This window comes from Bacillus rossius, chromosome 2 (assembly GCF_032445375.1).
Source record: "Bacillus rossius redtenbacheri isolate Brsri chromosome 2, Brsri_v3, whole genome shotgun sequence".
In the NCBI taxonomy this organism is placed as follows: Eukaryota; Metazoa; Arthropoda; class Insecta; order Phasmatodea; family Bacillidae; genus Bacillus; species Bacillus rossius.
Window position 1 is genome coordinate 129,821,906 of NC_086331.1, and position 72,089 is coordinate 129,893,994.

General features: G+C 34.8%; 1 protein-coding gene and 1 long non-coding RNA gene across 2 annotated transcripts in view; one reads left to right on the forward strand and one right to left on the reverse strand.

Moving 5' to 3' along the window:
* Positions 1-3,895: 3,895 nt before the first annotated feature.
* Positions 3,896-59,210, forward strand: LOC134529829 (solute carrier organic anion transporter family member 5A1). The gene is made up of 16 exons (XM_063364320.1): positions 3,896-4,079; positions 12,916-13,213; positions 17,160-17,262; positions 20,119-20,335; positions 26,346-26,504; positions 26,989-27,189; positions 31,496-31,603; positions 34,076-34,185; positions 34,436-34,565; positions 36,515-36,679; positions 39,466-39,664; positions 43,286-43,461; positions 48,436-48,643; positions 50,904-51,092; positions 53,350-53,498; positions 58,287-59,210. The coding sequence occupies exons 2-16, from the start codon at positions 12,975-12,977 to the stop codon at positions 58,460-58,462; spliced, it is 2,529 nt and encodes an 842-aa protein (XP_063220390.1). The 5' UTR covers positions 3,896-4,079; positions 12,916-12,974; the 3' UTR covers positions 58,463-59,210.
* A 2,595-nt stretch (positions 59,211-61,805) lies between these two features.
* The window catches only part of LOC134529830 (uncharacterized), a 15,624-nt gene continuing 5,340 nt past the window's right edge, over positions 61,806-72,089 (reverse strand). Inside the window, exons 2-3 of the long non-coding RNA XR_010074716.1 lie at positions 70,395-70,530; positions 61,806-62,246 (exon numbers count right to left, since the gene is read on the reverse strand). This is a non-coding gene — a long non-coding RNA (uncharacterized LOC134529830). The remainder of the gene's footprint in view (positions 62,247-70,394; positions 70,531-72,089) is intronic.

Genomic DNA, 72,089 nt, shown 5'->3' on the forward strand with positions numbered 1-72,089 from the left:
AAGTTCTCACGTGTTCACCGGGCGCCAAAGCCGTGGCTTGCGCCTGTGACCAATCAGCGTGTTCCACGGGCTCGCGAGGAGGGGTGGGACGCGGTCGCTGGGTCGCGCGAGGCGGGGAGGGAGTCAGTCGGCAGCTGGACTCTGGAGGCAACAGACGTGTCTACGAGAGCGCTCCGAGACGGTGAGAATGGGCGCGTTGTCTCGCTGCAGTTCATCCTTGCCGAGAGGAAGTGATTCCTCTGTCACAGTCATGTGGCCATTCAGGCGAGTGTGTCATCGTGTCATTCAGTCGCGGCATGCAGTCAGTCACTTCTCTCGCGTGCGTGTTTTCTCCGGTAGTTTACGAGTCGCGGAGTTCTTTTGCGAACTGGATTTTCGCCATCGTTTGCACGGTAATTTTAGGGTCCTCCCGGGCACTGTGTTGTCGGGTCATTCGTTCAGCTTAGGGTGCGAGTCATATATAGTTCAAGTCTTAGCGACACGGGTCTTGCTCCTCACGAACGGGACATCACGTATTTTTCCCATACAGTAACAGTGCGCGGAACCAAGCTTCGCCCTACAGGATCAGTCACAGGCGGGAACGCGGCAGCCCCTTGTAAAGGGTTTGATTTACCGTATATAAAGAACCTGGAAACTGTCTTTGAGTGTGTCAATTGCTATCCTGGTGACTAAGACCCTTGGCCACGCGGCCCGAACCCCTCTCTACCGAACACTGAGTAGCCGGCAAAAAACTATCATTCAGGGGCTAGTCGGCCAGGCGACGACATGCTAGTGTGTAGCTAAGACTCTTGGCTCAGGGCGTGACATCGCCATGTGGCCGGCAGGCAGTAGGGGTCGTTCCGCCGGAGTTACCCCCAGCTGTTTTAGCCACCAGGGACGCTATGCTTTGGGCGTTGTAATAGATACGTGGAGGCTCAATTTAGAGTGTTTTATTACAAGGTACCCTATAGATGCGCTGTGTCGTGCTTGGCTCTCTTACTGGGAGCATGGCTCTACAGGCCACATTTCTGATGGACTTGGGCCGCGCTACCCTATTGTTCCGTGCACTTCACACTACACTAATCTTAAACAGTTCCCGAATTTAAGTAACACTACATTGAAGTTACACACAGTTCAAGGATCCACGTGACACAGGGAGTTCTAGTAATGAGCACAAATTAAGTAAGGTTTTCGGTGTACTCAGGTCGACTAGCCGGGCTGTCCATGAGGCTCGGAGCTGACGGGTTTAAAAACTCACGCAATTCTGGTAGGGACGGCAAGGGCGGAGGTCGAGAGGCTCTGCGGGCGACCCGCGACTAATCTCCTTGGAGGGCGGTGATCAACTGGCGATGGCTGTGGCGTCCGCACGACTCCCCAGCCTCGCTCCCGCGAAAACGTGTCGTGTGCAAAAGTAATCTCGGGCCATGCGCGCCACCTGATCGCCCTAAAGTCCAGAATTACAATAACATTTCACTATAGTCATAACTCAATTAAAATTGTTTTCAAGAGAGCTTAAAGTTAATTACAATGTCCAGATAATGAGGTCACCTCACGGTACCCCCCGTGGTCGACTATCGCGCGGGCGACAGTCAATTAGGCGGGACAGCTTATGTTCGAGGCGTTGCACCACCCTGCACCCAGGTGCGTTCACGTCGCACACACTCGGGGCGAGGCGGCGACATGCCATAGCGGTCTATGCGGATTCGAGGAGCACTAATGGATGGCATCAACTCAAAACGTAATCAGGCAGCGGAGTGGCGTCAGTTTGTTAGGTCAGGATAGCTATAATTTAAATTAGATATTCCTAAACAACCATTAAAATGATTTAACAGTATTTTTAATGTAGCTACACTAACTTAACTAACCGTCCGCAGTGTTTTAAAGTATTTATAATGTAGTCAATTGATTTTTTAAATTATAAGTTGTCCAAAACATGCATACACGCAGCCACTGTTTTTAACTAATGAATACGTAATCACCTATTGGCTCACGTTCACATGAAAACATTCTCCAATTACAAGAAAAAACATTTGATATTTGGAAACAAGAAATGGCTACCTACCTACCGCTACAAGAATACAGCAACGTCGTGATTTAAGCATCGTTATAATATTATTGTAAAAACAAGCTGCAAATCAAGTAATTTGATGTTTCACTAAATTAAAAAAACTTTAGCATAATTGAAAAGTATGCCGGATAACACTTACCTAACAACACAGAATAGCAATAAATAAAAAACTAATCCATCCAACAGTTATTAACATTTGATGCCAAATACTGCTTTTTCAATACAGTTGATTACATTTGGTCCTACGGAATTGCAACATTGTCTATAGCATCTTAAACATCATATAGATAGCAACTAAGAGAACCGATAAAAATAGCATTTCCCCAAAATAATCAAACACAATTTACCTGTGAAAGGTAATCTTCTTATGCTTTTCCTTCAGTAACTGGCTCTCAGTTTTCCCTGAACTTCTGTTTCCACAACGATACGCAATACACGATGCCATAATATATTAATATATTGACGACAGTCGTCGTACCCTCCCAGATACAGAGGCCGTACCTGGCCACCGACGCGGGCCTGAGGGGGCCTGTTTTCCCCCCAGTGAACCCCAGTGTGTGCGACGGCCAGGGACGCACCCGCGTGCGCCCTAGCATGCCAACGAGTGTTTTTTCTATGTGACTTTATCTTTTATTTCAGTGTGTATATATTTGTAAACGATTAAGGGATTTGAATGTGTGTAATTAACTTATTTTATTTATTATTCATTGTGCAAGTTCGCTGTGTAATTAATGTCTCGTGTATGTCTTTGTAAATAATTCAATAACTTTTTCTGAAGTGTTTCGCCGTAGTATGTAATTGCAGCCTGGCGCGCCGCGGGACGGAGCTCTCTCCCACGCCGGCCAATTTTCCCCTCCCTCCCCGCCACCCGCGGGCGCCGGCCCGCGGGCGAGCGGGGAGAGGCAGTCGCGTCCTGGTCTCGAGCGGAGACAGACGTGTTCGTTGCTCCGCGAGCCGCGCACGTTGCGCTCGGGATTGAACGTTCGCTCAGTCCGCAGTCGGTCACGGCAGCTGAGCTGCCACCGCGAATCAGCTTAGCATTGTTAACTTACGAGTCATCGGGAGACGTGTCTAGCGGGCAGTTTCTACAACGCGAACGTGGTGCTACGAGTCTCTGAACTTTTCGCCGTCCACGGAACATTACGTAACGGGCCGCGTATGTACAGCGCTCCGTCTTCGGGCCCTCTCTCACTGGGTCAGCCTAGCATTAATAAACTTTACGATTCGCGCCGAAACGTATTTGAGAACCGCCCCGTCATCAGGGAGTCCGTGTCGCCGTGGTAGGGCACTTGTTCCGCGACGGTTCCGCCAGGCTGCGGCAGGACTTTATAAGCGTTAATAAAAGACGGCTCGTGAAATTCGTTAATGCCGTGTTCTGCTTGCGACAACCTACCAACATTCCTCGCAATCACTTCACTCTCCCTCCAGGTCCCGCCTTTCCCGGTCCCGGCCACGTTGGCCTGGACCCACACCTCTCCGACGAGGGCAGTACGGGCATAACAGGACATTTATTTCAACGGGAAAACGGGGACCTGAAGCCGAGGGACGTCAATATCATGCTTTATAGATTGTCACACTGGTTCAAAATCACACATTCTACTTATAAAAAAACCAAACTTTTGAAAATTACACAGATACACCTACAACACTCAAAAACTAAATTAACGATACATAAATTAACAAACTTTCAATTACACGCAATGTAATCAAATGGCGAAATCAACGATGTTATTCACTAAGCAATATGGCGGACATTCCCTCTTATATTCCCCAAACTCATTTTTAAACGATGTGTTATGTACCATCTGGTCTATTTACTTATGTCTGTGGTCAACCCCTAGTTGTTAGAGTATGTAGTTATCTGTGGGATATGATTGTATTTTGTCAATTTTAAGGTTACTGTAATATGATTAGATATTAACCAAGGAGTATAGAAGATTTTAAAGTTAGCATAAGCCGAAACGTACTTATTAAATAAAATGATTGCAAAGTGTAGCTTCCTATGTTATTGATTTATTTCAAATGGAATAAGGTATAAATGACTATGAATGTATTACTTTTCTACATCAATAATTATTTTTAATTAAATTTAAACATTATTATTTTTTTCTTACAGTAAATTTTTTTTTTTAACTTATGTCCTTTGTAAATTAAGCAGTGCTAAAGTTGACTTCAATGTAATATGATTGCTTTCATGGAAGTGCTATTGTCTTGTACTATATTTAAGTTTGTTGCACTCTACACATGACCACAACATTTAATAAATGTTATTTTAAGTAAGGTTTCAATACGATCTTGGTTCACATTTGTTTGTAGGCACTATAATAATTTAATTTAGCTAGGTTTTGACTACAGGATTCTGGTAATGAACAGTCACTTATTGAGAAAATTCTTGATTATTTTCTGGCAGTTGCAATTCACTTCCTACATAACACTTGAAAACTATATTTGTGTAATGTTTTGGATTTGGTTATTCTGAAGGAAATCTACTTTTATAAAAAGAAACATATTCCAAAATGCTTTTCTTTTTTACTCCCTGAAACATTTTCAAATGATTGGTTGTTAGGGTTACACTACATAAAAAATACTTTAAAGTACCTAGTGTGGTTGATTGGTTGGATTAGATATGAACAATTAAAATTCTTTTAAGATTTTGAATGGTTGGTTTGGTTAGGTTAGTTACATTTAAAATGTGGTAAACAGGGTCGGCTGATTTAAACCTTAATGGTGCAAAGCACATGTTTTTTTTTTTAATAATTTATTTCTAAATAGAATATTTTAATTATTTTTATGAAAGGTCCAACTCCACTCTAATAAGTACAGAAGTTTGCTCATTAATGTATCTTGTGATTTACAGGAACAAAAAATTACATATCAAAATCTTAGTTTATACTACCTATACAAATAAGTTTTAAATCATACCCAGCTTAATACTCCTCTTAAATTAAAAAATAAATAAAAAAATAATTCCTCAATTTCACTGTAAATCCCCATTCTTTGGGAAACACCTATTCTATGGAGGATCCTCCTCCTGTGGTGAAATACCCTTTCTGTGGGGAAACCCATTCTATGAAGAAACCTCCTACTGTGGGGAAATACCCTTTCTGTGGTTAAGTACAAGTCTGATGTGCAGATTTGCTGGACTTCAGTCCTTTTATGTTTTAAGTTTTCTGGTTCAACATGAGTGGCAGAAAGCAGGATGTTGTATGGCTTTCATTTGAAGAAGTTAGGAAGGAATTGAGAAAAGGTGTGAGGGCTAAATGTAAAAAATGTGGCACTGAATTGGGAGGTCAAGTCCTCAGAATGAAAAATCACCTATTTAAATGTGAAATTTCAGCTGTGCAAGTTGATGAATATGATGCAGGTAAGGTCCATCAAGTGTAATACTATTGTCTTTTGGTTTAAACAGAAAACATTGTTTGGTTAAATTTGCTACATATTGTAATTAATTTGAAACAAAGTCATTTAGGAATATATTAAGTTTTCATTCTTAACTTTAAACAAGTCACATATCTATGAATAATATCAGTAAGCTTGCTTATATTTTATTTTGCTTTAGACTGTGTTTACATTTCAAGTAATGTATTCAAGTTTGACTTTTATTAATGATTTTGATAACCTAAAATAATACTTTAATTATTGCTAGCTTAAAATAATTTAATGATTATTAAGGAATTTGATAGCCTAAAAAAATAATTTTTTTTTGTAATGTTTAGTATTATTCTGAAATTATTTCAAACAATATTGCCATGGTGTATCAAAGACAGTGTAGTATCGACACTTGCTGCATAATTCTAAATTTTTAATTTCCACATGTGATCCCAGCTTTATGCAGTTAGCACTGAAAACCTGGCAGTAGCATAGCATGTAACTAAGTTGTCTATAATAGGTTTAGAGTTATAAAGAAAGGTAAACTGCCTTTATTTCTAATTTCCCCTCGCCCCCTTTTTTTGTAATGTGGAACTAAATTTATAAGATAAACATTTCTTTTTCAGACTGCATTGCAGCTTCCACAAGCAAAACTCTTACATCCATCATATCGTCTGCGACTTCGTCATGTGAGGGTACTGAGTCAAAATATACTTTTACAGAAAGAAAAAAAATTAAAAGTAACATATCAGTGGATTCCTACATAGTTTGATCAACATCAGTGCAGAAGGTCTTTGGATCAGCAAGTAGTTCGCTTTATATTTGCAACAAATGCATCCTTTCAGAGTGTCGAACATCTTCAGTTTGTGAAACTTATGCAACATCTTTACCCAGGTTACACCTCTCCAAACAGAAAAAGAAATTAGTGGTCCAGTACTAGATGCTATTTATGAAGAAGAAAAGAAAACTTTTCCCTTACTTTGGGAAATGAAAGTGTGTGTCTTGGGTTTGATGGCTGGTCAAATGTTCATAATGAACCAATGATGTGTGCTACAATTACAACTAAATCGGGTAATGTATATTTAGTGAACACAATTGACACTTCTGGTCATACTCACACTGCCAATTATCTCAAATAAGTGGCTGTGAACAGCATAAAAATGTGTGAGAACAACTTCAGGTGCAAGGTTCGATCGGTTGTTACTGATAATGCTGCTAATGTGTTGAAAATGTGCCAACTTTTGGAAGATAAAAAAGATTTTGTATATCATCACTTATGGATGTTCAGCTCACATATTTAACTTGTTAGAAAATGACTTGAACATTCCTAGTGTGACAGAACATGTTTTACAGATAATAAAATATCAGAAACAACCACTTTGCTAATGTATGTTACAGACAATAAGATGTTCAAAAATTAATCCTCCCAAATGAAGTGTGCTGGAATATAATGGTAGATTGCCTTTAGACATACCTTAAAGGTTGGGGAACTCTGTTACAAATTTGTGAGGAACATCGTGACACTATTGATAAAAGTAGTACAAAACCAAATTTCTAACATGGTTTTCGCACGGAATGTAAAGGACTTTCTATTTTGAAGCCTATTGCCATAGCCCTTAATGAAGTTCAGAAAAATATATGTACTATTTCTGAGTCAGTGTTCATGTGGAAAAATCTTCAAATGAAAGTGGAAGCCACAAAGGATAAAAATGTCATGCAAAAATTCTAAAAAAGATATATAGCACTTACACCTGCTCATTTTTTAAGCTTATATTTTGGATTAAAAACAAATAATCACTTGGTGTTGATTTGACTGAAGAATAAAAACATATAGCATTTGAGTTTGCAAAATCAAGGTACTCAACGAGTTCAATGCTTCCAGTAATCGTTTAAATTTCAATCAAAAAGTTTACTTTTCCAAAAATTTCTTTTTGAGGATGAAGTAACATCACAGGTTACAACCTATGAGTGGTGGAGAAGTCAAAAGAATGACATTAAGAAATTTAATGATAAAGTTTTTTTTTCTGTTGAACAGTTACTTACAGTGCAAGCTACTTCAGCAAGTGTAGAGAGAGTCTTCTCATCATATGGATTTGTGCATTCAAAGTTAGGCATATAGAAAGCATCCAAACTTGTATTTCTTTTTAAAGTATTCAACGGACACAGCCAACAATGATGTGATATGATTTGATCTGCAATACAAACAGAAAAGAACTAATACCATAATATTGTTTTAACTGGTTGATCTTGATATTTTGATTTCAATAACTGATAATCCAAAAGATTGTAGGGAAATGAGTGTTTTTAATTTAGCTTTTATGGCCTCTTGGTTTAATGAGTTAATTCTGTTGTACACATTGTAGTACTGTCACCAATTTTTTCATATTAGTATTTTAACAATATATTTGACAAACTCTTATGCGTTAGAATCATAATTGGGTATATAGATTTCATAAAATTTACATGTGAGACAATTGGATGGTCTTAAAATGTAATATGAGTATGTTTTAGTTGCCGTCAGTTATGAATTGGGTGTAAAATTATTAATCAACCTGAAATGTGCGGAAAAGCAGCGACGTAAGATATTTACCATAAATATAGTTAACTTAACCAACCGTCCACACTGTTTTAAAGTAATTTTAATGCAGTTAATCTTACATAAACAACCATCCACAAAATTTTTAACCTAATCCAACTGACCATTCTCACGATATCACAGTATTTGTAATGCAGCTGATCTAACAGAACCATTCATTAAAATAGTAAACTACTGGTAAACTACTGGTAAACTACTTGCAGTTTCATAATGTCATCTTGAGGAGTGATTTAAAAACATGTTAAGATATGAAATAAAACATTTTTTGAAATTTTTAATTTTTTTTAGAAAAGAGGGTTTCCTTCAGAATTACTTTGGATATGTTGCTTCATTATTCCCCAAAATAACATTTATATTAATTTTACAGAATATGAAATTCTGTGGTGGGAGGGATTTGTAAATGTGTTTAGTTGTGTGGCAAAAGAATAAGAAAATGAAATGAAATAAACTCTAATATATTAAATATATTTTTACATTATTTTTCAATAGGCATTAAATTTGAGGTGCCACCAATTAATTATTGGTAGTTTATCATTTAAATGATTTGTTAGGTTAGCTAGGTACATTAAAAATTATTTTAAATGGTGTAAAATTGTGTGAATGGTTGATTAGGTTAGGTAGTGACATGAATATGGTGAACATAATTTTGTGGACCAATTGCGGATCATTAGCACAAATCTTCTATTATATTTTTTTTTTTTTTCATATGTTTTAATAGCAATGTATCAAACTACCAAGCCACCAAGGGCCTTGCTACAATAGGATGGTCCACAAACGTGACACTGCATGCTGCTTCGATTCTGGAAGCATGTGACATCACTCCTAACCTTCATGAGCAAATTATTATCGACTTAATGGCAAGATTAGTATACATGCCCGTTAAGTTTGCAGCCAGTTGTGTTATACGGATTGCATGGGTGAATGTACAAGTAGTTTAAAAAAAAAAAAAATAAAAAATTTTTGCTTGATTATCCTGAATGAGGAATGTTTTTTCAATTCCCACTGGATTTAAATATCTCAAGAGTGTGGGGTAAAGATCTTTAAAACTGGGAAGATATAAATGGGTTTTTCTACGATGCAAAATTCCTTATACTTAGGGCTTATAGCAAAATAATAAAATTGTTATTCTGACCTTATTAAAAAAATTTTTTATTTTAACTGCTATTATGTATAATAATTTTGAGGGCGTGTCACTTTCGTGGTTATTTTTAAATTTTAAAAGAGACCAGGGAAAAAACACCAAGCAGGAAGGGACAATATGAGTAGGAGAGAGAGATGGATGTGAGCTTTAAAAAGAAACAGCATTATTTGTAATAAATAAACTTTCATTAAACATATTTCCTTGGTTATTAATCAGACTTTTGAAAAGTCTAATATTCTTTGTAGCAAAAGTAATGATATTCTATGTATTACAAAAACTAAAATAAACAACAAATATACCAATCCCTCACTTAGCATGACTAATGCATTCCTAATGATGTTTGTGTTATTCAAAATCGTGTTTTCTGAAGCATTACTCTTCATAAATAGCAAGGCTAATTTACTTAACGTGTTCAAAAATGTGTAGGGAAATTTCTGTACGTAATATAAATGCGTAGAATAACACTCAACTATAAATAAGTCACATTATTTATCGTTATAAGCCTACCATCAAATACTTTGTATGACAAATACGACACAGTGTAACAGGGGATAGGTGGTTATGTACTTATCGTCAGTTGGCTGGTTGACTTGCCCGCTCGGGTGTGACTTTCAACTCACGAACTTTCCAAACATCCTTCACTGGCAGTGAAACCGATATTACTGAACAAATAGTTACATTTTAATTTTTGAAAAATAAAAGTGCTGGTTTGCATTTTGCCATTTGGTTTACACCAATCGTGCCAGGCCCGTGATTTTTTTTTTTTTTTCATTGCATCATTCAATTAACAACCTTTTCCATGTAAATCATCTCTTAATTTCTGTTCCGGTATTAATGTCAAATATATTCCCGCTAGTACAACCAACAGCATCAGACTTATATAAACGTTTGATTGGTCCTTCTTTCGTATGATTGTGCGCACAGTTGACTTGCTTAAAATTAAAGTGCGACTAACATTGGCCCGGTGCCATACACACATAGGTAAAAACATTTAGTCCTTTACACTCCATAGCAGCAACTGAACTTGCCTTATCTGATGTTTGTACAACAGCTGATAGCGTAGTCAGACCTGCGCGTCCATATCTTATCCCCTTGTTAGGCTAACTGTATGCCACGGCACATCTGTTTACTGAGTTGAAGCAGACTTCGTGGCATCAATGGCAACTTTTTTTTTGCTCATGGTGATTTTGTGCTAACTGAAATTTACAGACGTGCTATTCAAGACTGGTGCAGTAAAATTAACATCACACTAAATTAATTTGTGCAATTTTAATATGTGCTAAGTGAGGGATTGGTGTAGCAAATTTATTCTTCTTAACGTTGAAACTGAAACCAGACACAAAACTATTCAAGATAAAAGAAACTTTTTTTGTATTCAAACTATTCTTTAGCTTGTAAGTTAATGATATCAATTAACCAAATTATAATATTGAAATACCTTTTTGTAAGATACCAGTGTAATCTATGATTAAAACTTTGATTTTGGGGGAACTTTGCTGGCTGACATTTGATAAATCGTTCAAAAAGATGCCAGTCTGTGCTACTTCCAACAGAGAGTTCACGGTTCTCTTCCACACTGCACTCACCTCATCTGGAGTTTCTTTTGCAGTGGCGAGCTTCTGTGGTAATGCTACGTGAAATTTATCTGGTTGGATAAAATTCATTAAACTTATTTCTGAACATATTTTTATTACAGTACTGAGCAGTCCATCACCCAAGAAATGTTAACTAACAAATATGGTTGTTCCAGATTAACAATTTTGCTGAACTATCAAACGTTAATATTGTTTCAACGGGAATTATCTTTGAAAGATTTGTGCAATGGGAGTGCATGACTTGATGTAAGCTTTTGGACATACACCATTGCTAAGCACATGTATGTCTGTAGAAGAAAACTACAAGAAACACAAAAGACAAAAACATAAATTAAGCAACAAATTGCTGTTGTCAACAGGATATAAACACCACATAATATTCCATAACAGGAATATGGTCAACAAACGAAGAAAAACAAAGAAAAATGGACTAACAGAAAGAAAAAAAAACCAAAAATGATGACAGAACAAAAATATTGAACCAAAAAAAAATGTGTTTTTGTCTTTTGTGTTTTTTGTAGTTTTCTTCTACAGACATACATGTGCTTAGCAATGGCGTATGTCCAAAAGCTTACATCAATTCAACGGGAATACCAATGTGAAATGTAACCCGCTCAGAAATAGGAAATCATCCTGTAGTTCAGAAGTATATTTCAACAATTATAATTAATTGTGATAAATGTATTTAAGGATGAGCTAACTATTAAATTCCTGTTCTACAAGACTTCACTGAAGAATTCCATAATGATTCGAAGTATTCCATTATGATTCGTGAAGAAATATTATATTTCATGTATTGTAATAAGATTGTCGAACATTTGAATCGCTGTATGAATTTGTGAAAATACCAGAATATAGTTTTTATGGTATAGTTCACAGCAAGAGACAATATAACTACTATTCTACAAGTGGACTAAATGCAATTCAACTAGAATATTAAGCTTAGTGGTGATTTTAGAAAATAACTACATCATCAAGACATTCAGCCCTTTGGTTAATAACGAGTCCACTACTTCGACTAAAGGAAGGAAGCATCATCGTGTGACCATCCCGAGAGCCATCTAAAGCTGAATCCAACCTCGGACCACGTTCGTTGAGCCACCAGCTGAAACCCCAGGAAGTGGAATATCATAGTGTAACGGTATTATACCTCTTCGTGAAAAGTATTTTTCATTTCTGAGTGATAATGTGGTATCCTTTAGCTATAAATTTCAGACAATTTTATGATTGACATATAGTATTATCATACATGAATGCATCAAGGAACCCTAGTTTCATAAATATGCTGAAGACAATAAAACAGAATTTACTTGATAGGTTTAAGCAGCATAAAAACAAAATGAAATTTTTATGAATATTTATAAATATATTATTAAAATATCACCATATCACACTCAAGATTTTATGTTCTGTTCATGTGCAAATCAGTGAAAAGGATTATGCTGCATATCCGCAACACGACCCTGTATATCAGTTTGCTCCAATATTCAAGGAAGCCACCCAAGCGTTTTTTTTAAAGGTTTCTGTTCAAATGTTTTGTTGTGTAATTTAATTTGGTGTACTTGACTTTAGAAAACAATTGCTTGCATGAGTTGGTACTGCAAAACACAGGCTGCCATCCGAAAAGCATGCTAATGGAAGTAATTTCAGTTCTAGACAATTGGCCTATTGTAGGTAGCTTTCAGTTCACAGTTGCTTAGCAATTATAATAGCTATGTTTAAAATTACTGTAAAGTTAGTTAACATACACATCTAGCAGAAAGTATATTTAAATTCAATTTTTGAACTTTGAAATCAGAGAATTGTTCAGAAATGAGACTTCTTTGTCTCAGAAAAGCAGTTGACTAAAATACTTGGAATTTTTATGTCTTCTAAAAGGGGAAAAGTAAAAAGTATTAGTTTTTTTAGTTGCACCTAAAGAAGTCACTAGATGGCTTGAAAATTGTCGTTTAACTTTAGCTGAATTCGGCAGTACAGCAGCTGTAAATCAGGTTAAGCCATGAGTTTGTTTAACTTGCTCTACTATTTGTTACAGGAAAACATTCTAGTTTGGCCAAAACATTGTAGATATTTAAAAAATTTACCAAGCAACAGTTTGTGAGTTATAATTATAGATAGTTTCGTGCATATTCTCACCTTATTTGTACTATGTACTAATTTGTTACAGGTTTTGTCACAATGGAGCATTTCTCCGTTAATGCAACAATAATAGACTGAATACTTTACATGCAAGTGTTGGCACAGAAACAGAGTTTAAGCATGGCTGCCAACTGTTCTGTGCACCGTGGTCATCGCCGCCAGGAGTCCATGTACACCATGACGGGACTGTACGCAGAGACGCCGGCCTCAGGTGAAGAGGCGACTACTGCAGTCACAACTGCTCCAAGTCTGTCTGCGGTCACCTGCTGCCATGACACCGTCATAAAATGTCATAGTCGGAATCCTTCAGTTGGAATCGTCGACAGGTATGTCGAAGAGGGTGTAAGTTGTCCAACATGTAGCATTGCAAGCCCTTACTTTCAGTACTTGGTTAGGTTTCCCATTTCAATGTTCATAATGGCTGATTGAATGTTTGAGAGGTTTTACCGTTATTTCTCATTAGTTAACGTTTTTAAGTATGTCTGTTAATTTACATGATTTAAAATTTAAAACGCTGCTAAAAGTCATTATTTCCTATTTGGATAGGTTTCCACGTGTAGTCATATTTTACTTGTTTTGTGTTATCCTTTGTTTGAAAGCATGATGCAATGTGATGGTAAAATTACATCCGTGTTAGAGAGAGAAAGAGAGGGGCAGGTGTGCCCTTAAGTGTAAGAGAGACAGAAACGGTCAAGGACAAATGTATCATCATAATTGGAAAGAGACAGAAAAGGGAAAACCCCTTGTTGTTATATGTATGCATAGGTGTTTGATTTCTTGTAACTTGTGCTTTGATTAGCTGATTTTTTGAAATTGTGTTTTAAGCTGCTATATGATTGGTTTTGGGGGACACATGACCATCTCCCTTCTTCGTGGAGTGGATGTAGGTAGTCAGGTCAGTAGTTAGTCATGGTGTGATCGTGGTACCGAACAGTTGCGGCTGGGCAATGTAACAGGATGGTTAAAAATATACAACGGCCAAGAGAAGAAGTTCGCTGGACAGATGCCATTTTTTTTTTTTTTTACAGATTCAGAATACAACAAACTTATAATTAAACTAAATTGATGCACGGACAACCCGAAAACTAGAGTTTTCTGTAATTTATTTTTACCATGTATGCCTTTAGAGCAAGTAATACACTTGACAGTTCTCATAACCCAAGCTAAAACAATGATGGCTTAGCCAAGTGCAATACCATCATGAACTTGAAACCAGTTGTGATAAAAATTTGTACACATATAACATGTAATAATTTGAAAGAAAACGTGAACACAAAAGTCAAATTTATTGTAGTTGTATTATGATAACTTAGACTTAGACTTTGACTTGGACATTGCAGGTTGCAAGCCCTGCTGGCGTTTAGTAAAAGTACTGAATAATAACATGCACCTAGGGCACAACAAATTTTTGTCAAATGTAAAATGGAGTCATAACTCTTGCGTGTATTTTTTGAGATGAAAAGTAGAGAAGGTTAACATTTGTTCTTGTTTTGATTTTTTGATGTTTTGGTTGTTTATTTTTGAAGGAAATAATTGTTATTGTTAAGTGTTGTATTTTAAGAATTTGGTATTTTAGATCTGACTATATAAATAAACACATTGGTTTCATCTCTGTTATACAGATTTAAAAAGTTTATTTTTAACCTTGAACAGCTTAACATTTTAAATTACATGTTTATTTTAACTTGCATGTTTATAATTACCTACTAAAACAGTTTAGTTATGTTTATGATCTAATTGTCACTTCAAAAGTGAATTGTTGGGAAAGACTAAAAAAATATAATTTTATCAATTACAGCATGACCTTTTATTCATGGAGTAGTGACATGTTGGGTTTATAATATTTATAAGAATATTCATACTTTTCTGTTTGGATAGTGTCCCTCTTCTTTCTATCGCAAATGATATGTGACGTATGTACTCAAGTTTTTTAAGATAATGTTTGCGTAAAAAATTGTCATACTGTCTAGACTTCTCCAATGTAAGCTATTTAAATTCATAAATTGTTTTTTGTTATGGGAATTCCCTCAATCCACCAGTTAAAAAAAAAAAAAAAAACATTCTAAATTTAACAGAAATGCTTAAAATTCTTAAGTATGCAGTAAAAGACATAAATTTGTGTAATGCAAGATACATTATGCTTAGTTATACATTTCCTGCCGAAATAAATCGGGTTTACTTTGTGGTTATTTGTTAATCACTTTTATTTTCATTGTGTTCATAGCTCGGCTTACCAAGTAAACAAGAATTTAATGCAAGGTTTTTAGTGGTTGTATGTGACATGTTCCAGCCTTTTTTACAGGAAAACACATTCCCACGAAACTATGACTAAAGCTTTATAATTTTTTGGGATTCCTCTGTGCATACTGTGACACCCGGCCACCAGAGTGCACTGGACTTTAATGTTCTGGCTTTGAAAGAACATTATTTTATTTCAAATGTAATTTTTGAAACACAAGTTGTTATTATAATTTAAGTTAAATAATTTTTCAACCTTTATTGAATGTCGTAATATTTATATTTGGTTATGTTGGTAAACTGTTAGGAGCTGGTTACTAGTTAATGCATATTTTAAATACATGTATTTTTATTATATTTTAAAGATTTGTTATTTTAATTAATGTGGATTTAATGGATTAGTAATATTACTATATGGTAGTGAGGGAATGTGACGTCAGAATACATCAGCTGTGAACATGTGGACTGTGTGTCGCGAGGAGGCAAAATCATCTTGGGTGTGCTCAGTAATAAAGTTATTAATTATGGTTAACTTGCTGCTTGATGAAATATTTATGTATGCTCATTTGGTGATATCGGGATCCCACTTAATAAATATTCTGCAATTGAGACAGACAAAAAAACAAACAATATATTTACTTTTAAATAATGCGCACTTCAGTGAGGTATTTTCACACAGTCAGTAGCAAATAATTAGTAATACACTTGATGAAAATTCCCAAATAATGATAACTATACATTGCACTTTCCAAAACTACTTTTGGAATAACATTCATAAGGCCATAATTGTAAGGAATTTTTAGGCAGTGAAATATACAATTAAATACTTTTCGCCCCTTAAGGTTATGTGGTTTGATTGTTTGTTATATTGAAGATGAACACGTACTATTTTCAATAATATCTGTAATCATTTAACAAACACCTGAACACAAACCTTTGTAGATAGTTCCATGTCTTTACTTAAAAACAAATCTCCATCAACATTACATAAGACCTTAACACAATAGGAGAAACCTATTGTCCACCAAGTGTCTTTCGCCGCTTGATATCAAGTCAGTCACAAAGCTTTCTTGGTTTGTTTGAGAACTGCTAACTTTCTGACATTTTTAACAGGTGTTTGTGCAAAAGCATTGTTTTAAGTGTCTGTGGCACGTAGGTACATATTTGAGTAAACCCTTATCCTAAACCTTCACAATGTTTTTGGTGAACTCCCTGATGCATGCTTTTTTCCTACTCACAAACACAAAATTCCTTGGGCTGTGTATTTCATTACCAAAACTGGAAAAATAATGCTAACCTATTCTGCTGAAATTCTGTTCAGCTCAGTTTGCTTTGCATACTAATGTGTTGGTGTTAACTAAAGAGACAATAATATTGCAAGTTTGGCATATTGTCACACTATCATGGCATAAAGCATTCATTATGTTTTGGAGACACTTGATGGAAGAATGTGTTTCAAATGCAACATGACTGGATGAATCTCCTATGGTTTTGTTTGCCTTCAACAATGTGAAGGTAAAGAGGAAACATGAGACCCAGGCTGAACAACAGTGAAAATTTAATGAATTTTACTTACCAAACATAATGACCACTGGACGAAATTACCAAATGACCGGACTTTGAACTTACTTGTAAAGCAAAATTCTCTGTTACAATTATTCAACACTTATAATAATGTAGGATCTTAAAATCATTGTCGCCAGTCAATATGCATGTTATTATATTCTGACATCATCGCACAGTCTGTTTTTCTGGTACCAACTGAAACATAACAAAACACTCATCTCTTCGTACTGTGACACTCAATCACATTGCATCTCCCAGAATATTGGGTTCAGAACAGTAGTTGCATGGAATAAATACATTCTAAGCACAGAAACATGTCAGTGAACAGTAAAAATGTATTTAGATGTAGTGTTGTGATTTTTACATCTTTTTGTGTTGATATTTTTTCATATTAGTGTTTGAATTTATTGTTACATGCAGTGTGTACAGTAAGTAGGCCTTTTTCTGTAAGTGGTGTTTGTTTTTTAGAACTGAAAAAGAACATCCTCCTTTTCCATCACTGGAAGAATCTCGAGATTGTGGGATTTTATCTCTCCGCCCCAAATTTCTTCAGAGATTTGCAGGAATAAAGGTGGGTACAGTAAAATTTGTCATTAACAGACAGCCATGGAGAAAGGAAAAGTGTTCTTTATTGAGAAATGGATTGTTATATTTAACCTCCTCTAATTTTTGAAATAAAACAATAATACACAATGTTATGCACCAATTTAATTAAAAAAAAAAAAAAAAACTTTAATAACATTTCACTAACACATGAACCATACATGCTGAAATCAGAAGTTAAAAACAAGCACAATAATACCATAATTTTTAATTTTCGCATGGGAAGTCTTGGCATTATATTTTGTTCATCCATATGCAAAGAGCCAAACAAATAGAAACACAAAGTCAGAAAAAATTAATAAATAGTAATGAGCATAAATGTGGGATATAATCTTTATTACATTGCTTAGATGCAATTAGTACAATAGTAAAACATAAAATTAGAGTTATGAAAATCATCTTGTCAGGTATATTGTACATTTTTAATACCTACCTAAAACATTAAAAATTCTGTAGGTTTTCCTAGTTAAAATCCACAAAGAACAAGGATAGATCATATAATTTTGTTATAATTTACAGAGAAGACAAAGAACCAACATTTACAACTTTCAATTACGTGTGTATCTATTTATGTATGTATATACGTATGTGTGTGTGTTTAATGTCCACATTCGGCATTGTCAATAAAGTAATTGGAAAGTTCATTATTTGTGTTGGAAAAACCTTAATATATAGAAAGACCCGGAACTTGGAAGTCGAGCCAAGAATATTCGAGAAGCTAATTATTTACAGTTCTGAAACAAAAAAAAAAATTAAAAAAATTACTGTAGTTTTTTAGTTAGGCAGTTTTTCAAAAATTTAAAATTCTTCACGCTGCACCAAATACTGTACTGTGAATAAAAAGGTTTCTTAAGCAATCCTAAATAACCCTATCATTGATATCAATTAAAAATAAAATTAAAAAAATGTATATTTTTTGAGGTAAAAATTCTGTGCACGTCTTATGCAGCAAACATTTTAAAATGGGAGAATTTGTTTTTTAATACAGAAAAAACTTTTGCTATGTCAAGTTAGCAAGTTTTTTGAAAAGGTAATTCCTTTAAGCAAATAAATTGCTAAGTTAGCAAAGTAATTTTTTTTTACAATTTGCTGCATATATCGTGCAAAGAATTTTTTTTTCAAAAGTATTGCACAATTGATTTATTTGGAATTGTTATCAATTGTAGGGTTATGCAGAATAACAAATATTTGTATTTACAGTAATAATAAAGAGTAGGTATTTTAAAACTTTTGAAAAGAAAAAAAAGCTCATATCTAAAAAAATTTGACACATTTTTAATTTAAGGTTTTTTCTTTTCAGAACCGTAATTAATTAGCCTATCAACTGTTCTGGTTTTGATGTTGAGTTCTGAAACAATCTGTATGATTACAAAGTATGAGAGAATGTTGTGGTGACCGATGGGTGAGCTGGTGAAGTGGAGTGAGTGTGCAATTGTGCTGTGCATTCACGGGACAAGCATAGTTCACCGATGACCACCATGCCACTGAGGAGCATGCCCCAGCCAGTCACGCCCACACTGCATGGCAGTATTTCAGTGGGCATTGCGTTGCGTCCACTGGAAACAACTCGGAAAAAAATTGGAGTACGCTGCATTAATTCATTTGTCACCACAACAACAATTCGCTAAAATTACAATAATGTTGATAAAATACTATTTTTAAAGACCTTTTGATAGTTACTAGCTAGTGTATCGTTCGTTACCTGTTTTTAAGGTCCAAGCTGAAATGAAAGTATTTGATATCTAATAAACTTAAACTTGTAAAAATGTTTATGTCAGTAGGTAGAGCGAATTGGAAGTATTTGGTCACACACCTCTGGTGACAGGAGACATGTTACACAGTTTAAAAAAAAAATTTGTAAGGTAACATTTTTTTTTAAACAGTGTCCAAGAATTTTACAATAAAAAGTACAATAAAAAGCTGTAAATTCTACAGCATATTTATAGGGGAAATACAAAGTACGTGCTGTATTTCTACATATATGTTTGTATGGTTTCAGTAACCTGTTTTCACTGAGTAAATGGAACAATGTAAGATTTTGTTCAAAATGAAGTGTTTAGCCCACCCCAACTTTGAAAGATTCGCATGCAATGTTGCAAAAGAAGTTTTGTAATGGTATAAGATATGGCTTACAATTCCAAAGTAAATTTTTTGTAATGTTACAAGAAACAGCTTGCATCATCACGAGAGACTCACTCCCAGGAGGGAGGTGCACCTCTCTCTTTGGAACCACCCTGTAGTTCAAAGTCTGATGAGTTACTAGTGTTCAGTGAGAGGTTTGTCTGATATCACCCAGTAGCTGCTTTTTCTTTTACCTCTGCTTACATCCAGTTTATAATATTTTCAAATAAAGTGTAGTTTGTAATAGCTAGAGAATTGCTGCCTGATGTTTCAACTCAGTTATAAAAGTAACATGAAAATATATTTTAAGATACAAAGGATTTACTTTATTTGGAGTTTAATACTACAGTAGAACATGCTTAATTCAAAATTATGTATTTGGAAATTGTGGCTAGCTTAATAGCTTTTAATGGACCATTGAATGTTCAAATCAACAGCTGTATATACATATACACACATGCAATACGAACACTCAAAATTGACTTTTAGTGAAAAAAATTACATTGATTTAAATTATAATTTAGATATAAAAATTGCAAGATGATAATGTCTCCATATGTTATTTTTCTAACTAGTGTTTGCTTTTTGGTCGTAAGGGTACCAGTGTAGAAGAGTATGTGTGCAAGAGTGTGAAAGAAATTGAGTGAACAGAAATGTAAAATGTTTTACTTGAATGTACTGATAATACTGAGTTTTTGTGTAGGTGTTTGTCCTGCTGATATCGGTGCTTGTTTTACTTCAACAAGCGCTTAGCTCTGGTTACATCAACTCGGTAATAACGACTATCGAGAAGAGGTTTGAAATTCCTTCCAGCTTGTCTGGTCTTATAGCATCATCCTATGAGATTGGAAATGTTTTCACAGTTATTTTTGTCAGCTATCTGGGAAGTCAACGTCATATTCCAGTTTGGATTGGAGTTGGTGAGTTATTTTTTCAACCTTATATACTGCTCTTAGTTATAACAGCTGTTGTGTAAACATAAGAAGTTTTCTTAATTCACTGAGTTAAAAGTTGTTCGTGTGATCAGCTCTTTCTGCTCTCGGGAGCAGGTGAGTTGATTTATGAGTATGGACATGCATTTATGGCAATGTGATACCGTGTTTTATCGCACAATCGTCGCACATTTTATACTAAAATCAAGTTTGAAAAGTGGTTCGACGTTTATGCAGAAAAAATTTTTTTTTGCTATGTAAAGTTATTCATATGAACAAAACCCATTCATGGAAAGTACGTTTATTTTAAAAAAAAGTGGAATATACAAGACCACGCCAAACAATTTATATTAAGAAGTCAGCAACAAAAACCTTTCTTGAACTTTAAATAGAAAAACAAAATCTGTGACCTGAACGCAAGCCACTTGAATCTGTGACGTAAACTAACACGTAACTATCGTCGTAGTACACACTTACTACAAAAGAGTGCGAGCTATCAAACGTAGTTAACTCAGCACTCGACAGAGAGAGCGCGTTGCATGAATCGGCGAGATATCAATATTCGGCTACGTGTGCGCGCTCTATACGGGAAGCAACATAACCAAACATGAATGATGCCAACTAGCTTTGGCTAAATTTTTATAAGCGGTACACCGCGGTGACGCAGATGAACAGATAAAGGTTATAACGTTTAAAAACGTCTTTAAAAGAAAATTTACACGTCGGACAACTTTGTATTTCCGTTGATTAAATAAGTGGTAATGTCCGAATAAATATTAGATTTCTATTTTAAAATACATCGTTTTATACGGAAAAGATACCTACACAAAGCGCTCGGAATCTAATAGCGGGACCAAAAACATCATGTGATGTTTACGCAAGAGTTTTTTTATCCAAATGTTGACGCCCTAAAATATGGGTGCGACGATTATGCAATAAAACATGATAATGCAAGTTTTTATGCAAATTTAAACTTTTTTTGTATAAATGAATTTTTTTTACTTTATAAAATACTTTGAATTCACCTCCAAACACTCAAAACTGACTTTTAGTAAAAAATTACAACCAAATTTAAATTATAATTTATATTAAAAATTGCACGATAATGTCTGCATATATTATTTTTCTAACTAGTGTTTGCTTTTTACCCATCCATAACATTTGCTGTTTAAAAACACAGCGTCACCAAAGATATTGTGTTTCAGTAATAACCTACGTGAATGCAAATAGCCTGATGCTGAATGCTACACAATCAGTAATGACTCGGCCTTTAAATGAAGTGGGATCTCAGGACGAAGGTTTAAGTTACCATTAAATATATGAAGAAAAAAAATTGTCAGAAAAAAATGAGTAATTTACTAAGCAGTGCTTTGTTTATATGCTAAGATGTTTATCATCATGCAAACTTTAGAGATTATGTAATTTTATTTCAGTGCCTACCACTTTTTGAGGTTAGTTCTAGCCTAAAGCAGAGGCCGGACATGTTTTCCTGCGCACAATTTAATTGTGTGCTACTTCCTTGAATACGATGGGTAGATGTTTTACTTGTACACCAAGCCTCTATAGTAACAAGATCAATAATTTTTTAACTGAAGTAAATTATAAAAGATTTAAAAATAAGATAATTATTTGGTTCTTTCTCACACTGTTACATTTGCCTTCTACTAAATAAAATTTCCTAAATATTAAAATTTTGCATTCTTTAGCAAAGTGTACAGTTTTGCCATTTTTATTGTATTATAGTATATGTTTACATAATTTTGCTTAGCCTGGCATTACTTTGTACTGCTGCTATTAGTAATAAGCTGTATAAATTACATATTTATATTGGTATTTTGAAAAGATACATGTAAATATTTTGTAAAAAATGACTTATATTTGCAAAATAAGAGGGTGAAAATAACACCACTTTCAGCTTAAAAATAACACCACTTTAAGCTAAAAGTTACACCTCACAAAATGAAAACACAAATGCATGTGTCTATTAATGAGTAGCAAAGGAACATAAAGAGTAGTTGTGCTCTGTGTTTACTATCTGGATGTCTAAGAGCAGTGTTATTGCAGTTTTTACTATAAAACCTAATTTACATGCTATAATACATAAAATAAATAATATAAAACTTTTACTTTAATTTAAAGGACAAGATTATTTTTATAGCATTTGTTTGCAATATTTAACCTATCAGTTCTTATAGCAAGTAACCTAAATTCACCACACTTTAAATTTACAGTCTAAGCCCATTGCTTTGAACTCGCTTCATCGCATAACTGAAAAAAATTTCAGAACATAATTTTTGTTATCTTCTTGCAGTCACTCTTTCTATTCCACTTTAGCGAGCAAGACCAGGTAGAGTTGCTATTTGGGCGAAAGAGCTGTGCTGCTGCAAATAAAATATACTTGGAAAAACTGTTTTCACTGACATGAATATAAGAGAGCACGAAAGGGTGTAAAAAGAGCAAACTTTGCAGAAAGAGCCAAGATAAACATACCTTATATGTGTGATTTAACTTCATATGAGATACATAGTAATGAAGCCTTAAAATATTTTATTCATGGTTTCCAATCATGTAATTATTAGTCTTATAATCATGGACATAGAATTGTGCCTGGACCATTGATTATATGTGAAGCATTACATAATTGTAGTATCATATTTTAAGATACAAACAACTCATATCAGTAATATAAATATAATTTTACATCACAAAATGCTACACACTTAAATTTGAAAAAAAAATTGTTTCATACATAAAACAATATTTTGCTAAATAAAAATGTAAACACCCACTGTAAGCAAAGAAATATGGACTTTGGTTACTTTCTGCAACTCTATGGTGAAAGTTAGTATATTTTATATATAAGTGATTGTGAGCCCTAGTGTGAGTTTTTGCCAGCCACATAGGCTACATAATTTAGTCGTACATAAAATTGCTCTCAAGTAATGCAGATGAATTTTTGTATGAATAATAATTTTAAAAAGTGAAAATCTGAAATAGATCTACAGTACATTGTTGCAATGCTAGTTAAGTGATAATTTTGTTCAAGTAATGCCTATGTTATTTCAGAATTATATACGCTCATGTGAAACTAAATTGATTCACACCTCCAGTGTGCACAAAAAAAAACATATTTTTTTTAAAAATGACTTTACTGATTTTCACAATGCATATTATTTTTGAAACCTTAATGTTTTTTGACTTTACAATGACATCATTATAATGAACATTTCTTCAGTATTTATTATTTGTAATGCATTTGAAATAAAAGGGCAAGCAAATTTGCAGGATTGGGGGCTATTTAAAATTAAATTACAACAAAACATTCGAGCAAAGCGAACAAAACTTTGTTGATCAATACTGGGTATTACCTCCCCTTGCCTGTACAACGGCTCTCATAGAACTTATCAAAGTTTTGACAAAGTGTTGGGGGATCCCACCTCGCTCCTCATCCAGTGTAATCTTGAGCTCGTCGATGTCAGATGGAGCCGGATGTCTGGCTCGGACCTCCGTTTGAGCTCGACCCATAAATGCTCAGTCGGATTCATGTCGGAACCGAGGGCTGGCCACTCCGTTGTCTCGATACCAACCTCCATGAATTGCCGAATGGTACGCGCTGTGTGACACCGGGCATGAAGTATTCCCCTATACATCCCGCACAGAGCACAACGTGATCCAGAAGAAGGTCCTTGATGCATCGTTGAGCAGTCGGACGCCCCATCCGGCCTCCACCCGGTATGAAAACAAGATCTGTTTTTTCACTCGAGGGATGTGCCAGCCCGCACCATGCAGGAACCGCCACCGTGCGAGACTGTTTCGCTGGACGCCGGTAGACCCGGCCTCTCCTATCACCACCGTGGAGACAGTCTACTCTCGTCAGTGAGCAGGACAGACCGCCATATCTCAATGCATATTCCCGAGCATATTCGAGTTGTGTTTGGCAGTGACATGCAGTAAATTTGGGCCTCTAGCAGGCCGTCTTGTAGTGAGGTTGGCTTTCTTCAAGCGTCTTCTGACTCTTCATCGACTAACAGCTACTCCTCGAACTTGTCTCAGCTCCCGTTGCACATAGACGCCTGTGAGATGGCAATTCCGCAGTGAAGTTGAGACGATGAAGCGATCGTCCCCCTCAGATGTGCACTGGCGCTGGCCGGTGTGTGGTCTCAGAGTGATGGTACCAGTTTCCTGAAACACAGCCGATTGGCTCAAGGTCAGTTGAGCGACTTCTCATTGACTGCAGCCTGCTTGCAAGGAAGCAACAACTTGTGAGGCTTCTGCTGCCGTAGCGTCCGTGGTTTTGCCAAAACAATGAATGATACTTGCATAGTTGTGTTCCGGTCAACGTCTGATAAGCGACGGATGAGAAATATTGTTCAAATTGGGATTATATAGGCAATTGCAGCACGCAACTCGTGGTTACCGACAGAGCAAATTTTGCTACGCGTACGTTCAGATCACGTTAATTTGACAAATATTGTGCAGATTTTAATGGTAAAGGAGTCCTTGTGAAGATAAAAGATTAAGCTGGTAAAAATAAAATGTGTTGTGGAAATCGGAAGAGCCATTTTGAAAAAATACACATTTTTGTGTGCGCTTGGGGGGGGGGGGGGGGGGGGTTGAGTTGATTTAGTGGCACGTGAGTGTAGTTATGATTCTGGCTTTCAAGTTTTTTAACTTCAGTAAAAGTCTTAAGTTGAGAGTTTGTATAATCAATTATGTTATTTTAAACTTGAAACTGTTATGATTTTAGATACTTTCAAAAATTTTATGTAGTAGTTACACAGGTTTGTATACTTACTAAATCTCAGAAGTAACCTAATTTGATTTAAAAAAATTGAGTTTGCACTATCTACATAAAATAAAGTGCTTTAGAGGATGTAGTGAAACTGCAGTGAAAAATTGGTGAATGGCGAAACATCAACAAATTTGTGTAGCAAATCACTATCCAAATTTTTGAAAATAAAATGTGCACAATGTGAACACAAACAAAGATTGACATTTGCATGGCATTGCACAGAAATTTGGATTACAAAACAATCTATAGTATTTCAGTACTTAGTAATTGAAATGTCTTTTTTTGTATGTTCAAGTTCGCACTTTGACCATGGGTAATCATTTGTAGAATGTGTTGTGATATAAACAACTTATTTTATTTCCTGTGTACTGGTGGTGTGCTAAGCTACAGATAGTCCAGGTTAATTCAAAGACTATTTTTCTTCAACTTTGTCTTCAGGAAAATAAAAAATACTGAAGATTTTTGTTATAGGAGTACGTTAAAAGCTGGATTTAATGCCGTTGTTCTGGGCCACAAATAACGTACATTTTGTCAACTAACTGTGTTCATACCAGAGAGAACCAGTCAAGTGGTTAAAAATGTATTAGAACGACAGCACAAACGAACCCACAATGGCACGAACACGCAAATGTTATATATTTACTATGTCCATAAACAAAACTTTTTTTTAAAGAGTGTTTTGTACTTTTCAGCTTATTATTTATCATTGAGGCAGAACACTCTTCTACCTTTCACTAGATTTTTAAATGACTTAAATTTCATGATTAAAAAAGTGTAATTTGCATCATTAGCTGTCATTCATATTTTTTACATTTTGGTGATATACTCATAAGGAAAACAAATTGGATTGGAGAATTGAAACTATTCTGGCTTAAAGGTCAATGCCGCTGGCTATTACATGATATAAATATAATTTTGTTTAGACAATTACACAAATTCAAAAATTTGTGTCCTTAATAAAGTGAAATAATTAATTAATGAAGTAGTCAGTTACTTTGAATTTTTACCTGAAAGTTTATCTTTCTTTTTTCTACTTAGTTCAGCTAATGATGTAAAAAATATCTACAAATATGTTTTGAATTTAAGAAGTCTTTAATTAATGTGCTGAAGCATGCACAAACAACCAGTTGAAAGATCTATGTAGATATATTACGCCTATAAAGTAATACACTCTTAAACATTATTTTTAATTTTTTTTTGTTTCAGGGTCTGTAATAATGGGCATAGGCTCGTTAGTGTTTGTGCTGCCCCATTTTATTACTGAACCTCACCATGCATCTACCATTGCTAACGCAAGTGCAGAAAATATTTGCAGAGGGATTTCTTTGCGTGAACAAGATATTGGACTTGGTAGACTTTCATCAGGTATTCATGTTGGTTTAAAACCTTCCTTTTTAATCCATTTGTACACTAATGGCAAGTGTATTTTCTAAAGATTACTGGAGTAAATTTTATCATCTTTTGCCTCTCAAAGCATTGTTTGATTTTGTGTTATCTTACTGAACTGCAATTTTTTTGACTTTATAACGTCTTATAAATCGATGAACGCCAGCTGCACGCACAAAAATGTATGATTCATTGTCACGTTCTGCCTGAGCCGAGCGTGCAAGAACCGGCCAACCACCGTGCGAGAAAATCTTCTATAATATCGAACAGGTGAAGGCGGGCTTTTTAGAAGCAGCAATTTAAAAAATTTGATTTGACGTTATCACGTAAAATTATCATCCGTAAACCAACTTTACAGACAACCCCCTTTTTTTTTGTAAAATTATCTCTTAGTTGTCATCTTGTTTGTATTTAGAAAGTTAAAAAGTATTTTGAATTGTGAGAGTTTGTGTTTGTGTTTTAGCAAGCCTGTCAGCTCCACCCCTTGCACCACATAGCACACGAATAGACAACTGTATCCAAGGCTCACCATCAACATTGGTTCCTGTAGTTTTGTTTGTTGTTTCGCAATTACTTTTGGGTTGTGGTGGTTCTCCACTTTTTACACTTGGGACAACTTACATAGACGACCATGTTTGTCCAGATAGTGCATTACTCTACATTGGTAAGTTTTTCATTGTCATATTTATTTATTTTTTAATTTTTTAACTGAAACATTAAAGTACTGTATTGTTAATTTTCTACTGAGTTTATAGGTGCTTTGTAGGGTAAGTTATGTGGACTGTTGCCAGATCAATTTAGACTGCAGAATCATTCTGATGATGTGTTTCTTAGTTTACCAATTAATGGTCTTGCAAGTAAGATTTTTTTCAAGTGTTGGCTGTAATAAATGGTACTATTGCAAGTTGTAATCATTAATAAAGCTAACTTATAGTGTGTGCAGTCTTTATAAACATATATAAATACAAGCATTTTATAAATTCAGTAATATATCTATACATGTAAATAAAAAGAGCCAAAATAATAGTAAATTGGTGACAGCTATAGTTGAACAGAAATGAAATTATAAATAAATAGCTCAGTACAGTTCAGTTTTAAGTATGTAATGTATTTACTGTATGTGTTTCAGTTTTATTTACCCTGGTTTGTAAGTAATGGTATTTTTATATTGTCAGGGCTGAATTCTTCCGGCAAACATCGTAGCTTCTTAGAGAATGATCTCACAAGATTTTAAGGGAAGCGTTCACTTAATTTGCAATGGGACATTAGTGAGAGTACACCCATCCCTCACTTAGCACGTCTTCAGATTGCGCGGATTCGTTTAACGTGATGTGAATTTTACTGCCTTAGTCTTGAATAGCACGTCTGTAAATTTCAGTTAGCACGAAATCTCGGCAGGCCAAAAAAAAAGTCGAGGACGACGCCACGAAGTCTGTTTCAACTTCTGTAAACAACAGATGTGCCGTGGGATACAGTTAGCCAAACAAGGGGGGAAGAGATGCACACGCAGGTCTGACTACGCTATCGGCTGTTGTACAAACATCAGCTATGGCAAGTTAAATTGCGACTATGGAGTGTAAAGGACCAAATGTTTTTACGTCCGCGCGTATGCCCCCGTGCCGTACCGTTGTCGCCTGGCCACAGACCGGGCCGTGGGCCAGTGGCAGGGAATTCACTCAAACAAAAGCAACGTCTGCCCATTCAGCTGCCGGTAACTGTACGTGCTTCATCACTCATAATGCATCTTGTTCAAGTATTTGAGACAAAACTAGAAGTATTACGGTGTGCAGATTGTCATGAAGGCCATGCTAATGTTGGTCGCACTTGAGTTTTAAGAAAGTCAACTGTGTGCATAATCGTATGAAATAAGGACTCTTACCAAAAGTTTATATACATCTGATGCTGTTGGTTGTACTAGCGGGAATATATTTGACAGATACCGGAACAGAAATAAACTGATGATTTACATGGAAAAGTTGTTAAATGAATGTTGCAATGAAAAAAAAAATCATTGGCCTGACAGAATTGGTGTGAACCAGGTGGTGATACGTGAATAAGTAATTTAATTTTTGAAAAATTAAAATGTAATTATCCGGACAGTAATATTGGCTTCACTGTCAGTAAAGGATGGTTTGGAAAGGTACACGACGTGAGTTGAAGGTCACGCCCGGGCGGGCAAGTCAGCCAGCCGACGGTCGATAAAGTACATAACCACGTTTCTCCCGTTATGCGGTGTCGTATTTGTCATACAAAGTGCGATGGGAGGCATATAAAGACAAATGGTGTTACATATTTATAGTTGAGTGTTCTTCAACGCAGTTATATTATGTAAAGTATATTTTCCTACACAGTTTTGGAACACATTAAATAAATTAGCCTTGCTATTTATGGAAACTAATGCTTCAGAATACGCAATTTCTAATAAGAAGGGCATTTTTAGGAATGAATTAGTCGTGCTAAGTGAGGGATAGGTGTATTAGAATAGAACTGAATGGACGGAAATCAAAACCCTGAACCTAAATGATTGAATACTTCAAAATGAATACTCTGATGAGCTACCAGCATGTATTTTCCAGAACTTTTTTTTTTTCTAAAACAAATCATTTAAAGAAACACAAAATATTGCATTGATTTATACTTATTAACTAACTTATGATGTACTTGTCCTATCATGATATTATTTCTTTACTCCCAAGAAAATTTACTAGGCAATCCAGCCATTTAAAATACTGACAGCAACTCTATGGGAATTACTCAAATACAGATCTGAATACACCTGTGAATTAATGTGAACTTAAGAAAGGAAAACTTGGTCACGATGGAGAATAACTAATAATGCAACAGTGGTGGATACAAAAATAACATGACATTAAAAACTAAAACAATAAAGGGGAAGAGAAATACTTCTCTCTTAAGCCTTTTGCCCAGTTCCCAATACTTTTGAATCTTCCCCAAATTTCAAATAGCCTCAGCACCTGTGCCTCAAAAGTCAGAACAAGAAGAAGTGAAACAGTTGCACTCATTTTAGCCCATTACTGTGCGACAGCCGTGACGTGGCAGAGGCAGGATGATTCAGCGGTGGCTTGCCATTGCCTTCCTGCAAGACGGAGGTGAAAGGGATGATACAAACACACAGTCGTGGACCCAGGGAGAAGAATTTGAAAAATCCCCTCCCGGCTAGGAATAGTACCCGGGCAGCTTGGCCCACTAACCAGACACGCTAGCCACTATACCAAATGGGCGGTTATACTTTCCCTATAAGTGAAATAATATAATATGGTATGTACAAGAAAACAAAAAGATCCTAGGTAACAAACAATTCAAAAAAAATTTTTTAACAAATTTACAAAAATATTTTATAAAACATCTTGAAAATTTTGTGTGTCAGAGCATTTCTTAATGCAGATCATTTTCTGTGTTCCCACAGATTTTAATACATGCTAATTTACTTATATTAGTTTTCGCTTGTGAACGATTTGATCTTTTTATGTTCCATGAAGTAAGGAATTGGCAATAAAATGGACACTATCTTGGTGGGTGAGGCTGATCTTGAAGTTGAATGAGCAATATAGCTTTTAAGCCATCTACCATTTATTCCCAAGGCACAGACTTCATGTCGGAATTCTTTTCAACCCGATGCCCCACACTGCCCGCACCATTTTTTTGTGGACATGGACTACCTTTTGGAAAATTATCAGTTTCCTGTGTATGATGCAATGACAAGCTCTGGTGAATTTTTTCCATGGAACTTGTCCACTGAGCCAAAAATGTCGAGAGCACATTGTGCAGAAAGTTTAGAGAGGAAACATTCTGCAAAGTGCTAATGCATAACAGCACAAAATGATGTTTGAATAAAGAACTACAAAAGGATGTAATATGAACAATATTACAATTCAACTAGACCTTTGCCAGTGTTGACAAATCAATTGAATTCTAACAGTATGTACTGTTTTATTTGTATTTTTATTTTTTTTTTACTTTTAGGGAAAACCTGAAAAATTTAAGTTTTTAGCAATGGAATTTGTTTGGCTACCCTATATTACCTTAATTGAATTACTTCAGGACTGTGAATAATTTTTTTTTTTAAATTTCCATTACCTGTAATAAAATTATGTTTATTTGGCGGGACTGTCTGTAATTTCAAGCATTTTCATTTTCATCATTTTTGCTACCTTGTAACAAACGTTATTTTTTAATTTTTTAAAAATATATTTTCAATGTGCTGGATCAGGGGTCTCCAAACTACGGCTCATGAGGAGCCGGCCCGCCATAGTTTTACAGTATGTTGGTACAATGAGTTAGCTAGATCTTGGCTCTTGGGACTTAGTGAAGGGGTCAATGTGGCCCTTAGGCTAAAAGGTTTAGAGACCACTGTGCTAGATAATACTCATAAAATGTGGAAATTATAATTTTTACAAATCTATAGTGTAATTATAGATCTGTAATCGGTTTATGATAATATTTTGCTGATGGAACCAAAATAACAAAAATGATTATTGTGTTTTTATACTTGACTATCACATTCACAGGGTCTCTACAGGTCATAAATGTCACAAAAAATACAGTAGTAAACAGTAGCGATGCTGGAAGTGGAGATTAAGTTTCCACCATTATTTTGCTGATTATAATTTTGTTTTTCATGCCTTACTTCAATTTATTAGTCACACATTAAATTTAAATAGCTGGAGACTGTCCACTTAAACCGTGTTAAAATCATCTCGGAAAAGGTTTTAGCTTTCTATTCTAACGTAAAAATCGGCGTGTTACTGCAGTTAGATGATTTTTTTGGATTATGTATAATTTTGCTTATTTTTTATAAAAGACACTTGTGTTGGAAAAAGCTCTCTCTCTATATATATATATTCATCAGAGTTGGCAATGAACATAAATACATTAGTTATTAACATGCACTGTGTTAAAATTCTGATGTACTGAAGAACTTAATTTGGTTTCATGTATATTTTTTCTAGGTTTCATGTACAGTATGGCTGCATTTGGGCCGGCTCTTGGATTTTTACTTGGAGCATACCTTTTATCATTTCACATGGACTCATTTACTAGCACTTTAATAACTATTGGTAAGTTTATAATAAATTAGAAGGGTTGTTACATTTTGAACAGTAAACCTTCGACTAACCATCACAGTCCAGACCAGGGCTGTGACGTATAACCAAATGTTTGGATGGCAGAAATCTTAATACATTTGTACGGTAATGTGATTTCACTGCGGGCTTGGGACGAAAATGAAAATGAAATCGTTTGAAAGTAAATAATACATACATTCACACATTTCCAAGTTTATAGAGTAGGACAGGGGTGGCAAACCTTTATTGTTGCACGTGTCATTTTTTATGAAAAAAAAAAATAATGGGCTATGACATGCCATCAAAGAATCTTGATTAAGTGATGATTATAATAATAATAGATAAAAATAAATCTGAATTGCTATTAACGTAAAAACTCTTTATTTGCAACTTGAAATTTGTATAGCATTCAAAATGTTTACTATTTTATGTTTATTTAAATAAAAGAAAAAGTTTGTGTGATTTCTGCTGTTACAAAAAAAATTTTTCTATCAATTAAATAGATTCTTTAATTATTGGCGTGCCCGAATTATTTTGTCGTGTGTCCCCACTGGCACTCGTGTCATTGGTTCGCCACCCGTGCAGTAGGATGTAGAAGTAGTCCATTGATTATTTTAAAGATTTCTTTTAAACGTTTTTTTTTTGTACAGTGACTAGGCCTGTGTGAATATCAGGTTTTAGTTTGAATCAAATACAAATGTATAATTATTCTCAAATACAAATATCGAAATCAAATAGTGATTATAATCCCACTAAAAATTTTTTTTCATATATAACAAATACATATGGAAATAAAGAATAAATGTCTAGTGTAGTGGCTTCTGGGAATTTAGATAAATAATACTAAAGTGAAAGATTGGTTAGTTTAAGTCAGCTACAATTGCTATAGGTAAAATTTTGTTGGAATATTTAAATTTTGAAAGAAAAATATAAATATTTTTCATGGTAATCAAAATAGGATCTGCAAAAAAATATATATTAATTAACAGTGCAAAGTGAATATGTAAGGAAGTTGCAGTATGTGGGAAGAAACTTCAAGATAGTGGGTTTAAAATGAATGTACAGTGAGCAGTTTTAATCTATAGTTAAATATGATTTAGGTCTAAAAAAAAAATGAAAACTTATTTCTTTATATTTTTCACTGTGTGAAAATTAATCATTATTTATATTAACATATAGTAACATTTATGGGTTGTATTTTTTGGCTTGTTTTAACTAAATTGTAGGAATTATACTTGGTTTGTTAAATCAAATTATCTATTCGCACGTAACCTCATAAATATCTCTAGTTCCTGAGACCAATTTTTGAACATATTTGCTGATGACTATGTTACAAATAAGTAATAATATATAATGATGCAATTGGAACCAACTTTAATAATTTAATTTTTTTATTGCCATACTTGGATGGAGTCTTGAAACCATCAAAATATAACCAAATGTGTTCCAGATATAACTAAAGTGGTTCTAAAATTTTGAATCATTCAACAGTTGTGTCTCATGATCCTAGCTCATAAACAAAAGCAATCTTCGGATCGGGAATGGATATCCGTAGTGGAACTGGCCATAATGAAATTTAATGTGATCCTCTTAAATTCATCATTGGACCAAGATAAAATATGATTCTCTCTCGTGGCCCTAAGAAAGAGTGACAAATTTAATCACCAATGCATATATTTGAGATTTAGTAGAATAATTATTTTATGTGCCATGAAATGGCACATAAATGCTTGTTTTATTCCATTTATTTTTATTATTTTTATCAAAAATATGTAATTGAGCTATTACACATTATCTCTCCGCCGCCGTTTCCTCATATGCTCGGCCGGGAGCGTGTGACAGCGATACCGGGAACTATTACGTTCCCATAACTCGCTAATTATCTCTCCATTCATCTCCTTTCTCTTCACTCACTTGCAAATATACACATGCACACACACATGTAAGCTCCTCAAATATTCACATTTACAAAAATAAAATGCAATTAAATATTTTAAAAATTGTAGCTAATTGTAGCCACCATTAGATAAAAACAAATAACAGACTGTATCATAAATATATTTTTTGGATTTTTTTTTATGGGTGGGGGGGGGGGGGGCAGTGAAGAAAGGGAACAGTAGCTTTGGCTTTTGTCAATGAGTAGGTGGCTAGAAACAGACATGTACAAAAAGCACAATGCAAGGGAAGAGAGGAAGGTCTAGGCAATGGCTCATTTTAAGGATCCATGTCAGCGTTTGCCTGCAGGGGTTTACAGAAACAATGGAAAATTGATTGCACAGTGGCTGGACTGGAATCGTAACCATTATCTCATGATTTGAGTCCAGATCGCGATTTAGCTGTCATGTGTTTGCTTATAATTAATGTAATGGGTAGTTTTTCTTTTGAACTTATTTAAAATGCCTTCACTTCAATATTTGCAACAAAGTGGTTTTTATTGATACAAGTTGTTTTTGTTGTTGTTGTCAGATCCAGAAGATCAGCGATGGGTGGGAATGTGGTGGGGAGGATTTCTTCTCTACAGCGTTCTGCTCGTTCTGGTTGCTATTCCATTTTTTGCCTTTCCTAAAATACTGCAGGTAAGTTCATCTTCATAGCGTATTTTAGTGTGTCTGAACAAGGGAAGAGTTATGTGCCATACTGATTATTGGAGACCCACTTGAACAGTTTATACAATTAGCTGATTTCATCATTAAAAAAATCATATTTTACTTTAAAAAAATTAACTGAGTTTCAAAACACAGATTTTCAAAAAAACCCAACTAGAGCTGTTGGAGTGAAGTGTTTTTTTTTTTCGTGACAGTCTCATGGTGGTTGTTTTTCTTACAGAGAGAAAAGGGGAAGATAGGTCTGGTTAAAAAGCCTCAACTCGAAGGCAGCCGTTCGCTCCCGCAGTTGGGAAGAAGTGGTGCAGCAAGAAGCCACACAAACGACACAGGCTATGGTCACAGCGTCAAAGGTACTTGTTCAATTTTATATTTTCTGTAGGTACATGGAGTTCACGTATTTCTTACTTGGGCTGTTTTCTAAATGGCTTAGCATTATTCTCATGTACTCGTACGTGTGACGTCAGAAAGCACTGTTCCACATGATTTGAGTGTACTTCAAACGAGAGAAAACCTAGCTGATTACAGGGACCAACAAGGGATTTGGTAAAGACGGTTTGTGTGGGAAGGAATGAGACTGGAAAGTAACAGTAGTGTAAATCCTTCACTGTGCTGCAAGGATAAGGGGAACCTGTGAACTAGTAGAAGTCGCAATAACAATTCTTGTGCCACCAGTGACGTCAGCTGCCACTGAGCGAATGTTTAGCACTTTTGCCTGGATCCACAGTAAAAAAAAGAAGAAATCGGCTGACGAGTAACAGGGCAGCAAAACTAACTCAACTGGCTTAAAATTGGAAATTGTTGCACAGAACTTCCAAGTCCCAGAAAATAATACAAAAGAATGACCAAGAGAAATGTGGAGAAAACCCTGTTGCAAATGAAGAGGAAGGGGAAATCTTAGAGTTTGATGAATTAGAGTCACTTTACTCCTCTCAGGACAACAGTGAAAATGAGTGAAGCTGTAGAAAAAATTAACCAATATCATTCCAAATTTTTTTGTTAGGTGGCTTGGCTTAATATAGGTTATCCTTAGCCTATTTAATAAAAAAAAAAAATAGTATGTATGTTAATGTATTAGTGTTGTCAAATAATACCTTTCTAGAAAAAGTTTAACCATTTAATGAGTTTTTTTTTTTTTCGAAAATACTTATTAATTAACTTAGTCCATTAGACTGGAATACTGGATAAACAAATATTATATATCACATTTGATCAATAAGTATTATCAATAAGCATTGGTTTGACAGTAAATTCAATATTTCTCAGAAATGCATAAATGCCTAGACATTTTTGGATTTTGGGCATTTACCCGGGCATTTTACCTCGACATTCACCCAAACTTATGAATACCTGGGTATTTTACATCACTAACCTATTTATGCCGGATGACAGGATTGATGTGCTGCTTTATTTACTACTTACCAGGTGTCTGCATTATTCAGCAGTAAGTCATTATAGTTTGTTGTTCGAATTTTAATGAAGATTATAGAAATAATCAAATGTAGATCTAGACCTAATATTTTCATAGAGAGTTTGGGCATCATAAATGTAATTTAATAGTGTTTAGTTCTTGATTTACTATTTTACTAGCTAATAACCTGCAGCTTGTAAAAATTTACAACCTCCTTTTTAAATGTTGAAATTCTGATAAAGGAATTATGTTCATTTACTTTGTTTCGTAAAGAAAAATATCCGTACTGCTATAAGCATTGAAAGGCCTTATTAAGAAAAGAGTTTCCAAATTCTGAAGTAACAAAAAAGTTAGCAGGCAAGTTAGGTTGAGGTTTGTAGGAATTTAAATATGTACATTATAGAATATGTAACACAGTTATGTAGGAATTAAATTGTGCCATCTCAGTTTCTGAATGTGTGCTTAAGTGCCTAGTTTGATTGGCAAATAAACTGATTATAATGATTTATTTAATATCCTCCATGGTTATTGAAACTTTGGAATCCATTTATATTTTTTTAAGTGTTTTGCCCTTTGAACTAAATATAACCCCAGTTTTACTAAAGAAAGCAACATTGCTTATTTAAAGTAATATTTCTTTACATAAATAAAGGTTATGTAATATTAATATTATATTAATCATTATTGTTGTTTAGAGTATTTTTCAAGTGAGTTGTATTAAATCAACAAATTTTCATTCCTTCAGAGTCTTCCATACTATTTCCCAGAGTCGGCATGTATGTTGTTCTCAAGGTTGCAAAGTAAGTTTTCTCCTGAAAGTTAAGATTGTGTCACATTGTAAGGTAAAACATTCGCCGTGTTTTGTATTGCTTTAGATGTCTGTTCTTTCAGATATACCTCGTTCAATGTGGAGGTTAGTGAGTAACCCATTGTACATTGTGACCTGCTTAGCTGCATGCATGGAACTGGTTATTGTCTCTGGTTTCATTGTGTTTTTGCCAAAGTACTTGGAAACACAGTTTAGTCTGGGAAAAAGTCAAGCAAGCATCTTCACAGGTATGTTTCAGTCGAGTTTACTCTTCTCTCTATTATTTTACATTATTATAATGAAAATAAAAGTACTCTATAATGTTTATAGTTTACATTATTATACATAGTAAATTATATTTCTCAATTTTTATGTTCAGAGTGCATACTAAATCATCAACTTTTGTAGAGGCCATGCCTAGACTGAGGTATGTACTTGTGTGCTTCACTTCTGCGTAATTTGCACACCATTGTGCACATATTAGACAATACAGCGAAACCCCTTATTTACGTTACCGTTATTTACGTTTTCCCGTTATTTGCACTATATTCTTCAGGTCCCGTTTGGTTCCCATATAGTCCAAAACAATACTTTCCCGCGAATTAAGTCTCAAAAATCGAATCAATCCCGCTATTTACGTCACGTAACAACCATAAACAACCAGAAAATACCGTGGAGCTAGTAGGCAATGAACATTTTAAATAGCAAAATATACATATTTTATAACATGAAAAGTTGCTTTTATTTCTAAACATGTAATAATTTAAGCCTAGGCGTGTAAAAGTACGAGTAATTATAGCAGGAGACAATCTAAAATGCACGAGGGAAAAACGTAAACTCATGAATGTACAAACATGGCTGCTTGTAAGTTCTGATACTGTATTTATGTCACAACTTAGCCGAAATACTGGTACGAGACATAAACTTCACAAGATAAAATGAGCGGTGTCTTGGCAACTGTTTTATACGTCTTTTATAATTTGGGAAGTATTGTACAGTTGACACCATATTTTTTAAACTAACCATTTATTTCTGGGGATCGTAAATAATTAATTATTGGTATCAAGACATCATGATAAACGTAAACTTGAACATGTCACGGCAGCGAGAAAACTGGTGCGTATACCAATAAACTGGTATTAGAACTGGATAAAATTGGTACACGGGAGGTGGAGCTTATATTTTTTTCCGCTAAGCTCGCATCTATTGGTTGGCGGCTGATGGCGTCATGAGTCTTGGCGGAGCATAGTGTGCGCATGCGCCGCCGCGTCGTTACAGCAGCTGACCGAGTACAATGACCTTTCTCCGCGTTTGGCGCGCTATTGACGGTAAATATTCATCAATTTGCGGCCTTTTCTTAAAAATTTTTTTACTGTGAGCAATGTGTATGTAGCCCGTATTTGTTACAAACCCTGCCGGTTGCAACTGTATTTATAATTTGGAGAGGCAAATAATCTCCTTGAACAGCCAAAAAAGCAAGCAGAAGAAAATTTCAAATTTATTTTTTAGGAAGTAATCAGAAAAACATTTTGGCTTTCATTCTTTTTTTATTTTTGTCAAATGTGGTAAATTAATAATTGATTAAATACTAAAGTAAAATTTGTTGTTAGTGTGTTTGTACCTGCATTGTAGTATGTGCTATTAAACAAAAGGAAAAAAATTCTAAATAAGGTAAACTGTACTCCTTTTTATACTTTTCCCTTTATTTACACTTTCCCGCTTTTTACACTTTTTTACTTTGTCCCCATGAAAAGTGCAAATAAGGGGTTTTGCTGTATTGGACAAGCACATACTAGAATGCTTTTAACTTTTTGTGTCTTAGCATGTGATTAATTGAAACACATTCATTTGGAAACTTTCTAATCAGCCTCACACTTTTAATTGTGTATTTTATAATCAGTGCATGTGTGTTCACTATAAATTAAGCAAGAATTGTTTGCCTTACGTGTTTATGTGAATGAATTGAGTGAACTACAGCCGTGTATGGGCTGGAAACAAGTGGGCATGATCTGCTTCATGCCGATACAGTTTGGTTTCAGGCAGGTGCACCTCTGGCTTCGCAAGTCATATTTTGCAGGGTTCCATTTCAACCACCCGTTCTTTTTTTTTTTTTTTTTTGTTTGTCACCGTGGTCCCTTGGTTTTTCCGAAAGCATGTTCTATTTAAATATCTGTATGCATACTGGCCCTTATTATACTCATTTTTAAATTGCTTCAAATTAAAAATAAATCGGAGGTGTGGAACCCTGCCCGCAATTAATTCCATAAAGCATTCTTATTGTACAGTAATTTTCATTGAATTGTAACGAAATAAATCAAAGGAAATAACTGAAATGTGTAGAAATGTTACCTAACTGTACATATTAATGTGAAATAACCGAAATACAATTACTGTAAATGACCTAACATTTCATACTGAATAGTTTTACTTATCAGGAATAGAGATGTGCATTGTAAGGTAGTTTAAATAAAAGAAAAAATTCTGGTTTCAGTTTTAACTTTTTGTTTTAAGACGTGTACATCTTCCGGGGGAAAGGCTACTCAATTACTATTTACTACTCAAATTAGCATCATCTAAACAAGTGAAGTATTTGAAATGATGCAATTACTTACACTGCAGTTTTTCCCAGTTTTTTAAATTGATATTGTAACTTTTGTAACTGCTGGACAGCATCAGTTTCATCGCTTCTTCGAGATGTGCCTACTTGGTATTCATGTAGGACCATTTTCATTTTTAGTTAGTATAACTTCTCAAATACCTCATTTACGCACTAAGTTAATGGGAAAAGATTTCAGGTTCACTGTACTCGTCTTTTAGGTACCTTACAACTCCTAACCAGAATACATTTATTTTTCTTTGCAGGTGTACCATTTTTATACTAGTATTTACTTCATCTACTTTCAACTGTATCATTGATAGTTAAAATAATGTTACTATAAGGAGAGTGAATTTGCTATTTGATTCTTGTGTGTGTGTGTGTGTGTGTAAATTGGGTATGATTATTTTGTTGTAAGAAAAAAAGGTTTTGTTTCAGGTTCGGTTGCTATTCCTGGTGCCTGTATTGGTATTTTTATGGGTGGTTGCTTGATGCAAAGATTAGTACTTAGTCCGAAGGGAGCTGTGCAGTTTGTAATGATATGCAGCACCATATGTTTGGTGTGCTATGGCTTCCTGTTTTTCTTGGGTTGTGAAAATGTCAAGATGGCTGGCACCACAATTCCATATTTTAACAGGTATAGTTGCTTTTTAAAGTAATTTGTAAAAAAAAAAATGTTAACCATATTTCATTCATGGCATATTTTATGTGATATTAATGCTGAAATCAGACTGGAAAGGTAAAATCATGTTGATTGGGCAGTGCAGATATTGAGGCTTGTTTTGAGCATCGTAAGAGCGTATAATATCTCACTCACTGCCCTCTCTTGGTCACTGTTAGGAAAAAAAAAAGTTAACCAGTTTTGGGGTGAGTATTAAGTTTGTGTATATTAAGCATTTTGCTTTTGTTAATTTCTTCTCATCCTTAGTATTCCTGTTGCTTTTGTGGGCAAGATAGATGAACAGAACAGTGGGAAAGTAATACAATAAGAATAACTATAAATAATATAGTAGTATTTGATGCTTAAAACAACTTTACAAAATGCAATAAAGTTGCTTTTTTAGTTTCAACAGGGTTTTAAGAAGCTTTGATTTTATTTATATATTTTTAAATATATGGCTGAAAATTATATAAGCCTGATAAAATGTTAATCAAGGTATGCATATCAAGTTAAAAATGTAAATACCTCCTGTATAAGGCTTACAGTATGTTGTACACTAAAGCTTAAGTTGTTTAAAGAGGTGTTGTTGAGTGACTAAACTAAGCTTTGCCCTTGCATTTCAACTTAAATTATTTAGATTATGGTATCTAATGAATGCTGCAAAATTTACTAACTGTGTAAGACTTCTTAAATATTTAGCAGCAGGGTAGGTGTGATGCTAACAATCAGAGGAGTCTCTTAGGAGCTGGGCATGGAGACCAATCACCGACCTAAAAGCCTTGTTATATTGTGCTTAGTGTAACCATAAATCAATAGGTATTTTCTTTTTCCATCATATAAATCCATGCTTCAAATGAATGAGGTTCTAAACACAAAAAAAAACTTATACTTGGCAGTTGTTGAGTACAGCACTTAAAGGATCCGCTTATTGAGCGGTGTATGTGTGTTGGTGATGCAGAATGATAAGTGTGATGCTCGGTGATGTTTCTAGTGTGGTATCGCCTCTAAGCGCAAGACTCTGAACTAGCGCGCAGTCTTTGTCATGCATGGGGCAACAATGATATGCCAGTGGTCACAAATACATTATATGGCATAGAAATACAGATGAAGGTGTATTGCAAGACCCTTTAGTGCTTTCAAGAATCTGTACAAGGAGTTTCATCCCTAAGTATTCTTACAGGTTATAGCCATTTTCACTCTCCAAAACAATCAGGCTAGAAATGTAAACGGACACCACTCTTACATCCTGAGTGGTTTACAAATTGTGTGGGTTCCGCTGAAGCTCTGCACACCATATGTGCGCCTAGGGAGGCACGGCTCTTGAAACCATTTTTTTTTTTTGGAAACAAAAATGTGATTCAGTTCAAATAGCTTTGCCCTTAAAAGAAAAAAAATGTGAGTACAAACTTATGTAAACAAAAGGGTGCGTACACATCGGCCTAAAAGACCAACATCAATTTTTTGTTGTGTACTCCTGAATGTTAGTGAAGAATGGAATTTTTTCAAACTTTTCGTTTGACTTGTTTCCCTCCACAAATAGACTGCACAAATGTGCAGTTGTAGACATTTTCTCTTAGTTTTTTCTTAGTTTCTCGACATTGAAAAATACGAATGAGCTGCGGTCACTTAGCTGTGAGACTGGTTGGAGATACGTGATCCTCTCGGCCTGCAACTAACAGCGCAAGGATCTACCCTTATGGAAGTGGCACCTTGCCTTGGTCTCTGGCTAGTCTGCTCTGCTACCTTGTAATAGTGGATAGTGATGGCTTGACAGGCAACTCAGCGTAGGTTGGCGTGGTAGTAGGCTTCCCATGTGTACATTTCAACTCAAACTCAGCAACTAAATACTTGTATTTACAGTTTGAAACATCCACATACTAACTATTATTTTTTTACCCCTTGTGTGGGCCATGTGGTCTGTCCGTATTTGGAGTTGACACGGCATAGCAGTTAACATTTTTGCTTTCAGCGGGACTTCCAATTCAGGAACTCATTCATTGTTGTAACTTTTGTATGTTAGCATCACAAAGTTCAAAGTAATTTACATAATACGCAGTAAGGTTTGGAGATAAAAATGAATAATAGCGAGTGCACAACTTAATCACTTTTTTTTACATTCAGTCCTTTATTCGTTCCTTTGTTTGGTTCTTTCTTCATTCTTCCATCTGCTAATTCCTGCATATATTTGTATATTTGCTCTTAATCTGTCCCATCTCCCCTTCTTCCTCACTGACTTGCTTACTTAAATTACATAGTTTGGAAAAAATATTCAAAAAAGGATTTTAAGATTGAAGGAAACTCATATATGAATATCACTATTATAATAACTTCATATTTTATGCTTGGGAATTCCTTTAATCCCTTCCTTCCATATATGACTTGGTACTGAGTTAAAAATGTTACATAACTTTGGGTGCAAAGTTCACCAATTTTGAATGAGTAGGACTGAAATGTAGCCAGTCATGGACAAGTTCACAAAAGAAGCAAGGAACCGTGAGATCAGATCTTCGTTGTTATTTTATTCTGCCGCCTCTTTCCCTCTGCTCTCTCAATTTGCTTGAACTCTTGCTGCAAAGTATCGGCAGGGCATGAGGAACAACAGAGAGAGTCACTGTTGGGAGGAGAGAGAAGAGGAAAACATTGGCAACATTGCAGAATGTCCCTTTTGCTTCTGTACACGTGATAGTTCTTGATAGCCAACTTCAAGTCCTCACTCTAAATTGATGTGTGTTACACCCCATGTCCACTCAGTAGCATAGCCAGGATATGTGTATGGGGGGGTGGGGGGGTTAAGAAGCATGTCCCCCCCCCCCCTATTAAGGTGAGGGGTCCGGGGTCCTCCCCCGGAAAAAATTTAATTTTAAGGTGTAAAATAGTGCTTTTTAGCAGTTTTCGGTACTGAACTTTAAATATTGTAATGGTAAAAATATTAATTTTTTAATAAAAAATTTGTTTGAGTGATGAAGTATGAAATTAATTAAAGATATTTTAATCAATCCAAGTGCCTTGTCCAAGTCCACTCAAAATCATAAATCATGCTCGAAGCTCGACAGTACAAAAAAAAGGAATAAAAATGGTTGGGTTTAGGCAGAACTGGCCTATTCCTGGAAACAATTAGCTTTAGCTTGAAGAGTTACCCAGTCACCACCTGCTTATAATTACCGCGCTGGTTAAATACAGTAGGTGTAAGATGTTTGAAAGCTTGGGACCCGTCACGGCGTCACAACCTTATAGCTTCTGCTCGCGACAGGGGTAGGGGAAGGGAAGGAGAATCGGTAGAGCTCGCTTACTCTTCCCCTCCAGTGCAGAGGCCGGTGATAGCAGTAAGACACCCAGGCTTTTAGCTAACCTGCTTTCAGATTAAAAAAAAAAATAGTGCTAAAAAAAGGGGGGGTTAGAACCCCTAAACCCCCCCCCCCTCCCCCCGGCTATGCCCCTGTGTCCACTAGTATTTTACCAGTAGTTTGGTTTTGTGTTTAATCCATGAAAGAGAATTTCTACAAATCCAGTACATCCAAACAGACATACCTTATTTCTTATGTTTTCAGTTTGATCAAAAAACTTGTTTAATTATCTTTATTGTTTTGTTTTTTTCAGCTCGAAACCAGAACCATTTCAAGTGAACTTGACAGCTGCATGTAATTTTGGGTGTGAATGCAGAACAACTGATGTGGAACCTGTTTGTGGAAACAATGGACTAACGTACTTCAGTCCTTGCCATGCTGGTTGTACTACTTTCTCTTCCTCAAGAGCCAACTTTTCCAACTGTGCCTGTAAGCAACTAACTATTCCAGGACAATCTTTTAAATTTCACATTTTTACTGTGTCACTTGCGTGTTGTTTTTTTTAGTAAAAACAATGCACATACATCCTCCAGAGCTAAGTTATGTAGCCCTCAACCAGTTCCAAATTGAACTCTAATTCTGTAATGAACTCAGTGGCTAGGCAAAATATTAAATGTTTATGCATAAAAAATTTTTTTAGCATAAAAATTTCAATAGAGAGCTTTAGTTTTATGATTCTTTGCGAGCAAAATGTTAATATTTATTTTGTTTCTAAATCATATTTTACAGAATGATATTGTTATGTTTAACTATATAACTAACACAATTTTTGCAAAATAACATAAATATATCAACATAAATATACCAATAAACATTCCACATCAATAAACAGCAAATTTTTTACGAGAGGTTTCACAAAAACTACTTGTATGAAATTTGAAAACTGTATAAATTACCTTAAAAGTAAATACAAATGAGGTTTAAAACAAGAATCTTTTGACACTGTCACCTGCCAGATTGAACAAAGCAATTGAAAATGCCATTGAACCTATATTAGAATATATTATGTTGTTATAAGTCGAGATCGTCTAGTCTGCAAATATTGGGGTTGAGTTGAGCTAAGTTCAGTATTTATACCGGTGAGTCGAGTCTAGACTTAATTAATTTGTAGTCAATTCAAGCTCTATTAGTAGGTTTTTTAAAAATATGTAGTGTTTTAAAATGGATTATACTACATATAATACTAATGATAACAGTAAATGATGTATTTAGAAACTTACTAGTGAGAATCATATTTTGGTAATTGTTGAAAATAGTTCATCATTGGAACTAAGACTGATAAATTTAAAAAATAAATTTTATCTGCGTGTGGGTTTGGTACTTAGTTTTTTTTGCCTTGTTAAGTAATATATTTAAGTATATTTCTGCAGAAAAAAGTCTTCTTGGAAATAAGGAAAATAATAACTTAGACAGGTTGGTTAGATTAAGTTAGCTACATTAATTACATATTATTTACATATTAAATATTTATTGTTTCTGTAGTTGACCTAACTTTAAATACCTTACACTTTTGTTTATATTCATCTAACTTCCCAAGATATGTAATGTTTTCAGAAAATAGCTGAATTAACATTTTTTAACACCATTCAATGTACATTTTACAATCCTGCACTTTAACTACTTTAACTATAAAATTACTGAAACAAAAAGTATGAACACAATTGAAAGGATGGTTGGCTCCAGTATTTCTTTTACATTTTCTTAAGTAATTTTCTGGTAAACAACGAGTTCTCCCGCTTAAAATATGACAATAATTATGCATTTTCAAACCTCACATCACGTATAAAAAATTACATTTATTACATGCAAATTGCATTATAGCCCCGTGCATAAAAAAAATTAAGTTGCCCTACATTTTGAATAGATAATCAAAGATATGAAAATACATTTACAAGACATAACACTTTTTTAGTCTTTTTGTGCTGACTTGATGTAAGTTTTTGGACATACGCCATTGCTAAGCTCATGTATGTCTGTAGAAGAAAACTACAAATAACCCAAAAGACAAAAAACAAAAACACAAATTAAGCAAAAAATTGCTGTTAATAGGATATAAACACCACTTAATATTCCATAACAGGAATATGGTCAACAAACAAAGAAAAAACAAAGAAAAATGGACTAACAGAATGAAAAAAAAAACACAAATGATGACAGCACAAAAATATTGAACCCAAAAAAATTCAGCACAACAGTTGAAACGAGACAAAAAACACGACAAAACAAAAAGATGAAACAAAACACAATAGTTTTCCAAAACAGAAGAGAATGAAAAAAAACCCACAAATGATGACAGCGCAAAAATATTGAACCCAAAAAAAATTCAGCACAATGGTTGAAACGAGACAAAAACACGACAAAACGGAAAGACGAAACAAACACAATAGTTTTCCAAAACAGAAAACTATTGTGTTTGTTTCGTCTTTCCGTTTTGTCGTGTTTTTGTCTCGTTTCAACTGTTGTGCTGAATTTTTTTGGTTTCAATATTTTTGTGCCATCATCATTTTTGGGGTTTTTTTCATTCTCTTCTGTTTTGGAAAACTGTTGTGTTTGTTTCGTCTTTTCGTTTTGTCGTGTTTTTTTGTCTCGTTTCAACTGTTGTGCTGAATTTTTTTGGGTTCAATATTTTTGTGCTGTCATCATTTGTGGGTGTTTTTTCGTTCTGTTAGTCCATTTTTCTTTGTTTTTCTTTGTTTGTTGACCATATTCCTGTTATGGAATATTATGTGGTGTTTATATCCTATTGACAACAGCCAGGGACGTCGGAATGTTTTCATGAGTGGGGGGGCCAAAAGATGTATCACACTTCTCAGTCCTAGAGCGAGGGGTCGGAAAAATTTGGAATTTTAGATGCAAAATTGTGCTATTTAATGAGTTTCCGAACCAAAATATTAAATATACCATTCCAAGAATTTGATGACGTAGTATGTATTAAATACTACTCTGACAGTAGATGTAGTACAATTTAAATAAAATACCATCTAGGAATTTGCAATCTTTTTACAGTATATTGCCAATCATAAATTTGATTTTCTAATCAATGTGATCACCAATGCAACGTTTGTAACTACTGGTTGAGAAAAATACTACTAGGACCAAACATTTATTCTGGGAAAAGGAGGGGGGCGAAATGCCACTCTCGCCCCCCCATGCATAACAGCATGGGGGCCACTCGCCCCTGCTGCCCCCCCTGTTCTGACGTCCCTGACAACAGCAATTTTTTGCTTAATTTGTGTTTTTGTTTTTTGTCCTATGGGTTTTTTGTAGTTTTCTTCTACAGACATACATAAGCTTAGCAATGGCGTATGTCCAAAAACTTACATCAAGTCATGCACTCCCATTGCACAAATCTTTCAAAGATATCTTTTTGTGCTGAATGTCAATACTATTGATTGACTAGTAGACAAAAGTACTGATATTAAATTATTTTTTTCTCAAAATTTGTTTGCTGAGTTACATATCTGTGGCATACTGCTGGTATTTCATTTCAGGATGGCATCAAATTTCTAGTGTTTTGATACATAAATAGCGGGCTATATGTAAAATATTTCCATAATAGTTGTACGTGAGTTTTTTGTTGCAATTGCTGATTATTTATTCAGTTTAAAAAATACTGTTGATTCTCGTCTGGACAAGTTTGGTGAACTCGACTTTCAAACAGTCGAACTGAAGCTACTTGCTTGGCTCAGGTCGAGTGAAAAAAATGTTGGACTTTGCTTTGAGCCATTGGGTTTTCTGAGGGTATTCCTCTTTTCCCTACTAATACATTCCAACAATGCTCTACTTAGAAATATTTAATTTATAAAACCCTGTTGAATAAATATCTTTACTTCATTTGGCTGCCAATCTAGGCTACCACCTTAAGACACAAATCATATTTATGCAAGATGTTTGCATACATGCATTAATCATGGGGTTATAAGTTTCAATACCAACTCGAGGATTTGCATTTTTATATTTATAATTACAATTTGGCCTCAAAAATCAAAGGTTTAAAAAACTTAACTGGTTGCAATTAGTTCAACAATTTATTTTTAGACTATATGTATACTTTTTTTGTGGAAACTGGTTCTCAGAGGTGTCTGTGTAAAAGGAAGAGGAGCACAGATTTTAAAGAAATTAAATCAGTGTAAACCAAATGGCTATGATTTTAATTATAACCTCACTATTATTTGTTTGCACTATTTAATTGCAAGACATGTTCAGTTTGCACACTTCCTCACTTTGATTTGCTTAATTCGCACAAATAAAAGTTTTTAAAAAGCCCTTGTCAAATTATTCTTAACATTTTTAATTCCTCACTCAATAACTGGTGAAGAATCACTGCATACTGATTATGAGCTTGTTTGCACTATCTTAAACAGAATGAATCAGGATGTGTTGCTTTCATTTTTTAAGGTATTTTCTCTTAATAAATGAAGTTGATTGACTGCAAGGTCATTAAGCTATAGTACATATGCTTAATATGTTTACAGCAAGAGTTACTTAATGGCATGAAAAACATTGGTTATGTTTTAAACTAATTATTAAGGGATACACATCAGAAAAGTAAGCTAATATGTTTTCATACACAATGTAACAAAACTCATGTTTCTTTTGTCTCACTTGACTGAGTTCCTACAATACTACCTATTTTTGTTAGTTGCAATGTGCAAATCAATATTATGCACTGAAAAATAGTGTGTGTATTACAGATTTTCTCAATTTTAATGTAAAAAAAAATTGTCTCAGCTTTTTTTTTTTCCACGTTGATAAGGGGAAAACTCTGCAAAAAAAATATTTTTATAGATTCTTCAAAAATTTGTTGCTTAATTTTGAGAAGTTAGCCTATAGCTCTTGTAATATTTGTTTGAGAAAAAAATCATAAATATTTTTGTGACTTAATTTTGTATAAGGAATATCATCTCAAAATTAACATATTTTAATCTGGGGGGGATTATTTTTTTAAGTGAATTGCCTCTCCCTCCACCTCTGAGAAAGCCTTGACTTTTAAGGCTTACAATTCGAGGAGTATATGCTCACGACACCTAGAGCTGAAAAGCACATACAGCTTCCTTGGAATGATTTGTTTATAATTTATTTTTAAAAGGTTAAATGTGCTGTAACAAGTGTTTCTTTAAATATGGCATTGAATCTCTCAACAGCCATTCAAAATTAACTGTTATTAATAATATTTATTAATGTTATCTTGCGTTAAATTAAGACTGATAAACCTGGGAAATATAACACAAAAGTGAGAAATTATTTTTGTAAAAAAAATTTAATATGTTGGTGATAAAACTTTTTTTGTGCTCAAAACTTATAAAATCTGGTTGCAAAATTTAGTAGCATATAATAATTTTTAAATTTTATAGAACTATGCCATTTTATTGAATAATTTCTATGACACTTTTTTTGTTGCAGGTATCAGAGCCAATATTAGTGGATTTTTGGTCACTGGAAGTAGTCCATTAACAGCAGCTGAATATGCAGAAGTGATTGTTGTTCCTGTTGCAACAGCAGGACCATGTAATTCACTATGCAGAACAATCTTTCCATTTCTCATATTGTTGTTTTTTATGACGTTTATCGTTGCTGTTACTCAGATGCCTCTTCTGATGATTGTGTTGAGGTAAATTGAAAAACCAAAAATAACCTAATTGCTGAAAGCTGTTGTATGTAAACATAAAAGTACTGTCGAATAAATGTGTGTCCACTGAGGTCACCTTGTGATGCTAAAGAGCTTGAACAGGAAGATCAGGAATGTCTCAATTTATTTTTATGGCTTGAGTTGGTGCGTGGTAAGGCACTTACTCACATCCCAAAGGTCCCAAGTTGAAATCAGTATTACGAGCTGCAAAATCTGCTCTCGACCCCTTTGAGGCTGAGAGAAAGTGTCTTAATGGTAGTTCCTAGATACGTTGGTACTCCTGGTAATAAGTTTGCAGACAAGCAGTGATGGAAGCAGACTGCCAATCTTCTTTTTGACCCTTGGTTCCATTGTGCGAAGTACTGCAGGTAGCTTGCAGTCGTATTTAGGATACTCGATGGAATGAGTGGCATTCTCGTCCTTTGGCCACCAAGCTTTGAGCCATCATCGTCTCTCCTGGCCAACATATGTTTTACTCTGCTTGCTTGCAGAGATGTGGTGTGCTTTGAATCACATTTTGTTGACATGTCAATGTAACCTTTGTTTAAACTTCTTAACAGACTCGGTATGTTATTTTCAGGGGTGAATCTATAAGTCGTGTACTCCCAATACAGTAGAACCCCTTTCGTACAGTATTCAAGGGGGTGTCTGGGCATGGAAAATGTATGAAAAAAGCTTTTTTGCTTAGAGAACTGTAATATTACAAGACCTGAACATACCATACTCTTGATATACACATAATTATTCATTAAGAGAGTCTGAAGCAGCAAATACTTTAACTTTACATTAAAGAAAAATTTAATGTATACTAGCTTACTAATATACCATCAAAGCTCAAGTTTTGCCCAAAATACTTCACAAAAAAAGTTTAAATATATTATTGAATAAACTAATTCTTGCTTGTGTTATACGGTTGACTAAAACTGTACCAAAAAATAATTTAGGTGTTAAAAAAGTTTCAGAAAGTGAATTTACACATCAAACAAATATTCTTATTTTGCATTTAATCTAAATTTTAGTTGACCCCATGTAACAAGTAAATTAACAGTATGTATCAAAAATTTTTATTTTGTATTGACTTAAAATAAACTAACAACAAACCCCTTGACCCAAACGCAAAACGGAACTATCGTCATAGTAGCACACTAACCACAAAAAAATGTGGGTTATCAAATATAATTTACACAGGAAAAGAAGAGAGGGTGTGCTGAATGCAATCTGTGAGCTATTTATACAGATATGCACTCTATACAGGCATCAAGCCAAACAAGAATAATGCCAACCAGCGCTGGCTACATTATCATCCATGCTACACAGATAATTTAAAACTTGTCTGAAAGATAATTTACGCCCCAGACAACTTTGTATTCGTATTAAATAAGTAAACAGTAATTTTCTAACGAATAACGGATTTCAACGTTAGAAAGAGAAAAAAAAATTTTTTTTGCGCAACTTTAATATGAGAAATAATAATCTACAATGTATATCTTTTGGAGAAAATTGTGGAACCGAAACATTTTATTGTATTTGTCGGGAAATCGTATTGGTTGAGAATGTCTTAAAATGGGTTTTACGTAAATAAAAACCAGTTTTTATGTCGTATACAGACGTGAACAGCGGGAAGAAAGTAATTTACACAGGGTAATTTGAGTGAAAATATTGCATTACATTTAATGACATGTAAATGGGACCTAAAGAAAATTTCGAAAGAAGGTTTCACTGCGTGTATGACCAGTATTTCTGCACCTCTCTACATCCATCACAGAGGCTCAACCTTATTGATCCTTATAAGTTTTTTGTTTGGCGTTTAAGAGTTTTTGGTACTCTGGCTGGTTGGTTGATTGCTGCTTTTGTTTTATTTGGTAGTTCTAATTTACAAGTGTTATAGATGCCATCATGCCTTTTTTCAATGTAATTGTTCCTACTATTGTGTACTGTATTTTTACACAAACAATTCTTGTGTTTTCACATAGTTTTAGCGACTTTTTTTGTATATGCCTTATTGCTGAAGAACCCCGAAAAAAAAAAGTATATATTTCAATCAAACCCAGTATAATTAAAACTTACACAAATATTTTTTTACTTCAAATGAACTTTATAAGGTATTCATACTTTCTGAGGTATGCAATTGAATTTCTTTCACTGCCAAATGCTATCATTTTATACTTTATGGTATTTTTTATACATCACACTTATATTTTATGCAAAACTCTTAAAACAAATTTTTATCTTTTTATTACAGGTCTGTTAGTGAAGAAGAGCGGTCATTTGCTTTAGGAATGCAATTTGTGATATTCCGTTTGTTTGGGTACATTCCTGCACCAATTTTGTTTGGGAATTTAATTGATTCTACGTGCCTCTTGTGGAAAAGTATCTGTGGCGAGAAAGGTGGTCGCTGTTTGTTGTATGATATTGAAAAGTTTCATTTCAGGTAAGTAAATTTTTATTTTTTGTTAATAAAATAATTTGCATATTTATTACTTTCTATTTAGTTGTAACTTAAGTATAATTTATTTGTTAGTTTCCCAAAGCAGTTTTAAAGGTCCTTTTATTTATAACTTTTTGAACATGAAACATAATTGCATCCATCATCTATACTAACAATAAAACTGTTGGAAGTAAAATGTCTGTACATTGGATTAAATTTTTAAGGGGGGGAAAAACTATTGGAAACAGCTACTAACATTCTTAAGCATTAAAAATTATTTGTTAAAAATTTTTGTCCTTTTGTTTGTTTTTTTGTCTGTTCGAGCATCACTTGAAAACTACTGGGCGGTATTTGATTAATTTTTTTTATTAAGTAAGGTCTTTGGCTAACTTAAACACTAGAATTTTTCCCCTAAGGGGGTGAAAAAGCGATAAATATGGTTTTAAGATTGTTAATTAAATCTCAGAAGCTAATCTTTACTGGGTACCAATAATAAACTTAAAACTACTAACCACAATTTTTCCATTTTGTGAAATTCTATCCATAAGGGGTAAAAATAGGTTAAATATTGTTTTGTATAAACAATGAATCTAATCCAGTATAAGAATAAATATTAGGTACAAATTATAAACATACGCAAACTATCAGTCACAATTTTATCATTTTAAGAAATGCAACCTGTATGGGATGTAAAAGGGGTAAATTTTGTTTTAAAATGAAAAATGCACACTACTGAATCAATTAGAACTAGCGGTAAGAAACTAAGAAGGAACAACTTGCATGTAGAGTTTGGTAATGTATTTTTTTTAATTTATAAAAATTTTGTTTTTAAGGGTGTAAACAGGGGTTTAATTTTAATTTATTTTAAGAAATTGTATCTCTGAAACAAATCAAATATGACATAAATTATTTGGTAAGAATGATAGAAATTATAAGCTGCACACTATTAATTAACCATTGTGCAAGATTCCAGCTCTAAGGGGAGTAAATTGTGTAGGTTTGGTTTTAATTTAAAAAAAAGCATACTTCCATATTTACTAGATCTAAGGGTTAGAAATTAAGAATGAACAGCAAACACATAGAGTTAATTTTTTTTTTTCTTTCCAGAATTCAAAATTTATGGGGATGAAAATAAGGTACATTTTGTTTTAACACAAAAAAAAATTATATCTCTGTGGCAAATAAAGCTGGATGTAAGAAACTGAGCATAAATAACCGAAATAATTAATCAGGTAGGGTGAACGTAACATTTTTTTGTAATTTTACCCCAAAGGCAGTGAAAGGAAGTAAAAGAGTTCTAATAGTCATAAATACTTTATCCAGGAAAATTAAGCTGGAGATAAGAAACAGAGCATTATATGATTTAATAGCATGTTTTTTATCTTTAGCATTTTTTTATATTTGACTGCAAAATATATAAAATGGCGGTCAGTTTTATTTTATTATAAAATTAATATCTGTGAAGCATTAAAAATAAAATAAACATTCTTTAGTTGGGGAGGGGGGGGGGGATTATTTGCTTCACTTATGCAGCAACAACTTTTAGTATGGTATTTTTAAATGTTAACACTTTAAAACTTAAAAAAAAAAAAATAATTTTGCTAAATTAGCTCTTTATTTTCTTTAATTAGCAATCCTTTCAAATAACTTGCTAAGTTAGCAAAGTATTTTTATTTACAGTGGGAATAGTCAAAGATACCTGATAAAAAAAAAACCTTTTTGTCATATAATTATTCCGAAAAAAATTTCCCTTAAAGTATAGCAAGTTTGAATTTATTTTAAATTGTTTTCAATAATTAGGTTATTTATGATTGCATAGCAAAAGTTTTTTGTCACAGTATCTATCTAATAATTTGGTGCAGGTGCCTCTATAACTTGAAAACTACGAAACATTTTATATTTTGGTTTTTAAATTCAGAACCATTATTTACTGGCCTATCAACTGTTCTCAGCATGACGTTGCGTTATGGGACGAACACACACACATTATAATTGACACTTGCATAATGTTTTTTTGTTATTTGAAAATTATCTTTTGGGTGTGACATTCATTGTGTTTGATGTACATACTTTTGATGTTCTACAATGAGTAAAATATAAAATGGCCAAAATTTTTTAAAATTTAGGAAATTCTGCAACAAGGAATGCCAAAACATTGATGGAGTTAACAACGGAAATTTATTGAAACAGATAAATGTCAGTTACACCGCTCACTACAATCTAAGAACGACATTTTGACAATTTTCTTAATAACTTTCAGGTACATAGGGATCTGTGCTGGTATCAAAACTCTGGCATTAGCCATGTTTGCTGTGGACTGGTGGCTGGTTCGTCAACGCCTCCACTCGGAGAATCAGCATCAACTTACTCTGGGTGAACTCATTGGCTCAATTATAAGCCTGGACAAGTGTAAGTTGGATTCCTTTTTGTTTGTATCACTGTCGGAACAAGTTAAGTTTTATACTACATATTTACTTTTTTGTATTTTATAATTATATACATTTACTAATTTCATTTATTAAATACTATTTTTTTTGTTATTATTTTTTTGGCACATTGAAAGTGACATTTAGTATGCGATGAAATGTGAGCGCACCATACAACGTAAATTTAACAGGATGAATTACAGTGTGATGCTTTTCGTCCAGTTGTATTTAAACATAATATATGCATGGTAGCATATGGTTTAGTTGTAAATAAATGAACAATAGTTAATGTATCAAACAAATTGAAAAACAAAAGCTTATATATATATATATATATATATATATATATATATATATATATATATATATATATATATATATATATATATATATATAAAATACTAAACTAATAACAGCTACAAGTACCTGTACATTTAATGCTGAAACCAGTAAACGTAGTTCTGGAATTTATTTGGTTTTTTCCCCGTTTATTTATAATTTACTACCTGAGAAAATTGTGTTACGACAAACATGGCATTAATGATATTTACCATTTTGTTGATTTTCTTTTATGTGACAATACTGCACTAACTCTTTCTTTTAATGGAACTACAGTAGAACCCCTGTCATACACTTTTCAACGGAGGGCACAAAAATGGTGTATGATGCGGGAAAGTGTGTGAAAAGGGAATGGCAATAATAATTTTTTTTTTCAATCTAGCATACCAGCACAATGTCAGATTAAACTTAAATACATAATGTGTAGATAATGGCATTATATGAAAGATATGAATTCATAATTATATATACATGTAATAAAACTACCAGAAATGTAAAATACAGTCCATAATCAAGTAAAGCTGACATGAGAAACAGTGGCCTTACAAAATGTTATGAAGTCCTTTCTTGGAGGGCAGGAAAAGTCACCAAGCCTAAATAGAAATTAAAAAAATTAGGCTATTGTAAAAAGAAAATCAGAAATTTATGCTTGTTTGTTTCTTTTTACAAACAACTTTATGCAACAGAACAATTTTCAATAATATTTTTAACTTGAGAAACGTAAAATACAAAACAATCCGAACGTAAGAAAACAATAACAAACGGGTATATTGAGTTCAAAGATTAATGAATGCACAAAATATGAGATCCGTGCCATGGTAAAGCGCGTGCACCATTTTCATAATCATTGCTAGTTTGCGCCACTAGTCTCGCTTGGTGCTGGCCATAGATGCTACTAGCGAGGTGCACAGTCTTCCTGATACTATCAATATCTATGGTGCGATAAAGTTATTTTCTTACGTTTGCAAATGTAAACAATGAACATTTTTTTAAAATAAAAGCATTAAAACGTAGTTTATCAGGAGGAATATAACAAAAAATTTTGTGAATTTTGGGCTTTTCCGCTTTGTAAAAACGTATGAAACGGGAAATTAATGATTTTATAAGTGTATGTTCCGGGAAAGTAAACCATTGTAAATATAGTACTTTCGGCGGGACCAAAATTAATCGGCGTATGACACGGGAAAATGTATGAAACGGGAACGTATCATCGAGGTTCTACTGTATATGTTTTAGTTTATTTATCAAACTAAATTTTGCAGTTCAAAATTCACATGTATTGTTTGTTCTACCTCTGGCTCGTGATTGGTAATAAATATTTATTTAATAGAAAATTATGTGGTGTATGTAATATCTTACTTACTTTCCTGTTACTTGTAAGTTATTTTTAAAAAATTACTAAAAATTGTGTTAAAAAAACTTTGAACATGCTTGTTAACTCTCAGTTTTATAATCATACTAAAAAAAAGTGTAACTTTTAACAAGCATGTACAAGTATATGCACCAACTAGCATGCATTAAGTACATGTACTTTTTTTTTTTCTCTCATTTCATAATCATCTTACATAGGTAGGCAGTATGTTGTTATTAATTTTCATCAGCAAATATAATGAACGTTTCGTCGCATCAAAGGGTAGTTATCAAAGTAAGGGAACAAACGTTAAATAGGTACAACAATTTTGTTTACTTGTAAATGCCTTTAGATTTTTAAGAGACGTCTCTTTAATGTTCATTAAACTAGCCTTATGCTTTGTATTAATCTTAAATGACAAACATAAATGTATAAACTATGAAAAATTTGGAACTGACTTATTATCAACTCTTTTTATATTTGCTTTTACAACATACTACCTTATTTGTAAATCAATTCAACTTTTCCACTTTTGCAAACCAAAGTGTCATTCACATCATGATATAAATTAACTAACTCTTCACAGTTGCATGTTTAGTGGCTCCTTCTCCCTCATGACTGTAAAAGAAAAGTTTGTCTCTCCCAAGAAAAATAGTCTCATTGATCTTGACGCTTCAACAATTAATTTTGAATTTTTGATTGACAGTCATTTGTTTTTTGTAAAAAATTTGGTTGTCTGCAAAGTCGGTTTACAGACGATAGTTTAACGTGACGTCATAACAAAACATTGATGAAATGATTGCATACTTTTATGAATAAAATTGAATCATTTTTATTGAATTATCACTATTTTGTATGGATACAAAGAAGGAGTGAAATGAAATCTACATTTTAATTGATAAATTTACTTTTATTTGCACTCATTAATTAAAATATGTTTATTACTTTAATGAAGAGATTATTTTAACTATAACTTTTATACATGTTTGCTATTTAACTTCTTCCAATCTGTGTTATTCTGTTAAGAATAGGACGATGATAGGAAAAGTAGGAAACGAATGGGAGTGTTTGAAGTTTAATGTGCCTCGTAAAAGTCAAATCGATGGTTGCTCGAATCGAGTGGAAGAGAGATAGATGCGGCGCAAGCGTACAGTGAGCGTAACGGGACACATGGTAATGGGACAAAGTGCGTTACGGGACACTTTTTCGTGCGTGCAGCCGGCGTTCATCGATTTATTAGACATCACGTCAAAAAAATGTATGTTAACCTGTTTAGTCCAAACCTTCTGAGCTTACACACAACTGACAAATAAAGAGCTCTGGAACATAGTTGTGCAAGTCAAAAAATTTTTCAGATTTTAGTTTTTAATACCAAACAATTATTTCAATGTTTCAGGGGTGAATTGTGTAGCTAACTGAAATCTGCAAATGTTTCCACTTACAAATTTTTTTTCTGAACAACCTCAAATGCGTCTGCGACAGTTTATGACTGAGAGTGGTTGAGTGAAAGTTTTTCACGTTACTTGACCCATTTTTATTCCACTTCTCCTCATGAGTGAACATTAAGGCTCTGCTTCACCCTTCATATGATTTTTTTGGTTTTTCTAATTACAGATGTTAATGAAAATATATCTCACAAGTGAGACTAATTCTTAGTGAGTGACCATAGTGCAATTAGACAGACAAAAATTATAGTCATGATTATTTACCTAACCGTTCAAAAATAGGAAATAAATTGTAGACTATATTGGTTACAAATATTAACAACAAAAAGTTACATGCAATGCTTATATAGTGAAACATCCTTTGAAATTGCAATCAAACAAAAATAATGATTTAACAATGCAATAATTATCCAACATTTAGAGCAAATATGAGCTGTAAAAATTTCCTCTAAACAGTCTTTTTTAATTAACACCTTTCGATTTAGCATTTGTAAACATATGTGGCATGTCTGGAGTTGGTATTCACGTACAGTTAAAGTTCAGATTTCAACTGTCTTACTACCAACATATAGAGCGAAGATTTACCAAAATGCAGCACACAGTTTCCTTGCACTGTATGATCAGAGTGGATCTGACGAGGTGTGGGTTTATGTTTTTCTACATTTCAAGAACTCATTTCAGATATTCAGAATTGTTAAGACTTCACTAAAATAAGTTGTTAAAGTCACAGTTTTAACAGTATATTAATTAATAACACACACACATTTTTAGTGTTGGTTCTTGAGAAGCAAAGCACTGATTTATGTTTCCCAGTTTGGCTGTTTACCACTGGCTTTGGATACAACCAGAAAATGGGGAGATAGCCTAATGTGCTTTTTTGAAAATTATGTATAGCCTAATGTGTTTTTTTTAAATTATTTATGTTATTGAAATAATTTTTGGATATAAGATTTAGTATTTAAATAAATAGGCAATTTATTCTGCTTAAATGACATGGTTCCATGGAATACTTGGCCTTGTTTTTCATTTCTGATTATTTTCCTTTTTCCTACGGTTGAAAAGATGTTTAGTATTTCTTATCTCTAAGTAGTTACATATATAAAATAGACTTTTCATACATGTTAAAATTGCATTGAAATTTTATACTCTTGTTTTAGTACACAAATGAGGTAATTTGAAAACCTTTGGGTTTGAATAAAATTTAACAAATATTTAATTTTATTTTTTTAAATTTTCAATTATATTAATTTTCCACTGTTCATACAGTTAACAAGGCTTAATATTAAAATTTAAAACTTTTTTTTTAATGCAAATTTTTGATGTGCATGGCAAAGAACAAAATTACTATTTATATATATTGTATTTAGTTATGCCTGAGCATTTAGAGTTGCCTTTAATGTGATGTAAAATGAATTCATTCATGTATAAGCTCAGTTATTATTGCTGGGTTTTAATCTAAAATGTTTTCATGGTGTTTTTTTTTTTTTTTTTACTAAATTTTAAAAAAAAAAATTTGAGCAATGTGGCACAGCCATCTGCAATGACTTGCTGTAGGCAAGATATAAAAGTTAATAAAACAAAATAACCAAAGTATTTGTATGAAACGGAGTAGTGTTGTTATTGAAAATGGTTTCAGTGTTTGAAGAGAATCCGGCTGGAATGCTGCGTAGTGTTTCCTTGCTGCCGTCTCTCACAACGAAGGCCCATCTCAGCCAGAATGTTCAATCTCGATCGCTACCTCGTAATCAAGACATCAACATGAAAACAATAGGGGTTCATGGAAGCAGACATACTCGTAGTATTAGTGCATAACCTTTTGTTGAATGACTATTCATTCAGTTGAAAATAAGACACTTTTCACATGTATGCCTTTCAGAGTTCTTGGTAGGGTCTAAAACATAGAAGCAAGCTTAGAAATACTCACAAACATCTTGTAAGAATTATTGAATGAAGTAGGTTTTTCTCAGCCTTAATCTTAATTTTGGCTTAAAATAATGCCTAAGAAAACTTACCATAAATATTTACCGTAGCATATTTTTCATGTGTACACACTTGTTCGTATGTTTTCTGGTTCCTGAAATAACATCTTTTTTCTTTGTGATTATTTTGTTTATTTATAATGTATTTAATGGAAACATATTCATTAAAAAAAAGTCTTTAATATGTAACAGTAGAGAGTACTTTTCCATCATGTATTTTATTCTGTTGTCTATTTTGTAGTTATGTGACCAAGTGTTCTTATTTGTGTCGTGTTAATGAGAGAGAGTGATTTTTCTCATTCCTTATGTGTGATATAAAGTTGATAAGAAGAATGTGTGTACCATTGCTGTAAAGGCACATTTTATGTATAAATGAAAATTTTATCTATTTTTATATTTGTGTATCACATTTATGTATGTTCTTCACTTGTATATTATATTGATACAGTTCTTTATAATGAAAGCACATCTATTATACAACCTATGTATAAAAAGGCATTGTGCTTAATAATTGTAATTACCTAAATTATTGAAGATACATTTATTTTATAATGCTGTTAATAAATTAATTATTTAAAACTTATTTCATTACTATATTTACGGCAGCATTCTTGGTGAAAAAACTGTGATTTATTAAGAACTAAGTAATAAGAATAATGTTACATATTATAAATATAAAAAAAAAAATATTTTTTTGTACAGATTGAATTTTTTAGTGCAGTTCTTGAAAATTAGTCCAGCTGTGTGTTCCTTATTATAATTTTATTAATAATATTAATTTTTATAAATTATTATTCTTTACATTTTTTAATTTCTGATAAGCAGTGTTATAATAATTCACTATGAGCCTGTGTACACATATCTATAACCAGAGAACCTGTAGAAAAAGCACATTTACAATAATTATAAGAACACAAAGTTATCAATACACATACAAATTTTTCGACACCACTGGATGTAATTTCTTCAATTAGAAAACAGGTGAATAATGGTTACCAAAAGTAAACTTCTATTGCAATTTGATCCAACTTGATTATTTTTTGTTTGACAGCTTACAAAAGACTACTAGCATGAATGATGTCTATACGTACTTTGTGGTGTTTGCAATTGAAGTGGAACATTTGTGTAAAGGAAGTAGTTGTAGCAACAAAGTGAGAAGGGGCTGAAAAAATATAAGGATAAAGGGTTTTTTTTATTTTTAAAAAAACTATTTTTTTTTTAAATTGTTGTCACCAATTTTATAAATTTAAGTTTTGTTAGCTAATGGCAGCTATATATATTAATGCTACATATTTAATCATAATTATTACATAAATAAAATGTAATAATTAATGTAGCTGCGTAACCTAACCACCAGCCTGTCACATAATTATTATTCCCCTTATTTCCTAGAAGCCACTTGTCTGCAGACTTACTAAAATATTTAATAGAGTTGAGTAAAGCAAAAAGATTGTATTAAACCTAGACACCAATAAAATTAATTTTTTTAATTTACCCCACTTAGTACCAATGAGCCCACTTAGTACCAAGTAAGAAATTTTATTTACCAAAATATAATTTGTACTAGTAAGTTTCTACATAACCCTTAGTATTATAGTGCAATCCATTTCACTACTCTACAACTAAAAGGAAAAAACTTTCTAAAAGTGTGAATTTGCAAAATAAAATAAAAAATTGCATTTATCACAAGTTAGGTACCAATTTTTCAGCCCCTAGGATGAGGACTCGTGATCTTAGTGTGCTGTAGTCCACTTCTTTGTTGCTGCACCACTCAAAGAACTGATAAGCTTTAACACAAATAGTTGTGATTGTTTACATTGTGATTGGGAGATATTATATATTTTTAATAAATATTAGTTAGATCATGTGTTAACTTAATTTTATAAAGTTATTAGTTTAGCAGGTGTTGTATGTTGTAATTTATGATAATTTAACAGCACATGTAGCCATTAATTACCTTTGCTATGCCATAGATGCTGGGCTTTGGGTGACTTTTTATTTAAGATTTGGAAGTTGTGTTGGGGAATACTCGTAATTTAGAAAACCTGTTTAATGGTATGGTTTAATTTGTAGTCCTACATAAGGCTTGTTATCAGGAATGTGATATTTTAAATTCCAGGTGTTCTGAAGTTAGTGTAGATAAACTGTACCTGCTGGATTTGTTTTTGGATCACAGTTTTCAGGTACCGTATTCGCTTATTATTTGTCAACATTGCATAATATACAAACTCATGTTTTGTGATGCATCATTTGGTATTTGATTTTCCCCTTGTTATAGAAGCATCCTGCTTTTGTGTAATGCCTGGAGAGTGAAATGTGATTTTGGATCACTGTGTAGATGGGATCATTTGGTGGTTTGTTATTTGCTGCTAGGTAGGGAAAGGTTATGTAGCTGAAATGTCAGAGGCCTGATAAAGCAAATCCTTTCCCCTGCAAGACTGATTCCCTCCTCTCTGCATTCCTTCTCAGTTCTCCCTGTTGTTCGCTGATCAATATTCTCCTCCCCTCGTGTCTTCTGTTTCCATGAAGATATGCGGAGGAAGGGAAACTGGCACACCATTTGCTGCTTAAAGAGTGGCCAGTGTCAAGTCCCAGGCCATAGAGGGGAAGTGTCCTGTGTGGAGGAACAAGAGCAGGCACATCCGGCCATCCCAGCTGACGACTTCGACACTTTGTCACAGCCATAGTTGACCATCTAATTGACTTCAATCCCTTCCAAAATACTGTTGTGATATTTTTTTTGCAGATAAACACTAGTCACGTTTATTGGCATTGCTATACGTAGTTAAATTTTTTTACAATATATAGGTGTAGAGAAATTTTGTTTCTTCTTAAATTCCTAACATCTGTTGGCCCATATTTGGTATTATTAATGTGAATACGGTATCCTATTTTACTTTTATTTCAGCTTCATATTGTACTAGGCAAGTACAAAGTTTGTTTAAAAAAAAATTTTACTTGGATGGTTAGATTACTTGTGAAAGTTATTTGATGTGCTTAAGCTTTTTGTTTAATTTAAGCTATAAGTAGGTATGTGGGATCATAGTTATTTAACCCTTTGTAAAAATATTGCTTCATTTCTTCTTTATATTCATGTGAATTCTTCACATGTCAAAATTAACATCGTCGTGGATTTAAAGATATTGTTACGACCTATGTGGGGAGAACTGGGTTCGTAAGGGATAGCCCAATTAAGTTTTATTACAGTTTTATTAATTACTAATAATTACATTACTAATAAACAATTGTACTTAAAAAAAAGTCTGATCACCAATCACTGGCACTAAAAATGTTTATTTGCAAGTCACTCAATGTCTGTCAAATTCCACAGTTCGCACTCCTCACTGGAGCTAGGCTCGACAGTGGTTCGCCCCTCACCTCGCGCCTGTCCACACACACATACAGTCTCGCGCCACTCAGTCGCACTCGCGCGGTCCCGTCACTCCGCGTCGCGCCACTCTCGAGGGAGTCTCTCATCCTCTTCCCCAATGTCGCACTTCCCTTCGCTTGTGGAACTCCCGTGGAGGCCAGCGCCGCTGCTTAAGAACCTGTGGCGCCCTTCTCGAACCGACGAGAGACGCTGTGATGAGTCTTGTCATCCTGGGCCGACCCAACACCTGAAACATTGTGAAAGGCGGTGTTTATTCACGTCACTCTATGTGGTGGTATCTGTAGGCCTGGAATTCCCAGGCTGCTAAAGGTGATAATAGCTCGAGGCAGAACGATGTGCAGGGTTAGGAGGGGGGAGGGGGGCAGCGACGACCCTTGTAATCCGGCCAGGCGCGCGTGGCACGCCTTACGTCAGTGGACGACGCGTGACGTCAGTGGACGACGCGTGACGTCAGTAGCCGTGCGGGCCGCCAGCCAGCTCCGAACCTGGGGCGTGTCGCAGTCCTGTCTGCATTCGTAACAATATATACTTTTAACAGTTAACATGAGATTGTCAAATTTTTTATGTTTCTAAAAAAAGTTACACCATTTCTTACTTAAATATACTTAAAAAAAACTGAATTTTATTTCATTGCCACAAATTTAAATACTACACTTTAAATAATATATTTATATTTGGAACTGCTTTTTGTTGTTTGCTGCCAACTTATCAAAATATTTTCCAGGCTATGTTTAAGTTTAGTTATTTGCAGTCTTGGGCTTTTTATAATTTTGATTTCATAAGTGCCCACATTAGCATGAATAGACTAGTTTGAATTAATATGTATGAAGTAATATAAGTAATTATGTTGGGAAACATTTATATGAATCAAGTTTAGTTGGTTCAGTAGCTATGGCTGGTTAAACATCGGAATTCTTCAGTGGTGTCATAATTCTTCAACAATCACTAATTATGCATGCGTAAATGAACATTTTTCCAATTTTCTTTGTATGAAATCTATATTAAACTAGCATTTAAAGTGAACATTAGGATAAAAAAAACTCTTAATAAAGTCAACTTTTATATTCAGTTGTGAAAATATTGCATGTTAATTAAAATTTTGCTAATGAAAATCTTTTATGCAAGTTGCATCATACGAATTGCATATTAACAATTTTTTGATGTGTATTTATTTTTGTTATTTTGTATTCAAACAGTCATAGCTTGAAAAATAGTCAGGCTTTTACAAATTTTCTATAACTTTTAACATTACTGGTAGTCTTTAAATTATTTACTTTTTTATATTAATTTAATTATTTCAAACTCACAAAAAATCACTTGTTGCTTCATTTCTAGTTTGCTGCCTGCAGGTCTCAGTCTATGCTTATTAATATCTAGATAAAAGTGCTTCCATTTGCAATGTGATATGTGTGTTAAGTACTTCTTTCTACAAGGTCCAAAGTCATAAATATGTCTACTGAAAGTGATCTAATTGATATACTCATGGTTATTATTTTTTAATTAGGGTTTTTTGACTATTTTTGCTGTGATGTAAAGTTTGCACTTGGTTGTTAAAACTTTGATTTCAGAATGATTATTTTATATTAATTTTTCAAGCACAATTTTTACATTTAAGTAAAGTGTTACATTATTAACTTGCATAAACATTCAAATTTGTCAAATTTATGTTATTGTTAAAAATATTTTTTATTTATATTTTATTTTGAATGTTTTGTTACATTATGGGTACTAGCATCACAAATATACCTTATAATTTGACTATTTACTAGTTTCATTCATTAAGTTACTATCTTTTGTTATATGTTATCAGTGTATTAAATCTTTTGTTCATATTTTATAATCTAGATGAATAAAGATCTCATGGTTTTGAAACATACTCTTAGGTCAGATCAGAACTTTGCTTGTTCTCTCAACATTGAAATGGACTTTCTTAAAGATCTCATGGTTGATGGAATGGCCACATGTCACAAATACTTCAGTTTCGTTTTATTTTGTAAGTTGCTTTGGCCCCTTAGTCAGTACTTCACGCCATTGTTAATATTACCTTTTTAAAATGAGATTGGATGCAGTGCATTACATTTGTGAGATTATTATTAATAAAATTTGCATTTAATTTTTAATGTGTGGGACTTAGTACAGCAAACTCCTTCATGAATTATGGCTAAGTAGTTGCTTTCGTGTGACCCAAAATAAATACCCAAGAGTAAAATTTTTATGCTGCATAAGCTGAAAAGCATATTATCTAGTACTTTCTGTGTTCTGTAGTTTACCAGGATCACTCATGTAATCCTTGTCATTGCATAATGTACTCGCTGAATTTGTACGCCAGGCGACACAACGTTGGCCATTCCAGGAAAGCAATGGCCAGCGTTACTGCTACTGTCAAATTCTTAAACATAAACAGTCATTAATCGTTACGCCTGTGCGAATAATCAGAATGAGATAATTGGAATACCATGAAAAAATTTTTTTTATTACACTACTTTACAACATAACTTATACGTATGTATTTACCATATTTACTCGCATATAGGTCGCGACAATTTTACCAGATTTGATGGGGAAAAAATGAAGTGCGACCTGTATGTGAAAAAAAATTTTTGAGGAATTTTTTTTGCATTATTTTGCTTTAAAATGCGAAAAGGAAGTTTATATAGGTATAGGCAAATTTATTTACAATGTACACACACAGCGAAACCCCTTATTTATGTTACCGTTATTTACGTTTTCCCGTTATTTGCACTATGTATATTCTTCAGGTCCCGTTTAGTTCCCATTTAGTCCAATACAATACTTTCACACAAATTACTACTCAAAAATCGAATCCATCCCGCTATTTACGTCACGTAACAACCATAAACAACCAGAAAATACCGTGGGTAGATAAGATTAGCTAGTAGGCCTAAAAAAATCGTGAAAAACGTAACGTTTATAGTCGGCAATGAACATTTTAAATCGCAAAATATACATATTTTATAACATGAAAAGTTTCTTTTATTTCTAAACATGTAATAATTTAAGCCTAGGCGTGTAAAAGCCCGAGTAATTATAGCAGGAGACAATCTAAAATGCACGAGGGAAAAACGTAAACTCACGAATGTATGAACGTGGCTGATTGTTAATTTCTGATACTGTATTTATGTCACAACTTACCTGAAATACTGGTACGAGACAAACTTCACAAGATAAAATGAGCAGAGTCTTGGTAACTGTTTTATACGTATTTTATAATTTCAGAAGTATTGTACAGTTGACGCATATTTTTTAAACTAACAGTTTATTTCTGGGGATCGTAATTAATTAATTATTGGTATCAAGACATCAAGATGGACGTAAACTTGAACATGTCACGGCAGCGAGAAAACTGGTGCGTATACCAATAAACTTGTATTAGAACTGGACAAAACTGGTACACGGGAGGTGGAGCTTATATTTTTTTCCGCTAAGCTCGCATCTATTGGCTGGCTGCTGATAGAAGGTCACAAGTCTGGGCGGAGCGTTGAGTGAGTTATACTGCGCATGCGCAGCTCAGTGAACAAAGAGAGCCAGCAGGCGCGCCGTAACAGCAGCTGATCGAGTACAATGACCTTTCTCCGCGCACTGCGTGCTATTGACGGTAAATTTCCATCAATTTGCAGCCCTTTTTTTAATTTTTTTTTTACTGTGGTGCAATGCATATGTGTAATGAATTACCGGTGCGACCTATATGGGGGGAATCTTAAATACCAAATTCAAGACCTCAAATTATGGGTGCGCCTATATGGGGGGAATCTTATATACCAAATTCAAGACCTCAAATTATGGGTGCGACCTATATGCGAGTAAATACGGTACTTATTGGTACAATCTGTGTAGAAATAGAACATTTTTAGCATTCAAAATTTAAAGGTTTTCCAATTTTTTTTATTATTTATATTTAAATAAAAATGTTTGTTACATCACTACATATAAGCTAATTACAATTTTTGTGGAGAAACACGAGCTGCTCTACATTTTAGGGGAGTAGAGTCTCTTCTAAAGTCACAGTGTTGCCAGCTGGTGAGAAAAGTCTCTCACTGTACACTTTCCACCCAGCGTACGTGCGCCTTTTTTTTGGCCACACGGGACAAAATAATTGCCTGAGTTATCACTACCCTAGTAGTGTGAGTGTGAGCCTGTATCCGGTCGTTCACTGTGTATTATCCACCAGAAAAATCGTTTTCATAGCTTGTTAGGCTTGAGGCGTCTTTGCTGTGAGTATGCGGTCAGATGTTTTTCTAAAGATCTATACAAGTTTTTTTCTCTTTGCAGCCATGTTCTGAACGAAACTAGTCACAGAGCCGGCATGCCATGTGTTTCTACCCTCTGATCTACTGAATACCATCAAACACTCCATTGTGCGATATTTAGGGACACGTATTTATCCTTCTCAGTATGCTGATAGTTTTAAACTGTTTTTAACAACCAGACAAACTCTCTTTCTGTAAAATACATTAGTACTGGTTCCAAATTACTGTGTTAAATCAGGCTTTACTGTATTACTCTTCTCAAAATTTACATGGCCGAATGTAGTGGGAAAATCCTGTGGAAATTTTGTACCTGCCCGATGAGAAAAACCTTCATAGTTCAGAAATTTTTCCTGATTTTCAGGATCCAACACAGCTCTATTGGTAAACGACTGAATATTAGTTTTTTTTTTCGAAATGTTAGTATTCAAAATTGAATCAAATACGAATAATATACTATTAATTTTGATTTTTGAAAATTTGAATATTCACACAGGCCTATTTATCTTTCATGTGTGTACACTCCTACACCACTGGGCTATTTATATTCCTTCAATCTGCTGTTATTACTTGAAAACATCTATGTTTCTCCTTCAGCATGGGTCAGATTCATATCTTAGATAAGTAGAGATAGTGAAAATAACATTTGTGTTTCCTGCATGTAGCATTTGTATTTTTGCTTGTATAATTTATATATCATTTTTTCAATTATTTTAAATAGAGTTACTTTTAAACTTATTGAAAATTAAGTAATCACAGTGAGTCATAAGGTTGAGTGTGCATATGCTAATACAGGAAAGGTGGACTCATTACTTTGCCACCCATACAACCCGTGGTGCACATTTTTCAAAACATCTTGGTTAAAAAACTATATGCTTGGCTTCCAAACAGCTTCACTTAGCCACTCAACCATTGCCCACAGATGCACGGGAGACAGATTATTTTTTGCTGGTCCAACCTGCTGTACCAATAGCACTTTGGAATTCATGGGAGAAACAAAACAAATGCCACTGATCTTAACATCTGTTCTTTTTTAGTATTATTCACTCTAGTAAAATGTGTGTTTGACACATGTCAAACTAGGAAAAATTTTGCTTTAGTGGTAAATTTTGTGGTGAATATTTTTACTTCTATGTTTTATTTGAAGAGGTTATTGATAGAATACTAGTCCTTTTTGTCTGAGGCAGGGGAGTCCTAATCATTAAAATAAGGTTGTACTAGAGGAGGAGTCTGCTGTCTGCTTGTGAAAACAACGGCTTGCCATGCTGACCTTTAGTTTCTTACTTCTGTGCTGTCACTTCAATCTTTCAGCAGTTTTTCAATACTATACTTAAAAGTACATTTGTAGAATTGCATCACCAGAAAGAGCTTGTGTAGCATTTATTCGTGCTTTTATATTGCTAATGCTAATCTCCGTTGTCCCTACAGATAGGGCATCTCGCCAGTTGCCACTCCCTCCTCGTTGGCTAAAATGTGGTATGAAAAAGGGGTGTGTGGAACAATGTGCTGCAAGGATAGTTTACGAGGTGGACAGAGGCTTACCCATGCATCAACATGCGGAAAATGACATTAATAGGTATTCTGTCCCGCGAGTTCCTGCCCTGGTGGGGCCATCCCCAGTCGGCACTGGGGAAGTTATATAAGGACTGTTGTAACATTAAACACATTGAACACTCCATCATGCCCACATAACACCTGAGGGACAACTTCACTGAGCGCAGGAACTAGGCTGAAAGCACAGCAGCGCAACTGACTCGGAGATGACCGCACAAAATGGGACCACTACATAGTCAACGTGCTATTTTTAATCCACTGCTATGTATGTACTACCACTGGTCTAACACCATAATAAATGATGCAAGTCCATAATTTACTGCTGCACTGCAAGTAATCCACGCCCTGAAGAAATGACGGCGAATCACGACCAACAGTGCACCGTAGTGCACGAAGCCACACAACAACAAGGAGCCTACACCCAGGAAGTCACCCCCCTGACCACACGGCCCCCTCCCCCTTTGTGGTCAGGAGACCACATTTTTGTGTGGGTCCACCAACTTTCGGTGGCCCCACAAAACTATTGTGCATTGAGGATAACCTTATACCATTCAGAAACACCTAGAAACAACGACCTATCTAGTAGTCTCAAAGGCCAGAGAGTAAAAAATATCCACCAGGATGACCTACGACTAGCTGTACTACAGGGAGTATAGTTTCCGGAAGTCTGCAACATCAGCCTTGCGGACAGACTAACACCAAAGGATAAACAACTGCCCGATGCGACACTTCAACTAAGCCAAGAGGCCAGCTTTAACCGTGGCCACTGATTCATGCAAACAGAGGGCACTGCGAGGCCTGAGGACATGCTATGCTGCCAATGGAGCTGCTGAGCCTGTCCATCCTGCCTTACCATAACAAATGTACCATCGGAGAAAGACAAAAGTAAAGATAACCAACTGGTCAAGCCAAGAACACTCGTTATGGAGCACAATGACCCAGGACAGGACACACTGCCGATGTGCAGAGAATAGGGCCAAGGGCAAAGTGTAATTTAGGATCACGCTCACTGAGCCCCCCCCAAGACAGTTAACTTTCGGTGCTGGCCATCTCCAGAGCACTAGTAACCGCGCCCCTGCGAGACTGCCGTGGAAAATTCACAGTGTTATGTTAGTGTCGTATTTTGTTCTGTAATCAGCGTGTGTTAATGTAACTGTACAACGGCTCAGACGCCGCATAGCGCATTCGCATAGTTTTTGTAGCGGTTCTGCCACCGCGTTGTGTATGTATCGGGAGTACAGCGTACCCATGCGTACTACCGGAGAAGTCCGCTAATTAAACGCCAATTTAACGTAAACTGTGTCGCTTACGATTATTCCGCACCACTCCATCCTCCACATGGCCGAGCGGCCTCACAACCAAGTAGGGAAGTTCAGGATAGATTTCAAGCCGCGTACCTGGCGGGGCACGCGGGGGCAGAGTACCCACGACCCTTCACCAACAGCCTAGTGTCCCACTAGCCTGGCACCCCCCGGACAACAGCAGCACCACGACACCCGTAGCGCCCGTCAGGTACTTCTCGGGCCTTCTACAGAGGCCGGGTGACGGCAATATTAAAATGGAACTTTTACGGAAAAATGTAATTGCAGGGTTACAACTTAAAATTCTATTTTACTTTGATGTTTAAAATTTTTAACAACTATTGTAGAGCACAAACAATAGTTATGTTCAGCAAAATAAGTTTTTTTGAACATTTGTGCGAGTACATAACCTCGCGACCCAACATGAGCATTGCCACATGAATACAATAATCACTAATATTCAACACACATTTAAATAGTTAAATAAAGCTTAACTATGCCGTCGCTCGTGTTCTCGTGTTCGAGATCCGGCGTAGTTCCTAGCGGGAAGGCTGGTTTATTACGTGAAACGTGTCCAGGAGGGTGCCAGGCTAACGAGGTGGTTAACCTTGAGATGGGTCGGTGGGTACGAAAGGCCCCTGCGTGGCCCACTAGGAACGGCGGCTGTGGTCGTGGTGTTAGGGATCCCTAATTACTGATGCACTACTGGCCCTACACAGCATAGCACGCTGATCCCTAACTGGATTGGGGAGGTTCACAAATAACGTACACAGGTTTGCACTGTCATCTACACGTCACGCACGGAGTGTGCGGAGTGGACGTTTAATTAACGTTGGCAATTGCAGTTACACTATTTCCCTACACAAAGTACACTATGATTACACTGGGCGCTCTGACGCACCGTCACTAAAGTTAAGTTCTCACGCCAGTCGAGGCTTAGGGGGAGAGTTCGATTGGAGTCGGCCAATCCCGTAAATGGTAAACGGCGCAGCGCGGGCCCACCTGTGTGGACCGCGGCCCGCTATGAAATTAGTTAAAGCCTTCAATTAGATGTGGCCAGTGCCTGTGCACTTCGGCAGTTAACTGAATGTTATTGCGGGAGTCGGCCCGTGCCATATATTGCACTGCTCCGTGTAATGCGTGGTGCGGGGAGTTTTATGTTTTTATTCGGCTGGGATAGACCCTACACCGTAAAAGGACCGGGCGCACATGGGGAGTTAATTAAAAAAGGTTTTGGAATGTGACTATATTTACCAGGATGAAGTTCAGTGTAGACAAAGGTTGAAGGCTTCCTGTGGGACGTGCGTCCGTCCCGGTCCGCGAGTCGCTCTGTACTGGCGTCTCGCCCTGCCGCGAGGGGAGGGGTGAGCATCTTGTCGTGCCAGAGTTTCTAAAGTTTCATTATTCGTAAAATATATTAATAACAGAATATAAGTGGCTCTAAATCCACACATTAAAAATTAACATTAACCTAATACATATATACCTTCTGGAAATTGGATTTAACAAATTGACATGAAATAAGTTTGAATAATCTGAGTCACACTGGAGACTGTTCGTCGCTTGATGACTGCTCCAATGGCGAATGATACATTAAAATTGGGGCGGTTTAAACTACGTCACACACTACTTTATTTAAATTAGGCTGAAGGCCGCAAGGGGAGCACTCACAAATGTATAATTAAAAAACCACACGTGAGTGACCCGGGCACTCGTACGTCGCACTTCCTTTGCACGGGGTTGTTAATTAAAAGTGATGTAATCGTTAATGTGTGTTGAATTTACAATGTACTGGAATCGTGTTGTCTGTTCGGTTAGTGCATGGGCTTTGATTCTACCTTTGTTCCGCGGCGCTCGCCTGACTCAGGTGAGCCATGGCTAGGGGCGCGTTTCGTTAGTGGGGTCGGATACTGGCGGTTGCAGGTCGGGCTTTAGGGTGGCCTTCGGCCGGACAACGTCAACTACATATATAAAGCCGAAATCAATCATTGGTATCTTGAGTACTGTTAGAGTATCAAAATTGTCGTTCATAAATACCTGTGATACATTCGTAGATACTTAACATTAATGCCGCCGTCGGTGCTCCCTCTGAGGGCACAGGCTGTTATGTGTCCTCAACAGTGGCGTAGCCAGGATTTGTGTATGGGGGGTGTTAAGAAGCATGGCCTCCCGTCAGTGGCGGATCCAGGATTTTGGTTTGGGAGGGGCTTGACCCAGCTGAGGCAAGGCTTTATCAAGCCAAACACTAAAACAATAGTGGACCTAGATGCTTTTGGAGGGGGCTTGAGCCCCTTAGCCCCCCTCTGGATCCGCTACTGCCCCCCGTATTAAAGCGGGGGGTCCGGGGGTCCTCCCCCGGGAACATTTGGATTTTAAGGTGTAAAATAGTGCTATTTTAGCAGTTTTCGGTTCTTAAATTTAAATATTGTAATGGTAAAATATTTATTAATTTTAATATGAAATTTGTTTGAGTGATGAATAAGAAATTATTAAAGATTTGGGTCTAAGGGGGGGGGGGGGGGGGTTTGAACCCCTAAAACCCCCCCTGGCTACGCCCCTGGTCCTCAACACCTGAGCCAGTGCCAGTGTGCTATGAACACGCCCGCGCGTGTGTCTTAGTGCAGCGCCTCGAACGGCGTGACGTCAGTCACGGCCAGCTAAAGCCCAAAGCGCCCGGCCGGGTGTGGCATTGCGCATCAGGTATCTAGTGCACATGTAAATCAATTATCAAACAGAAACTAAAACTTTTAATAAGTATAAAAATTGTCTTTAATTAATTAATGGTTGTGTCAAATATTTCCGCTCACAAAACTGGCCGGCATCGCCTTCCTGCACTCCGTCGTTTTCCCGCGGGTTTTCCTCCCCTCCCTGGCCCGGTTGCCAGGGAGAGTCGTCAGTCGCCATCCAGCACTCGCCAGGGCCGGCAGCACCACGCACGGGGAGCCTCCA

Coding starts and splice junctions, on each gene's coding strand:
- LOC134529829 (XM_063364320.1), top strand. CDS start 12,975: ATGCAAGTGTTGGCACAGAAACAGAGTTTAAGCATGGCTGCCAACTGT. Junction 20,336..26,345: donor TCCAGTTTGGATTGGAGTTG/GTGAGTTATTTT, acceptor TTTTTGTTTCAG/GGTCTGTAATAATGGGCATA. Junction 31,604..34,075: donor TAGCACTTTAATAACTATTG/GTAAGTTTATAA, acceptor TGTTGTTGTCAG/ATCCAGAAGATCAGCGATGG.